We start from the raw sequence: 72,089 nt of genomic DNA on the forward strand, positions 1-72,089 counted from the left end.
GAGTGTTGGCTGTCGTCTTTTCCAGATGACAGCCAAGAGATACTTTTTGAATGTTTCGTCGTCTCAGATAATTGATGTTAATTGTCTACGGCTGTGTACATTTACAGGCGACCGTGTTTCATTCTCCACAGGTTGATGAGACAGTATTGGCTTGTTAATTATGTAAGTCAAAATTAAAATAGCTTCTTTTCAAATCCAGATTTTGATAGAAATACAATTTATTGATCAGCCCTTGGCCTGAAGCTACTGCATAATAAAAATGAAAAGACATGTTTAAACAAGGACACACAATGCCACTGACACCAATCACCCTGCACAGCTCAGCAGTGTTGCAAAGAGGAGCTGAGTGAAGGATCCCGGTCCAGTGTGGCATGAAGAGGTTTCAATGTCAAACGACCCCTAAGGACACAATACTTGCGAAGTAACTGAATAGGTGGGTGGGCAAACAAATGAACGATTATATGCAGAACTAATAGAGATTCTAAAATAGCACGCATTGCATAATTATTGGGGGCACGAAAAGGCTCCAGTAATCGATCACTAACTGTAAATGACACTGGTATTCATTAAGTGTGCTGGTGCTGTATCACGCTGTATCACAAGGCTGGGTGGGGGCTCTGGTCGGGATAGAGGGGAAGATAAATGGTTTCAAATAGCAAGATATTTTGGGGAAAAATCCACTGCCCTCTGGAACAAAAACACAATGTTCAAGTCAAAGAAGAATTCCAATCTTTCAACTTGACAGCGGACCAAAGCCCACGGCCGAATCAACCACCAGCTGAGACAAAGGTTTATCCTGGAGATGTTCTGATACTATTTTTTCCTTCCTGATACCGATTTCAATACCTAAATTTGTATATATTTAACAGCTGTATGGATGTGATATGATTGCTACCATTGTTATATGGCCTGGCTCTGGTTAAACCTTTTGTCAAGCATGAACAAATCCAGAGAGAGAATGAATGCCTTACAACTTTCCTTTAACTGTCTATGTAAAATACTGACAAATTGCTGACATTACACTCTCCGCCAACACGACCAGTACTGCGCATGTCCAACTATCAACAGAGATGAGAACGATTTCAGACGCAGAAATCGCATTCTGATGATGGAAGTAGCTAACGAGCAAGCGGTCGCTTATTTCTCATCTCTGTTGAGAGTTGCACATGTGCAGTAGCGATCGGTCTGGCTGTAGGAATCTGGTGACACATGTTGTTCCTGTGTAGCATAAATGAGCAGATAGATTACACGATAACGTGATATTGAATCGGTGCATTGACTCGTTTAGTCGCTCATACCCAATCCAGCATTTTAGAATGTGTTGGAGGTATTCCCGATACTGGTACAGTATCTGAACAACTCTACTTTATCGTGGACTTTTACATTGGTACGAACTCTGTGGATTGATCCAAAGAGAAGTGTGCGTAGAGAAACCCCCTCAGTCTGAAGAGGGCAACTGGGGACAAATCCTAGATTCAGATGTACTCAGATAGTAGAAACTTGTCCAATAAGGTCGCAGTTGTTATCGAAGCAAAAACGTGCAGCGAGTTTTCATTTTTAATAGATTGTCAGAAATTAGCTGCTGTCATTATTACATTTAGCTCATTACTTTGGCATATCCAAATGAAGAAACAAAAAAAAAATCAAGTTTGATTTAATAGGTTTTTATTTCAGCCTTCAAGGCAATACAAAGTAGAAAATTAGACAGAGCCTGTAGACTTCTGATATTCATGGTGTATCCACACAGACGCCAGCCAGATATACTTCCAATGCTGATTACAGAATTACTGAAGACAGTAATTATTCATAACCATTATAGGAGCCAACTAGCATGTGTGTGGTGCTCTGCTGAATATATGTGCATTCTGATGAGAGACACAAACACTGTGCAGTGAATTCAAACGGTTCTAGTGTCGTAGTTTAGAGCAATAATTAATTCTCAGTATCATAATCACCTGTGAATGCGTGTATAAGATAGTTATAGCTTTTTGGAACAGTTCAACACTTTGGAAAATATGGTATATCCTTTATTCTGAGAGTGAAATGAGAAAATCAATGTCAATGTAATTCTCCGTGCATTAGAGCAGTTATCATCAGAATTTTATTGTCATTTTAACAGTGGATCACATTACAGTTCCTCTCAGCTCCAGCGTGCATTTTAGCTTCTTTCAGCTCACTGTTTTGGTTTTACGTCTCTTAACTTGGTTCACTCTCATTAGTTAAGAAGTTAAGAAAATACACCTAGCAGCCGTGTGAAGTTATTTAACACAATTTATTTTATTTGTTAAATCTGTACATACAGAAATACATATTGTGATTGTACCCAGCGAGTTCCTGGTGCACATTGAAATCATGAAGAAATGAGCCAACGAGATGCAGCAGCGAAACTTGGTTGTTCCTCAGATTACCTTGTGTTGTCTACTCAAACAATGAGAAACAGTCATGGCTGCTAGTGATAGAGACGGCAAAGAAATGTGGAAAGGCAAAGCACCAGTGGTTGGAATCAAACTCAAGTGGATGGATGATGGCCGGTCATGTAAAGCCCCCTTGAGCGGTGAGTAACGGTACAGTCATTTGAAAAAACGTTTGAAAGAGTTGTGCTGCTTTTTTGAAACAGTCAACAAAGTCAGTAAATGGCAAAACTGTCCGTTACATTACTTTATATCCATGTAATAAATCTACATACCTCATCTAATAAGGTAATATGCATGACAAATAAAGAAAAAGAAAAGATATAAAAATCATCAGCTTATAACAATCAATGTGACACACGTGAAATGATCTCGATAACTCCATTTAACCTTTTGGAATTTTTCCAAAAAACGACTGAAAAAAGGCTGAATTGAAGGCAACATTCAGCGATAACTTTCTTGTAAAAGAACATCTTTTCTTTTTTTTGACAAAGCAATAACAGCCTGTTTTTCACTCCACTCCCACTTGTATGAAAATAAGCAGCTCATTATGAGGCTGAATCTCATATCTGGCTTGTCTCAGGTATTCTAAGTGCCCCGGCAGTTAAGCAAAGAGGAGTATTTACATTTCTCCCGCTCATTATTCCTGGAATGACCTCCAGAGCAAAATTAAGCTACACTCTGCAACTCCGCGGGTCCAGTCAAGGAGAAGTCCTTTTCACAGAACGGAGCTGCTGTTTTCCATGGTATGTTTAATTAATGAACTGTTATTAACAATGGTAGTGTAGCAGTGGAGCATAAGGGAAAGTAATGATTCTACTGTCAGTAATTATAGCAGTGATAGGCCTGTTTATTATGATTAGTCTGTATAAGGCAGTCAGTTTTGTTTTTCCTCGTGGCCTCTCTATTGTTCTATATATTTCTCAATTGTCATTTGCAAATTGGTTATTACTTATTGTCACTGCTGCTGAATTGCTGATTGAACATGAGCTGTACATGCTGATAATGACTCATGTTCTCTTGGGTATTGTGTTATGTGTATACAGTACATGCATGACACAGCACATGCTGCCAAAGCTCTGGGCCTAAGCACAACACTTCCTGGAAAAAATAAACGGCAACAACAAAAAAATCCCACAGATCCAGATCGCCCCTTTGCTCTGCTGCAACACATTCCGCCTAAGGCCGCGAACAAAACACTGTTGCAAAGCATTTTAAAAGCACTCCTATCTGCTCTACGCATCAAGATGTTGCATTGTCTAAATCCGCTTTATATTTCAAATTCTGATTGTGATCAGAGAACAAAGGGACGACACATTTGGGAATTAGCGCGAACTTTAGATGCTGGAGCTGCAAGACACAACAACCCTATTGACTCTGTGGTGTGAGAAGACAACGATCTTTTGTCCTGCAGGGCACAGCGATGCAAGGCACATTTGATAAGAGGGTTGTTTGTGCCATACGCGGAGCACACCTGTCTGGCCTTTTAACACGACCAAAGATTTTGATTCCCATGGTCTTGGACCAGTTAGTCCAGATTTAGGAGGGTCACGGGGGAATTTTCTCCCAGCGCGGAGACACAACGCGACCCTGAATCATGTACGTGTGGAAGAATCTCACACTATTCAAGTTACGCCCGGCATTCCCGGCTTGAGTTTACAGTTCATTGTGAAAAGCAGCTGCACTATCTCTTGATTAAATCACTGCCTTTTCTCTAACTGCACTGCAGAACAGACTTAATGTGGATTCTGTTTTAGGGAGAAAACCTTTTGCTTGAATCGATTTTAACGTTCATGAATGTCAAAATTGACTTGATTGTCCCATCATCCTTCATCATCCTCGTATTGACAGGCGCTGAAACAAACACTAAAAGCCTCTTTGATACTGTTCATAGTCATGCCCTAAACCCATTTCCTTCCCACGAAACACAGGTAAACAAACCTGCACAGGCTGTGGGGAGTGTTGATGTGCTGCCACCACACATCCCCTGAGGTATTAGAAATCTGAAACAAAGAGGCGCGGTGTGTGATGACGTGCGTTTCAAAAGATTACACTAATTTCTCTGAACCTTTTTTTTGTTCGGTGACACAGCATGAAATAACCTTAAACTGCTGTTTTGCAGCTCCGCCATTTTAGCACACTTTCTGTCTTTTCTTCTCTTTTCCTACCGCTCTCTCCCTCTCGCAGTCTGTCTTCTTTTAAGAGACCATACTCACATAATGCCAAGGCCGACGTTTTTTTGCTGGGAGCACCTGGTGAGTTAAAGGCTACGCCAGGTGGTACACAGCTTTGACTGCCAATTAGAGCGGTGACCATGTGAGAGCTGCCCAAGATAACTTCTAATTAACAATGGACCTCCGAGGCATAACAATTAGCCTTTCCTTCAAATAAACCCACATGTCAAACCGACAAAATCATTTTTTTCCCCTTTTTCAGTCTGCAAATAATACTGAGGACAAGCACAGCAACTACAGACAGGAAGTAACACTAATCCTCAACAAAGCCTTGAAGAGTGATCGCGTATGTATAGCATACATAATGTGCAGGTGAGGCTCTACATGGAATGAAAACATTTCTCCTGACAAGGTCGTATATGCTGCCTGCCTGTCAACAGGACTCAGGACTGTAAGGAGAATGAAAGATTCAGAAGGCACTTTACATTAATGATGACTGAGGGAGTGATGCACACACTCTCGGACTAACGGATCACCACAAAACAAATAGGACAGCGAAGGGCTTTACAACGAAACGACGGAAGTCGAGGACGGCTCTTGCGTCCATCAAAACGGAAACAAAAAGAGTTAAACTCATGGGGATGTTGTGTTATTTAGATGTGTGGTTATGCAGCTGAGCTATCAAGAGGAGGAAACGTCTGCTGCACAGTACAGTATGGTTTTACATAATGCATCTATCCCTCTTGAAAAGCACCAGCTGTGGACTCCCTTCCTCTGCTCCTCCAAAGGCACCTGCCAATAAGCATTATCAAGCAAGCAGCCGCAGATAAAAAGCCACGCAGTAATTTGACGAGCCCAATTGCGGGACTGACGTGTAGCCTCGAAGTCGCTGATTGCACCGGGGAAAGACCGCAATCACAGGACGGCTTTCTTTGTCGCGGAAGCGGTCATGTTTAAATTGTCGTTTTTGTAACAATCATCTCCGATAAATGCAGCCGGGATGCAGCGAGATGCCGTTCTGTAAAAGCTCACATGAAGTAAAAGCCATGTATTCTCCACGTGTGTTTAGAGTATGACAAGTCTGCTCATGCTTGAGAAAAAAAAGAAGAAGAATGGTGCTGAGGTGTTTCTTGGAAAACAGCCAGGACTGTTAAGTGGAAACAGAGGGCAAATCAAAAAGCAAGGGAGAAGTCCACGGTGAAGGAAAAAAAGCCAGTGTGTGACGGAGCTGAGAGGCCTGAACAAAAGACACTAACTATTAGTGAAATATACTTGTACATGCTGCAGACACATGCCAACCACCACCCGAGGGACTGGAAACATTCCTGCCGTTGCCGCTGCAGTCTTGGTCCCAGACCTTGTTGTAAAGCAGTGCACTTAAAGGGTCTGATGGGTCTGTGGTGAGCCACGGGGATTCCTCTGTCTGGAGCAGGGAGTATGAATGCCAGAGCAGAATAACTGATTGCTGCAAAGCCCGCGCCGACTTAACTCAGGCCTGACGCCACGGCACCTAAAGACTGGAGGAAATACCTTGCAGGAGAGATCTTAAAAAAACGAAAGTTGGATCGTTAGAGAAACTTGCAAAAACTTTGAGAGAGATGTTAGGCTTCCGTCGTGGAACGCTATACGTTTCTGTTCGCCGTGCCGTGCTTTGAAGTGGAAACGGAAGCACGACTGCAGTTTCATCAGACTTTTCTTTGTAGCGTGTCTTCATCTGGCTGGCAGCTGGTGAGAGTTGTCATGATTCATGGTGACTCATTGCTTCTCCCATGCTCCGTTGTTAAAAAGGAGCCCACAATGGAGTTCCTCTCAGAGGAATCACACAGATCTTTTAAATCGCAATGTACATACGGCTGAGAAAGCATGCAGTGAAGGCTGACTGAAGTGCACATTATTAGGGTGAGACACATTTCTATCAAATCAGCTCCTCTCTCTTTTACAGAGCAACAAATGGCAATTGCTTATGGCAAATACAATTTCCAGATGTAATTGGGTTCCTCCATAATGGATGCCATCAGAGCACCCCATCACCCATCTCTGCCGCCCTCCTCTCCAAATGCTGCAGCCCGGTCCCCCAAGGTCACGCCATCCAATCTGATTGGAGAGGTGATGAGGAGCCGGCTGCGCTAATGTGCTCCATTGCTTATTATTTATAATGGCGATGAGAAGTTCCAGTGGAAAAATGAACGCCTTCATTAGTGAGTGAGGTGTCATCTCATGCAAAATACACAACAGAGGGGATCACTGCAGAAGGCGTAACCCGTAAACCTGGAGTTTACTCACGCTGGGATATTAAGCTGACAGTGAAAGACACAGTGATTAATGTTTACAACTAATTAAAAGGATTTCTGTCAGACGAAAGTGTTGTTTTGTTTAATGAGGCCGCTTCCGGGACACAAGACAAACACACCTACTAACGTGTACAGCACAGATATCTCTCCTCTGCACATCTGCTGTGTGTTAAACAGTTGCTGGAGTCCACACAGTGGAGGGTACATTGTGTTTTTGAAGTCAGAGAGTCGAGTTAGCCAGCAGCCCCCCACCACACAACCCGAAGCCAAGAAATGAAAACCAGCCCTCAAAAAGAAGAAGTTGCTTTTTCCTCAATGTGACTCTACAGTTCAACAATCAAGAGAAAACGTGCATGAACACGCTCATAATGAGACATGAGAAGCAGGGGTGTGAATTATGGAATGAATTATAACCACAACAACTATTCTCATGAATCTGCAGGTGTTTAAACATCGATACCAATTTCTAAGACAACAAAAGCACGCCGTCGATTTCTATTAGACATGTTCATATTTGAGCAGATGATTTTTTTTTTCTTTTGCAGAAGAAAGTTACAGTGCAACACCTGGTCAGCGGCACTTTAAGACTTTAATCCCTCATGTGCGCTGCTCTGTTTAAAGCACTGCGATTAAAAGCTGTAATTAGAATACACCGGTGCGGTGAAAAGCATGCATTTCGTCTCCATACTCACCCAAAGTGAAGCCGGGGCTGCGAGTGAATTCCCGTTATTTCCTTGCGGTGTGGCAGCGGCTACGCGGAGAACAAAAAAGCGAGCACACCAGCCCAGTCAAAGCTCGGAGGGTCCAATTTAAGGGAGGAGGGGAGGGGGGGGGGGGGGGGGGCGCCCCAACGAAAACACACACCACCGTTTTTTTTTTTTTTTTTTAAGTAAGAAAACACCGGGTGCGTTTTTTTGTACTACCCTTCTTGAACATGCACATCCGTGCGTTATTCTGCGAAGGAGGAGGATGCGAACAGTTCCTCCTCGCGTATACCGTTACTCGCTCCTTGGCAATGAGAGGCATGCATTTTAATTCCTGAGCGCTGACCACCAGGGGCTCAACACCGCTACGCCCCTCAGCATCCTCACTCACTCACTCACTCACTCTCACTCAGCAGGATTTTTTTTTGGCATGCGTGACCAGGTCCTGCTGTTAGCCCCCAGTTCATTGCTGCAGGAATGACCAATACGCTCCTAGACACAAATAAAGAATTCATCTCTGCCCTCCTTTAACGTAAGTGCAGTGGTGTTATATTATTAAACACAAATAAGTGACTATTACTAATTGAGCGAATCTAATATCCTACATGCATTATCTCTGAGGGTAAAACTTTACATCGTTTGATCCATACAATGACTATATTTGTAGCCTGACCGTCTATTTTTACTTATAGGATCACTTCCGCTTGTTTCCATAAGTGAAGCACACTAATAGGATGGTAGAGGTGACATGGTAGATTAACTGCGTGAGTCCATATACGCACCCAAGCTCAAGTTTAATCTGCCATAATAGCCTGCGCCCTGCAGAGACCTGTTAGTCAGATTTATGCCATCAATGAAGTGAATGTTTACCCCCATCACACTAAATCCTCAGACAGGCATTGATTCAAAATGTCTGTGAATAATCATTTCTGTCACTTTTATCCATCTAAAAAGTACACCAAAGTGTTCCTGCAGGGTTTGAAGCTGCTTTGTGAGTTCTGAGTGTAAAGAACATCATTATTCCTGTGTCCCTACACTTCTTGAGTCTATGATTGAAGTTGACGAGCCAATTTTGGGAAAAAAAAAAGCATGACATGCAGTTTCTTCCATAAACAAACAAAGCTGCAGCTAAATATATTTTCTGACTGCACACAGGAACAAAATGGATTAACCCCTGATAGTAATTTAAATCAATTACCATAAAAATCATACTGTAGCTGGATGAAAATAGCAATACATTAAGTTGAAAGGAAGTACAGTTTCTCTTAACCAAGGGCAAGACTGCAGCTTGCATCAGTGCTAAGCTACTTTGCGTTGCAGGGAGATGCACACACACATGCACTTTTGCAGCATGCCCTGGGGCCCCGGACCCCAGAGGCCCCCGAAAGCCACTGTTTGCATGCAGATAAGTTCATCGTTTAACAGTGCATTTCCTCTCTGGTTGAGATTTGCATGCTGTCTTAGGTTCAACAGATGGGTGGACACTTGACAGGCCAGCATGCAGGGTGGAATGACGGCTGCTAGCAACGTGTGTCTGTGTGTGGGCTTGTATTACTCATGTTGTGGGGACATAAAGCTGTTGACACAATCACATTGTGGGGACTTATCTTTTTTTTGGGGACTAAATGCACTTCCCCAAAGGTAATCTCAAGGTTTAAGTCTCCAGGAAATGAATGTAAGTCAATGTTATGTCCTCTAAAGTGAAACACGACTGTGTTGTGTGTGTGTGTGTGTGTGGGTGTGTGTGTGTTGGGTTCTGGTGGGAATGGAGTGGGTGGGGAGGTACAGACAACATGTTTAAACTGGTAATAGAGTGATGGAAGTAGAGCTTGAATTAGAGCGATGCTCTGTAAAACCTTCTTTCTTTTTTGCAACATCTGTGGTGGTGAATATGGTGGCATGCGTTGCCATGGTGTTTTGCACCAAATATAGCCACTGGCTCATGATATTTATTTGAAATATTAAATGCACTCATTATGGTTTCTTGTATTTTCTCTCAATGTTACAGGCTATTTATGTCATGAACTAGAATAAAGAGAGTTAAATATATACGCCCGCTTTTTAGGACATCACTGAGCAGAATTTTCTATAATTCAAATCAGCATTTAATGATGTGAATGTGAAGGACTGGTCATTATGCATATTCCCTTTGCTAAGCTTTCATGGCACACATGCAGTTTACAAGGAAAACTGCATATTTAGCACGTACAATTCTTATTCTTAGAATAGGTTGTTGTTGTCAGACAAGGCCAAGAAAAAGCTTCTCATTTCTAACCAGCTTCAATTTAGCTGGTTGAATAAATAAGGTAATGTTTACTGCATAAATTTGTTGAAAACTGCCAATTTAATGTTTCCAGCTCTAAAATGCGTCTAAATAAGTACAGAAACACAGAAGATCACCTGAACATCTGGGTAATTTTATTTAAATTCTATACTCTAAAGTCAAACTTTTTTTGCTTCATGTGCCGCTGAGCAACGTTTGGAATGGATGGGGCGCCGTCTCAAACGCTGTATCCAGTTCTCTTTATATAGATCCATGTATGTCCCAGGTAAACAGTTCGCATCATCCCCAGTTGATGATCCACAAAATAAGAAGAAGAGAAGAGAATTGTTCTTGTATTGCAGTGTAGAGCTAGGTAGTCGTATACAAGAAAGGAATTGTAAGATTCAACTCTTCATTCTAACATTAAATTAACCCTGTTTGACTGCTTAGCTTACTTGTCTGCATGTTTGTAGACAGTATTCACTCTTAACGTTACACGAGAAAAGACTTTAGATATTATATGTAGCCTAATCTTTTTCTACACTTGTCACACAGAAATGTCTTTAAACCAAAGGAATATCAAGCAAGAGAAAGCGCTGCGCAGCATTCAAATGTTGATTTAGAATTCAAATGTTAACATTGTAAATGAATATTCAAAGCTTCCAACTATTCAGTAAAGGCCTAGAATTGTCTTACATTGATGGGTTGGATATTCTGATATGGAGGGCACTTCGTTTACTATTTGTCGCTGTCCACTGACAGATGGTGCTGAATTATTGTTGAGAAGGAAGGGAAGGGACAGGGATGTGGTCCTTGGCCGGTGGACCCTTTGCCCCCACCGTCTCCCAATCGTCTGTCCCATCAACAACTCCATGTGACTGCATATGAGCAAACACACCGATAACCGATATCCCTGTGTGTGCAACAAGCAGAGTGAACTTGACCATGTAGGCGCATCTTACTCTCTAAATAATGCACTTTTGCACACCATTGACTTTAGGTCAGGTTATTGTTGGTCAAAATTGACAGGCCTGCCATGCCTACTTACAGTTGTTACGCTATATAATTGGACAATCGCTGTACAAGGACTGGGTTTAGTGAACCGTCAACGAAGACTTTATTTATATGGTAAAGTTGCTTTGGAGGTTACTTTTCCAAAAGTTTTCCCAAATTTAGATTAACGGGTTCATTCTTCGATTGACAGCCTTGGCTGATTTATTTTTCAGTGGCATGCCTTTGTCCCCAGGTCATGCAATTTTAATGTAGGGGATAATGTCAGCGCGTAATTACAGAAAAAAGGGGGCAAGATTGGATTTGTGCACTTTTGTGCAGCACTGACAATGTTACTCTGAAGGCCCGGTGCAGGCCAATCAATACTCTGAACATTAACAATTCTCTCCAAATGCTAGCCTGGAGATGTTCAATTAACAATGAATGGAAGTTAGATTCTGTGGTAATTTTGTTGTCAGGATTTGTACCTTCAAATGAGTTTTATTTTTTATTACACCTATCAGTTGTGAATTAGGGAGTGTGTTCGCCAGAGAAACAGCCCAGCTTGCAGTCAGCACTTTCATAATTTTATTTTGCCATTAGACGTCATAGATTAGAAGCCGAGAAAATGTTTTTACTCTTGTCTCAAGTCACTAATGCGGACCAAATTGTCCCAAGGCACAGGAATATATCAAATCTGCAATGTATTGGTATTGCAGTCAGTTCAGTGTACTGGATCCCTGTGTGCCTTAATCCTTAGGAACGCTGGATATACTGTATGTTATTGATGTAAAACTTACAGAAAAAAGGGGTTTCAGGTATTCAGTAGATTTTATATTGCCAGCTATTTTTGGTTGGTGCAGTGATTGGCACATGAGAAGTTAATTCATTTCCATATCGGGGGCTGGAATTTTGGCTCATTTTGAACATCGTCACAGTGGAGAATGGAACAGATGGAAAATGATTATTTCCACTGACATAAAATCAAATACAAAAAAAAAACATGTTCTACACTTTATAGAATGTTAAACACCGTAGAAGACTAACAAGGAGTTTTTTGTTTTTTTTTAGAGTGCATAGTGTGCGATGCATGCTGGGCTTCAACTGCAGTGTCTGTGCACTAAATAGCAATATCTCCCAGCGTGAGGCGTACAGCCCTCTGGCAATCTCCTTCTCACGCAGAGCCAAGGTCACTTGGCTAACTACGGTATCTCATCTCACAATGCAAAAGGATTACCAGTTTGTTGGGCTGCTCTCCGGTGGGGAAGCTTTCCTCACTATCGCTCTACTTCAACAGACCCTCCATCATGACGGGCTGTCGACTCCGAGGTTGTGTGCCCTTCGTTATTCAGTGTGTAAAGTGTTGTTCTCATTCTCACTGTTTTCCAGATGCACACCTGATTATACCTAAAATTAACCGGGATGCTTTTTTGGCTCTACTCCAAAAATGGGTGTTTCACCTCCTCCCACTCCTCCTTTTTCTCCTTCACTTCTCCCACGGTGTCTAAGGAGAGGAATCCACATGGCAACCTTTTCCAGAGATTATTGTGGAGGCAAGAAATCTGTGTTGTCATAACAGTGCAGCATTACATCAGTGATCTGGGGAGAAAAACTCTCAGATTATCAAGCAAAACTTTTCGACTGAGGCTCGCAGCGGCAAACTACTTAAGATTTGTGGATACTGTAACAAATAAATTAAAGTTTGTGCCATACAATTAATTGCTTTATTGGCATGTTGCTGTTTTGTAGCTCTCCAGCCATGGGCAATTAGGATTAGACAGAGCAAGATATGGAAAATTGAGTGTTGCGGACCTGAATTCTGTCTCAACCAATTCAGCAGCAGCTCCACATGAGAGCGAAGACCTCAGGAGTATTTTACAGAGCGGATTATCAATTCACCACTGCCAGGAGAAAAACCATCTCTCCAGTGGGAGATGCCGTTATTTAAAATCTTTGTCCAATTATATTATGCTTGCAGGAGCAGCTTGTCTCTGTGTGTGTGTGTGTGTGTGTGTGTGTGTGTGTGTGTGTGTGTGTGTGCCTAAATGCAGGTTGATTAGGCAAGAGGAGGGCACTGAATACTGGGGATGTAATAAAAGGTAGTAAGTGTTTGCAGTCAGTAAAACTAGTTGGAGAGATACATGGCTTCTGAGGAGGGATGAGAAGCTTGGGTCTCTCAGGAGGGCGTCGGAATCTGTCTTGTTGATGGTAAATCATAATCAAAAGCATTGAGAGTGCTGGGGGGTGAAGAGAGAAATGCAGCCTGTAGAGTCCATCCAACACAGCTCTCAACTTGTTAAAATTGATACGGCGATGCTCTCCGTTCTGATCTCGGGAGTAGTTTTTGTTCCTGAAGTCCAATGTTGTCGATTTGTGAAAGTGCCTCAGCATTGGATCACAGCGTGGGCGTCAGATGGGTTATTGGCATGTTGTGACACTTGCCATGTCTGAGCCTCTCTGAGTCCAAATGGATTGTGCGCTGTGCTTTATTATAGTGGAGAGCAAAGTTCATGGAAACTTTGAGACAAGGTTGAAATGAACAAAGTCTAAAAACTCCAATTCTACTGCCAATAGTCAAGTAGAAGGTAGGCTGCAATGCGTTATTGGTAGTGGGGCTAAAAATGTGATGTTTGTCCTTCAGGATGGAGCTGAAGTACAGACCGTGGCCTCATTAAAATCAAAAGCATACCTCCCTCGGGAGCATCACTGTTCTTACGAAACTCTGAGGTGGGGGACATTTCACAACTGATTTTGGTGCTAGAGAAAAGCTCATGGACTCCAAAATGTAAAGGGTCTATCCTCAGGGGAGTACCCTATGTTGAAGAAGGCAAGGCAAGTTTATGTGTATAGCACATTTCAACAAGGCAATTCAAAGTGCTTCACATAAAACCATTAAGAACATCAAAACACAAGGCAAAAGAAAAGGAGATTTAAAAACAGTTGAGAACATTGATTGAAACATTAAAAACAGTAATTAAAACGTTAAAAAACTAAAAATAGAATAATAGTTGCAGTGCAGTGTAAGAAATAGAATAGTAAAATGCAGAAATGCAGGAAATTGATAAATATCCTTGAATCTGGTTCAATTAAAGGCAGCAGCAAACAGAAAAGTCTTCAATCTTGATTCAAAGGAGCTGAGGGTCTCAGCAGACCTGCAGCTTTCTGGGACTTTGTTCCAGATATGTGCAGCAGAGAAACTGAACGCTGCTTCTCCATGTTTAGTTCTGAGTCTGGGAACAGAAAGTAGACCGGTCCCAGACGACCTCAGGGGTCGGGATGGTTCATAAGGTAGCAGCAGAAGACTGCAACTTTGAAAATGAAGAAAAAAAAATGGGGTGGTGGAGTTGTGTAAAGTACAGTTTTAACCTCAAATAACATATGTAATAAGAGGAATTCAGTCACATGAGTACGTTTGTAGCAAAAAACGTCCTTATATTTGAGTAAAGTGATTATTTAAATATTTGATCATGTGTGTTATACACATTTTATGCTTTCCATTTCTGATTCTAGACAAACATCCTATTAACACAGCTGCCTCCTGGTAGTTTAACCCACTGCTATTTCGACAGTAGACAGAATGTAGAATGCAAGAAGCTTGCAGTGATGGAACAAAACAAAACCACTGGGACACACACACACACACACACAAACACCCACATACCTGAGGATCAAAACAACTTTGTGGGGATATCTGGTCCCAGAATCCCCACAACCCCCCGCCCCCACCCAAGTCTCCTCTCCCTCCTGTGTGTGTGTGTGTGTGTGTGTGTGTTTTTTGTTTGTCTTTCTATTCTTTTTCTTGCCCTAGCCTGTTTTTCCTTCAGACTCAACTTCTTAGCCGGAGTGCAGCTGTGTTGCCGAGGTACTAACAGGCTCTTTTGCCAGATTGCAAAGAACTTCAAAGTGTGTTTGACATGTACACTCGGGAGGCCCACACTGGGAGCCAGCGTGTCTCAGGCTGAGACCTGAGGATGGGTTTTAAAAGCACAGTGTGTATCTACACTATTAACATTCAAAGGAGCTTGCACTTTACTGACTCTTTCATGGCTACTTTGAATTAAATATGTGTCATCACTGTCACAGCAGCTCCAGTAGTATAGCTTTTACTGCAACGTCTGACTGACGAGGAGTGTTGAGACAAAGGTTGCATGGCCTACATATCAATGAATGAACTCTTTCTGGCATTTCATTTGACATTTGACACACTGGAGGCACGTCTTTGTCCCGGCTGCCATGTTTGTGTCTGGCCTTTTTAATTTGAAGTGCCTTTGCTTTTGGGAGAGGCATTGAGAGAGCGAGTGAATGTTTAAAGGGGAAATGCCTTTTTAGTATTTAATTTAGCACTTCTTCCACAGAACATGACGTGTTTGCATTGAAAAAGCTTTCAATCCACTCAGTGCACTTTTCATTTCATCATCCCACCAGGGTTTTTCTGCCTTGTCTTTTTATCTATGCAGCACACTGACTATAGTCGCAACACTCAATTTATTAAGACAAAGCTCAAGAGGACTTTAAAATATGAAAACTGTGGAGAAATGGATTGAGAACGAGACAAAGCACGAATGAGTAATACATTATATTAACTGAATATGGAGTTATGAGTTGAGTAAAAATAAATGAATCTTGTTTAATACTGCATGTTTACCAAAGACAGCGAGAAGAAAAAAAAGGGACTATCTTGAATTTTTCATCTCATAATTGAAGTTGAAGATGAGCCTGCATATTGAGGAAACAAAGCCAGAGGAATCTGGCTTGTGTCTGGATTGAGGACATGACATCTTATCTTATCTTCTATTTTCCTGATCAATACAACTGAAATAGAAAATAAACGTTTTGTTATTCGCTTGGTAAGTAAAAATTTGGTGTTGAATTTATTGCCAAAATGAAATGTTCTCTTTGTTGGCTAAAATATCATTTTCCCGTCGTAGCAGTTGATTCCCGTTCTGTGCCTACACAGGAATGATTGTGTCCTATGTGTAGCAAGTGTAATTTAAGGATGCGGAGCTTGGGGTGGAAGATAGTCATGTAGTGCAGCGGTCCCCAACCTTTTTTGCGTCACGGACCGGTTTGATGTAAGACAATATTTTCACGGACCGGCCTTCAAGGATTGGCGGATAAACACGACGAAATAAAATGATACGACCGGCATGAAAACAAATATATGATGCATACAAAATACAACTCACGCAACGAGACGGTCCCATCTGGGGGTAATGGGAGACAATGACACCCGAAGTGTGTTCCTTATGTCCAGTCTACTTCGTAATTTTGTTTTGATTGCTGTCACTGCAGAAAATCCCGCTTCACAAAGTTAGGATGTTGGAAATGGAAGCAGGGTTTTCAGTGCTTTTGTGGCGATCTCAGGATATTCAGCCTTGATTTTAATCCAAAACACCAGCAGAGTTGTTGTCTCAAACATACATTTAAGGCCACCGTCATTTGCAATGGGTTTGAGGAGGGCTGGCCTGGTCTCTGCTTATCTTCTTCTGCAGGAAGAGATTTGCATGGAAGCTAATGATATGTGCATCACCCTGGGTGTCTCTTGCTGTCCTAATAGCATTACAGAGGGGATAGGCCTACCTGATGGCTGCTGATCATAATGGGTTTGGACCAGTGTGTCAGTGTGACCACATCCCAGCTAACAAGATCAGAAAAGCACAGATTCCCTCACTGAGTGAGGAGTTCTTTCACAACTATTCTACTACCGAAACATTTTCATTTAACAATGAGGGGGTTTCATGACAAAATGTAAAGGAGGTGGTGCCAAGTCCCATGAAAAGACAAAGATAACATTGAATTGATTCTACTAACACGTGTTGCACGTGTTGCAAAGCCTGCTAAATGTGATCACTCTGGGTGATAGATCTCCATCTCCATTGAACACATCAATGAGCTTTGTTGAGATTTCAATGAGAATTGTTGCACTGGATGACAATGTCCTTCATCTCATTGAATACACACCTTATAGTTTATTTTGATTCAGTCCCACACACACCATTAGTCATTAGCAGATAGTCTTCGATCCTCATACAAAGGTTTTTGCGGTCTTTTGCTTCACGATTACTTGGGTTACATACAGATTGATTTTGTGCGATATCTACAAATATCAGCGCATTCATTTCCGTAGATAAACCAATGAACACTGTATAAGAACCACCTGAGTAAATACATATTCCGTAGTGCACCAAATATGTTTTCGTCCGCAGCTAGAAATAGTCCCAAAGAACTGTATTTAGACCATCTACTCCTGTTTATGTTTGTTAAAAACTGCAGTGCTCAGCTTTTGGGTTTATAACTGGGTACAGTTGGGCACTGTGGAATTATATTTTAACCAGTTTTTAAAGATGTACTGTACGTCTTCAGTAGGAACCAAAGGGCTTTGGGGTGCTACAGACAGGGTATAGGAACATTTTTTATATATTGAGAGACAGACTTACAAATTTTTGCTTTTGGTGAAAGTTTAGTGAAGAGAAGAACACAGAATAATGCCAGACTCATCTTTTAAATTATGGAATTTTGACACAAAGAAAGCAAAATGTATGCTCTTTTTGCTGTGATATTTTTAAAATCATGGTTCCCAGAGGATGAATCCGAATGACTTTGGTGATCCCCTGACTTCTCCTCGAGCACCACCATCATGTTGAAATTTGTGTTTTTTAGTGGACTGCCCTGAAAGTTTGTTGCCATATTTATGTTCCCCTCAGTATGAAGATTAATAACTTAATCACTTCGCTTTTCATCTAGGGCTATCTGCAGGTCAGGTTAATTTAATCAGTATGCTCAGTCTTTGTTTCATAATCAAATTCCTGCAAAACTAATGACACCCCCATCAGCCGCAGCTGTACTAAACCAGTGGTTCTCAACATGTGGGCCGGAAGCCCCAGGGGGGGTTGTAAAATAATTGCCGGTAACCATCTTCTGTAAAACCATATTATCACAGGTTGTGAGATAATTACCGGAAACCATCTTCCGTGAAACCATATTATCACAGAAACCAGAGGGCCTTATGCGCCATGAGGCATAAAAAAGATGGGTAACAGGTAAACACCAGCATGCAAGCAGTTATTGCATATTGACTTTAACGGCCTCACAGAGTTGCTATAGCTGTCAACTCAAAATATCAGTTTTGCTGTATTCCAAAACAATTTTTCTCTTACAAATCAGAGAAATCAAATCAATTACAAATCAATCTGAGCCGCCATCGGGAAAGCTTAGGTCAATATTTAATCACGTTCATTTCCAGTTTGGTATGAACAGCAGCATTGGTGAGAAAGATGTCATGGCCCTGGCCGCATTGTTTGATTGACGAGCAGTTTCTGGGAAGTGCAAAGTGAGAATGCATCGACACAAAGATGCTGATGAGATAGAAAGAATAAAAAACAACAATCCACTTTGACACTTTCATTTCTCACCACAGCTGAGCTGCTACTTAAGAGCTGCATAACATTTTGCATGATTTTACTTCGTAACTCACCTTGGAAGTGTATTTTTGTAAACAATGTTACACAGCTACAGTAATTACAGCAGGCTTTGGGGGGATTGAAGGCACTCCCTTCTCAGATGGTTCCATCGTTTGCATGCCCATTAGAGGTAATTGGATTATTTATACTCTGTTTATCTCTTAATTCCCCACATCTGTAGTTGGAGGGGATGCAGATTGGATGGAGAAGCACAGGATCTCACCAAGGGTTTATGGGAGTGTTCCCACAGCGGGATCTCATCCCCTGCCCGTCAGTCCCCGGGGAACTAACACTGATCATGTGAAATTAATACCACCAAGAGGAGGAAATACAAGGGATTATCCAGACGCTATTGTACATGGCAAAGTAAGGACATGCTTTAATGCAACCATTGGCTAATTTAGATATAAAACATTATTACCCGCAGATCTAACCAGAAATTCGAATTTTTTTACCTCAGACGTGAGGCAGCAGATCAATAAAGTTTGTATTGTGGGAGAACGCAATCCAAAGCCATTGATTTTGTTCAGTGTGATATTGATTTTACAGGCTAAGAATAGTTTTAGCTTCAGCATATCGCAACCCAAATGTATTTATTTTCTTTCTGTGACATATTCATTTTGGTGCCTTTCTTGATGGGATATAGGATGTGTTTTCTTCTTCTTGTGTTGGGAGTTTTTTGTGTATCTGCATATTTCAGCTTCAGGTCCACAAGTGTGAAAAGCAATCCCTTCGAACCGTGTAATGTTGTCACGCTGCTTGACTTCCCTCTTCACTGGAAGAACACTATGAAGCAAGACCTTGGCTTGCAAATACGTAAATCGTGGCTATACCAGAGTCCCTGAAAAATACATTTACACACACTGCAGGCGAGATGCTCACCTTCCTCCCATTCCTCCCTTTTCCCACTGTTTGATTTCAATACTGTTTATACATTCTTTGTCTCTCATTAGTCGAAATTTCCTCCAGTGCTTCAATGCCGCTGATTAATTATGCATTTAGACACAACTGCAGAAGTAGCCTCAACATCACAATAATGAATTAATGATCTGAAGTTGCAAGATTGTCATGTGCGACCTACATTTGTCTCAGAATTGTTTCTTTCTATTTGAAGCTTACGAGAATAATTATGCTCTAAAGTTTGTTCTTACATTAAAATCGATCCTCGGTGTGATGTGCTGAGAGACTGCAGCAGCATCGCTGGGTGGGGGGGGGGGGGATGACTGTGCTTCAGGGCTTGTTTTGAAATCCTTGCATAACTTAAACACAACAATCCTTTCACACAACTGTGACATCAACAGTGACTCTACCTCCCCTCTGCCATCCATTTACTTAGCTTGATGTCATTGTCACTTATAATAAAGATCCAGATCTGTGCAGCACATTGTAGACTGCTCCGGTGACTTTTTTTCAAAGTGTGCGATGTGTAACAAATTCCCTGCTGCATGATTTTTGCATGCAGCACTCATCTGCCCATTTGTAATACGGAAATTAAAGGAGATTGCAAGGTTATACCCATTGTCAAGAGGGACAAAGAAGTGCGGCGGGGACGTCTTACATCGGCTACATCTTTTTCTTTCAACCTTGGCAGACCTTGAAGTAATATCCCTGCATGACTGGCGGCAAGAAAATGTTCTTTGGTTTAGGATGACAGTCTCCGAGAGATGTGAAAGTGGGTGGTATTTCTTCTCTGAGATCCTTTTTTAGCAAAGCGATGTGAAACCTTGTGAGTCACAATGGAAGCTCGGGACACACTGTTCATTCAAGGGTAAACACAAATCAGCTTTTATGCAGTATGCATTTACAAACAAAAGTGATTTTGTAATGATATAACTCCGGCCCAGGGCCACCGGCTGCACCTCAGTGAAAGCACAACTCTCAGAGAGAACTCAATCCAACTCTGTAATGTCATTCTCACTTATTATAAATGGCGTCTTCATCGGTTCACTAGACAACTGATTGTATGAATTACATTCCCGGGAGGAAAAAAGTCATTTGCATCACCCTGGTTTGCACAGCAGTGAAGAGGGGCGTCCATATTCATTCTCTCTCTCTCTCTGTCTCTTTCTCTGTGTCTGTGTGTGTGTGTGTGAACTGCCTCAGCGCTTCCCATCAGTCCCAGCTCCATCCTTAGGCGCCACAGCTGTCCCCGTCCCCACTTCCACTTTGTGAAAGCGCTAATTCCACACCCGGAGTTGACATTTGGCTACTGTGGTCTGTCTCCTAACCCAACCCTGTACCTGTGGCAACCTGATGAAATCTCATTAGCTATCAAAACGCTCGATAAACAATGTGGGACTTAATCCCGTGCCATCCGATGTGCAGCTTTGGCTGTGTGTTTCTATTTGCTCCTGAAATGGGTTTCCACAGATGGAGAGCGCCAGGGTGCATCACCAACTGTCTTTGAGTTTTAACTCCGGTGCGATTCCATGTCAGTGCTGGAATAAATGTATGACTGGAGGCACAGGTGAGCCAGACAACGAGAACTGTCAGCATATCCAATTTGATGTATAGTGTTTGCGGGTGTGAATGAAATATATAATTCACGGTACTTATTAAGATGGGCAGTCCAACTGCATTCCCGTATTGGTTTTCTGTCTGACATAAATGATACATTTCCCTCTCTCTCTCTCTCTGTGTGTATATATATATATACACACAAACATTACAGAGCATATTTACAATTCAAAATTGTAAAAAGTAAAATCTTTTAAAAAAGATCTCCAGAAGAAATCGCTCTGCTTCATGTTTATTAATTATAGGCAATATGCCTTCGAGCTGGGAGGAGGAAAAACAAAAGAAACACAATTTGCTGCACCACAGGACGAGACATTCATCCTTGGGTGTTGTGGTTTCAGTCTTGTTTGTGGATTCAACGTGTGTCTTTCATTTTTACAGAGAGAGAGCCAGGAGGGAGGAGGATCTGAGATTCAATTTACGGACAAGATGGAAAGCCAACACAGATGTCAGGAGTGAAAAATAGTTTAAATTGACAAGTGGAAGAAGTTTGCAATGTTGGGCTGTGATGGTTCTGGCAGACGGGTGTCCTGCCAACGTGTTACAGCTGACATGCAAGGCCATGGCTGGTGGAATCCTGCATCTCAAGATTATATATATATATATATATATATACATACACACACATATAAATAGTAAACCGTCTTGAGATGAGATGTATTTTTCTTTTGGTGCTTGAAAATCCCTCAGCACAACAGGTTGGAGGGACAAGAGGAATAATTGATGTGTACCATATGCATAATTTATTTCCCAGCCATCATGATCAAAGCAGCCAGTGCCATGCTGTTTTTCCGCCGCACTGTTTGGCGACGAATGTCCCACCTGTAACGGAAGATTCTGTGACTGACACGGCAGCTCTAATCCGTGTCGAGAATCACCGCCTGGAATTCACTGATATTCAAGGGTATTGCATAATCAGCGCTTGTTCAGCAGGAAATGAATAGAGAGGCTTTTTCATTTCAGTGGAACCAAATAGGCCTTGAACGATTTCCATAAATGAAACAAACATTCTTAGGCATTCAGTCCCCCACCTCTCACATTTTATATTCTTCCCCGTTAAGGTTTGTTTATTTTTAATCTCCTTTGTTAGCCATCATTTAACCACCCCCCCCTCTCTCGAGGTGGATTTAGGAACTCATTTGCTCACCTGAGAATACGACGGAGTGGCAGGCAGCGTCAGCCGCCAGCTGCAAGTAATACATAAAGTAAGAAGTAAGTAGAGTAAGAAGAGTGAAGTAAGAAGAGTGCCTTTTGCGGACAAAACCAATTACTTGAGCACATTTGGAGTCAAACAATGGACACAGGTCATCTCATATAGTTGAATGCCAATTCTCTGGGAAATATATCTTATAATATAGAACGCAGACACTTTGGGTGAAGGCACTCACCAAACAGCAGCAGCTAGAGGAGAGACAAAGGCAGAGAGAACAGAAAGCATGCAGTAGCATGACATGAGCCTATTTTTTTTAAATGAGAAATTCATCAATGAATGCAACACATTCCAAACCCCCATTCATGTTTTTGTGTCTAAAACATGCATGCTTGGTAGTCATTTCACAATTGACAGTGGTGTTGTTATTTAGGATTGTAATACACTTCTGTTGTATCTCTGATTGTGGAAAATGCAACGATAAATAACACCAGGGGTCTGTAGATGTTGCAATTTTGGAAATTTTCCGATGGAAAACAAGAAACCTCTCCGCCAAAGAGAGCTTTTTTTGATTTTATCCCCTTCAAACAAGAGACCTCCTGAAAGTTCACAAAGAATTCTCTGTTCCTTTTTAATAGAAAGGTTGATGTTTCCTCTGCCACAGCGGGATATTTCCTCTATTTTGTTATGGCTTTTTGAATAGTGATATTTCAAATAGTTTGATGTTTGTTACTATCTTGATTCCTGAAGTCTAAAGTTCATTTTGATCTTATATTCAGATTCAATCCTCTTTTCCCAGTTGCTATTATATTTGTGCTTGCTTTCATAGTTGTCCTTTCAGTGATTTTGCATGAACAATCAACTCAAATACCTGGCACTTCAGCCGCTAAACGCTCCGCTATGTTCACCCGTTCACTGTGCTGGTGTGCAGTGGGTTTATCAGAGTGTTTTCACTGAAAACAGCTGCCTGCTGAGAATGAGAGTGAGCCAACGCTGTAAAAACAAAAGAAATAGCTTGATGCTAAATCAGAGCTGTGGAGTCAGGCGATCCTTCTCTTTGGGTTGGTCACTTGCTACAGGTGACCGTATTCACTTTACACATAGTTATTTGATACATTGTTGATAGAAATGTATTGATTACTGGAGCTTTAAAATAGTGCAACGAGCTTCAAACAACTTCTGACGTATTTATGTTATGGCGAATATTTTTGCACATTTATGCATAAAGCAGACATGGATCCACATTAGCATTCATATGGAGTTGTGTGTCTCGCCACCTGATGAATGTACGTCCAATATCCACTCTCCATTTAGCTCGGTTTATTTCTCCAGGCAACGTCTGAGAAATAATGGCTTGTTAACTGCCACAGTTTGTAATTTCTTCTCCAGCTGGTAGCTAACTATGCCTTTCCAGTTTGGTGCTGGACAGGCAGCCTATAAAGGAAATATTGGATTATTGAGAGCAGAGGTTGTGGTACAGAAAAGCACACAATGAGATAAAAGACGCTAAAAAGCTCTGTAAGAATGAAAAGTATGCTGTGCTCATTCTCCGTTGATCTGTCCCACAAAGTAACTCCACAATGGACACAAACCACGTTAAGGGTACGGCTTGCAGCTAACGGTGCTAACAGGGCAACAAAATGTAATTCGCCGTAATTTGTAGATACCCCACGAAATTGTTTTGTATCTTATCCACCTATATGAATGAGGAAGTATGAAGACTCCAAACGAAATTGACACGTGTTGCTGGCTTTCGTAGGAGAAGGTAACATACGAACCATTATATGAGGATATGTTGTTCTTCACATAGCAAATAGCTCTGAATATCAAATTTAGTACTTTTAACATAAAGATGATTAGTTTGTGCACCTTTAGTGGACGTTTCAATTGAGTGATAAATGTTTCTGGCTTACATACAGTACACATACCCACTGATGGTATTAAAAACCTGCACACTGCTGGTGTGCATTGATACTACAACCTACCTGTTATTGGGCTTTGACCTTCACTGTCTTAAGTGATAGAGTCACTATGTAGATGGCCCCATTCTGGCAAAGCAAGTGAGAGGATCATTAATCATCTTTCAGAGGGGACTTGGCTGGTATGTATGAGGTATATGAAAGCACAGCCAAAGCCGATGTGGGTGACGCAAACCATTTCCTTTCATCGGAGCGTATACCGTATCCCAATAAGTAAGGAGCTCTGTTTCCTGCTATGTTAAAATCATATCACATGTGTTAAGTGTCCTGGAGCTGTTCCATCATCTTAGGCTATGACATGCTGTGCAGCAATTACATTTTTCATAATTCCACATGAACGTGACAAATGGTTTCTTTGAAAAAAATAAATGAATAAATAAAAAAGAGATTTGGTACTTACCTCTGGAAGAGCAAATGTTCAATTAAACACTTCACAGTCTGGAGACTTTCACAATTTGCTGTTATGGAGTCCAATTTGCACCAACGATAACTGTATATTTCCCTCAGCTATTATTGAGCTTTGTTATAAAACAAAGCGAGTTGCACTAGAAAACAATCTGCATTTCAATTTGGAGGAATGTTTGCACATATAACTCTGTTTCAGGGTCCACGAGCCATCGGCTACAATGCCAGCAGTTCTTTTTTCTTTTTTCATTCTCATATTTGACTACTGGAGAATCATAAAAAGAAGAAATTCACCCTCCAGTAGCAAATAAGTTCATGTCAGAGTGAGCTGAGTAAAAAAAATGAAGAACCAGTATTGACGTGTAAAGTCACCCTTGAAACTCTTCCTGATATATAATGTGGATGATATGTGAGTGTTCATTTTAAGAGTTTGGTTATAAATAATAAGACACACACTTTAAGTGCCTCTTCAGCGTGGAATTAAACCTCTTAATAACCTGATGATTAACACATTTATAAGGCTCCTTGCAGCTACATGGCGCATTCATAAATACTGATTTATGACTCGTGCTAGCCTCATCACAAATGAACTGATCGTTTGTGACGGGCCATGGAACAATGTGTCAAAACTGCTTGGCTAAAAGAAAGAGCAAAGGTCCTTCTGTCACTGAACATTTCCCGCAGAAAAACACAGCTCGGAAAAAAAAATGTCCTCTCCCGTTTCACCTGCTGCTCTTCTCCTCCTCCCTGGTCTTCGACTGATCAAAGAGTAGCTTCACCTTTGCAACTAAGTGTGTGTGTGGTGTTCAGTCGAAAGAGGAACATATAGATTTCTCTTTAATCTCCCTCAATGAGTCATGACAGGGAATTTAAGTATTGTTCAGGAATTTTACTATTTTTTGCCATTGAAAGCTGGGTGAACATTAAAAGGAAGTGCTTTTCCATTCACTGCATTCAGGTCATTTAGGGTACTTGCACATGTGGTCCGACTGCAAATGTCGCATATCTGATGTGTGTCAATGTGACCTCAGTCTGAATCATGGGACCTGCTATTCTAAACAGAAAGAGTATAAAGTAGGCCTCGACATTCTGAATTAATTCTGTTTCTGTAACGCCATTGATGTAGCGAACGCAACACTTCTGGCTCTGACCTTGCATCAAGTGCCTCTCTGCACAGACACTAGCCTCCACAGCTGCACAGTGGTAAAATCTTGGCTCTCTTTTGCCTTTTCAGACTCAATAACCTTCATACCGTATGAACATTAATGTACAGATGACACAGCATGCAGTGCATTAATCAAAGCTGACTCATTTTCATTTCCATTACCGTGCCGAGTTTACCGTCTTTGTTATTGTTCTCTTCCCTTATGTGAAAAGAGCTTTCTCTGTTCAGGGTTGTTGCATTTAAGGGGATCCATTGGCTGAAATAGAATATTAATACTTGAGTATATATTATTAATAGTTTTCTTTTGTGTATAATCTTGTGTACACTTGAAAATAAGAACCGTTGTGTTTTCTTTATCGCAGAATGAGCCGTTTGTCTTCACAGAGCCAGTCACCGTAGCCCAGATGGGACAAACCAAACACTAGATAGGCCCGTAGAGTTTTCTCAATTTTTCTCCAACACCCTTGGGGACACGGGAGAAGTTTCAGTTGGTTACAATCTAAAACCTCACCACTAGATAGCGCCAAATCCTAAATACTGGTCCTTCAAAACACAATATAAGTGTCCAACTACACTTTTAAAACTTGATGGAAATATTCTATCATCACAATCCTTTTGTAAAATGCACCCTTTTGCCTTTGTGTACCCATCAGAGACATGACTAAACTATATTAGGGTTCCCACTCTTTTCTAGAGATCAGTTTCTGAGACAGTTAAACATTTAACGAGCTGTTGTCCATTTTACCTTCTCAATGCAGGATTGTGTTTCAAGTAAAAAAGTAAAAATAAGTACACTGAGCCAGTATTTAGCTGGTGATTCGGGCTCGTCAGCTTCCCATTCATTATTGTCCAACTTTTATCAGCAATACCCAGCGCACATTTGAAATCATTGCTCCTAGCTAGAAACAGAAAGCATGTTTACTTTTTGGATTGAACCTGCAACCTGTATGTGCTACCATGTGATGTTAGGACGCTTTGTCATGTTCACATTATGTGACGCATGAATCTGGGGAACCTATAGGACCGTGGGAATGACCCCATGCTGAAATGCTGGCCTTCAGCAAAATACGTTTTGTTTATCACATAATGATCGAAAATTGTCTTATGTTTGGAGCTCAAAAGCAACTTAAAAACATACACCCATGAAAGACATAAAATTACATTAACACACAAACAATGCCATAAATAAATAAGAGCAGGTGTATTTAAAAGTAGTGGCTATTTGGTGTTGTTTAAAATGGGCATTGCATTTGGATTAAGAGTTTTTGTCGGTTCTCTTTTCGGCCAGAGGTGCTCTGAAGCAGCTGCCTGATGGGAGTAGCTGAAAGGAGTGATGAAGAGGGTGTGAAGGGTCCTCAGTGATGCAGTCTGCCTTTCTCTTTACTGCAGGACCGGAAAGGTCTCAGAGTTGGGTTTGAGTGGCGCCGTGATTTTGGTTGCAGGCTTGATGCTTCTTGTGAGTTTTTTCTTGCTTGTCATGAAAGTCGTTAGGATTCATCATCTGTGAATTGCGAATATCTGGAGAACATTTTTGTTCTGATCCATCCAACGGTTTAGATATTTCTTTCCGGAACAAAGTGATGGTTCAACCGACTGACTGACCATCCCTAGAGGTTGCACCAATGTGGCTAAAAAATGCAGGAGCGCCCTGAAGGCTCTTATCGTTTCAGCTGATATCATGTTTTAGTTGTGCTAACTCCCTAACAAATTTGCAATTAATCAAATTACCACATGCTAATTGCCGTCAAATGAAGGACTTTCGGGCCCCTGAGGGTTTGAGCCCCCCACAGGCATTTACCTGCTTTGCCTGATTCATAATCCAACCTTGTCAGCAGTAAATAAAAATAAAAAATAAACTTCTAATCAGATCTTCCTGGATTTTTCTTGGCAGAATAATACAACATTTGGAAATAACCAGACAAATGCTGTGTGTCTTATGAGGGTGCATAGTTTACGTTAATTCATCATGAGAGCACTAGAGTGTGGATGCCGGTTTCTTTTCATCAAACGAAATAAAGTTTGAGGATAAGCACCACAAATGTCTCTCAAACAAAAAGAACAGAAGTTGCCAGTGTATGCATGTCGACCACGGACGACTCCGCAACGTGTCGTGTTGCGATATAAACGTCTAACTTGTTTTTTTTATGAATATGATTGGCCTTACAAGGGACCCTCTCTAAAATGAGATTAAATTCGGCAAGTGTTCAGTCAGAACCATGAAATCAGCCCTGCGAACTCACTCACTGCTGTGATGCCTGAATTAAAGGCACACCTACACACACAAGTTCTCTTGATTGTTCGCTTGATTGTTTCTTAATAAGACAGGAAGGAGGAGGAAGGAGCAACCCGTCCAATCATTTTCATGTCTTTTCTTTCCGTCTCTGCTCGTCATCACCCTGACTACAAAAAAATCAAAACACGATTCAACATTACTGTGATGAGTTCCTGACTGCTATTTAATTAAACACATCCAGGGTTTAAGCGGAGACTTGCACTTTAAATGGCAATAGTTAAAGTTCCAGTGCTTTGTGATTCTCAGACAACACTATCAGCGCTGCCTCACACTGTTTTAATTAGAAATTTAACTCCTTTCATGCCACAGACACGCCACCTGTTTACAGACATCAAGCTTCCTTTGCCTAAATGAATACTGCCTGCTTAGAATAAGTGATAATAAAGCAGCAAACCACAATATTGCGACTTTCATTAGTGACGTTTATCATGTATTGTTACAAATGTGCAAGTTGTGAAGCCGTTTTTGTATGCGACAATGATGATATGTGCTGCAAAAGATGAATGAATGAGGGAAAAGAGAGAAACGAGAGAAACTGGAGAAAACCTGAATTAATCTATGGTAATGTCATGATTTTAAATGTTCACAAACAAGTCTTTGAACCCTTATCGATATAAGTGAAGGGTCTATGAACCCTTAATTGTCACACAAATTAAAAATGTCCCACTCTGACCAGGTGGCCTCCTGCTTAAGAGTCAATGCTCAAGTGCATGCATCCACTCCAGAGAGTAGACTGCATGAGTGGTTGACATTTGGAATGAAAATACCCCTTAAAATGTCATAAATCGTATGTGCATCCAACCTCCTCAGTGAAAAGACACCGATTATTAAAGATGTGAGAATACATTTGCGGAAAAAGAAAATGCCACCCGTGGACACATGTCATGATTAAATGTGTCTACCCAGAGAGCCTTTTAAGAATCCCTGCAGACGGGGTGGGAACGATTACAGGCTGCAGGAAAGTCATACAAGTCTTGGTTCTGGTAAAACTGGGCCCACTTACAGAAGAGAGTGATGGTTTTTGGTGCTGGGGTAGGGGGGCTTGTTGTTGTGCATACCAATCACCACTTGGGGACAATGTCAGCCATGTTGTTTGGTTTAATCTTTGCACTATTGTTTAGTTAGTTCATTTAATATTATTAAATTTTTTTGTATATATTGTGCATTTTTATATTTAATATATATATATTTTTATTGCTTTACCTGTATCTATAAATGCTGCTGTAGCGAAAGAAATATAATATAATAAAATAATAAAGTAACTATCTGTCTTGACTCCATGGGAAGGTCAGTAGTTAAAATACATTTAGATATTACTATTGTAGTTATTGCAGTTGTAGTTTCAGCAATACTCACACGAATAAACATTTTATAAAACGGCATTAGTATCATTTTACAGTCTATGTTTTGTACAAACATAGAGTTGACTGATTGTTATGACTCGTCGTATTTCTCCCAAATCTCTAGTGGCTATAGTGACAGATTATGTGATATAATGCGTTTTATATACAAGGACGAAAAAAACAAATCAATTGTTCTCGGGATGGGCAAAAATCTAGACCCATCCAGTGTGAAAAACATCTACTTCTTTAAAACAAACATTTCTATAAAAAGCACCACCGTAGACTTCATCCTGTGTCTGCCTTTATTGCTCCACAACCAGCAGGAACATGAAGCGCCCGGGGAGTGAGGTATTTTCTACTTACATTATGCCAGAGCATTACAGAGCACAGGAAGTTCAGTGACCTAGAAAACACTGAATGAACTGTGAGACAAAGATGATCTTTACTCTGTAATTAGACTCAGTGGAAGTGACACACTCCTGCTTACCTTCTCACCGATGCTTTCTGCTGTTCTTTTCTTATTGACAACATACCAGTATTTGAGTGCCTTAACTGTATCGGTTAGAATTATTGGTTACATTTTCAAAAGACAAAGAAGAAAAGTTCCTGGGTGTCTCCATCGACAACAGACTGAACTGGAAGACCAACATCAACGCTGTGTACAAGAAGGGGTGAGTCGACTCTTTTTCTTGAGGAAACTTCGATACTTCAATGTGTGCAGCAAGATGTTGGAGATGTTCTACCGGTCTGTTGTGGCCAGTGCACTGTACTTCTCCGTAGTCTGCTGGGGGAGCAGCATTGGAGCCGGAGACACCAACAGACTTAACAAACTGGTTAAGAAGGCCGGCTCCATTATTGGCTGCAAACGGGACGATCCGGAAGAGGTGGTGGAGAGGAGGACACTGAAGAAACTATTGTCCATATTGGATAACCCGGACCACCCTCTCCACCATCTACTGCAGGGACAGCGGAGCACTTTTTCCAACAGACTCATCCAGCGCCGCTGTCACAAGGAAAGATACAGGAGAACATTCCTGCCCTCTGCTATAAGACTCTAATAATATATCACCTCCGGCCAAATCAATCACACAACTATAACACCGTTACACTGTTGTTTGTTTGGTTTAATCTTTGCACTATTGTTTAGTTAGTTAATTTAATATCATTCTATTTTTTTGTATATATTGTGCATTTCTATATTTCTCACTGTGTTATTGTTATTGCTTTACCCGTATCTATAAATGATGCTGTAGCGAAGAAAATTCCCTTGCGGGAATAATAAAGTAACTATCTATCAGTCTGTCTGTCTTGACTCCATGTCAGTAATTAAAATACATTTAGATATTTGTGTCTTGTTGTTTTTGTAGTGAATGAAACCTGCAACACTTTTCTTTTGTTGAGCTGATTTTATCCTCTGGCCTTCAGAGTTTGTTTCTGATATTTTTCAGCTTTTTCTCCACCGTGGGACCGGATGTAAGCCTCGCTGCATTTATATTGTTTTCCCTTGTAGTGGCATGACATCAGATAACTGCACCTCAAACACTTTGAATGGAAAACCTTAACTATTGCCCGGATACTGTTGCTTACACTTTATCAGTCTATGACAGCAGACCAGAGGAAACTAAACCCATCACTTTATCTGTTTATCACGGAGCCACAAGCGCAGCTACACAGGATGATAAAAAGAGTGACTCAGCAGGCCAAAACACCACTCAGTGGGGATGATGGAGACTTAGCTGCAGCTAAACTGTGAATAAGGATGCATGTCCATGTTGAATGGTTACAATACAGTCTCAGCTTTCTACTGTCCATGAAGCTCATGTTGCACTGCTAAGGTACTGGGTTGTGGCACCAACCAAACACTACAAAGCAGGTATTTTCTCCACAGAGCGAAGAAAAGTCAACTGCTTCGGTGGAGCAGTTTCTTCCCATGGTCCTAACCAGAGGCATAAAGCCTACCTACAGTATTCAGAGTTAAATGGGTGTGTCTTCCTGCTTGATACGTAAAACCAATGAGACAATTGATGGTAACACCTGAAAGGAAATGAAAAGGAGGTCTGAAGGATTCTTTTGCTGTCTACTCTGACGCAGGTCTGCCCTTTTGTTTTACATATCTTTGAAGGGTAGTGACTTTGCGTGTGATCAAACGTGTTAGGTTATGTGTCTGTCCCACGCACTCGCCTTCAGACCCGTGGTGACCGAGCTTTTGAGGCAGTAGCACCAAGGCTGTGGAATTCTCTGCCTGCACCCTGACGTTTTGCTGATTCCATGAATTCTTTCCAGAATCAGCTCAAGACACACCTGTTCAGACTGGTGTTTGTCTAAAACTCATGTCTTGTGTTGTTATGCCATGTTTTAATTGTGTTCTTTCAGTTTTTTGTGTCGTCTTAAATGTAAACTTTTGGCCCTTATATGGTCACTTTGTGTTATTTATGCTTGTAATTCCACTCCTGTTAAGTCACTTTGTGACTAAGGTCTGTGAAAAGCGCTTTATAAATACATTTTACTTACTTACTTATATCACGGGAGGCTTCTTGTTGAACAGTGAGAAGATTTATTTCACTCATAACTAATAAAGTGTGCATCTTGGTACAGCATTTCTCAGCATGAACCGTTTTCTTCTTCTAAGTGAAGAACTGGCAACATGAATCCCACAGTGCCACCTAGTGGACAATCATTCAATAAACTTCATTTCACTGTGATGAGAGGTCCTGGAGCATACAGTTAAATTGAGTACAAAAAGTATTAGGCCAATAGTGTGCAAGATTAGTTGTGGACATATACACATGCTCTCGACAGAACACATAATGTCCCCCAAGGCTTACGCCTGGTAGAGATATTTATGTTATGACAATTGTCATTCATTTACAATATAGCTACTGCACCCTCAGCATACTGCATATCTACTTTAAATGTGTTCCGTCAAACAACGTTTGGCTTAAATGACTAAAATTCTAATGAAGGCAACATCCACAAAAAACCCTGTACAAACCAGCCTGTGAGATATTCAAATAGAAATTGTGAGCAGCTTTGTGAGATGAGAGGGCACAAGGCAATCACAGGGTAATTATTGCCACAAATGGACTTCACTGGGATTCAAGAGTAATTAGCCAAAACTTCCCGTAACCAGACCCGTGCTGTCTAATCCACAGAGAGCACAACTGGTGAAGCAGCCTAATTTTAAAGGCAATCTCCCGTTCCAATCATAAACCTGGGATTTTCATTAGCATCTTGTTACTGCTCAACAGCACTGCAATTACCTCTTAATTGGAACTCATTCTGCTCTTATTTATGGAATACAGTAATAATCTGCATGCCAGTGAGCCTAGAATTAGATGAAAATGGATACATATTTGAATGCCGATAGTTGACTGAGCCTTTGCCAGGCACATCATTAAAGCATTTGAACCAATGAGTCATGCTGCTTGATTTTAGTAAAATATAAATTTCATAATGACACATGAAAGCATCAGATTGAGACAAAATAACAGTTGTCAATTAATTACCTGCAAAGCAACAGTTTTGAACATATAAGGTTTCCGCTTGACAGCAACGACGTACACACACATGCAAACAAGCTTGGCCTACTGTACGAATACAGCGTGCTTATTTAAGGAAATGCTTGAGTGAAAAGGAATGAAAACAATGTCAGGGCAAGTCTAAATTCAGCAAACTGTTCAATTCATTTGGTGCATAAATAACGAAACCACCACACCGGACTTAGGAAGTGACATGAATATCAGTAACAGTTTATGCCGTAATATTGTGTAAAAAATGATGCACTTATCACTTTATAAGTGAAAACAAATGACAGGCTGGTGGCACTAGATGAAAAGTCAGAGGATAACCAAAGTCAGTTCACATTTGATAGCGTGGCTAATCATTTAAAATTAATTTAAAGGCCCTTATTGTCACAAAAAAAGGCTGAGCGAGGAATTTCCTAACCGTCTAAATACGACAAAACTGTAAAAATAATAAGGCATATTGATGCACTTAGCAAGGCAGAAAGAAATGACCAGGTCTTCGCTGGGCTCTGTTCTAAATGCATCCCATAGATCAGGTAGAGAGAGCTACAGCCAGAACTAATTGAGCGAGGCTGGTTCTCCTGCAGGACTTGGGCAATTCCCCCTCCGTGACTGATGGATGTGTCTCAGAGGACGAGCAGGGCCCCTCTGCTACTATCACACATCCTAATAATATCTCTTTGATCACACTCTCAACCTGATGAAAAATTCCAACATATATTAATATATATATAAAATAAAGAGGTGCAGTTCTGCTGAGGGGCAAAGCAAACAGTACGGTGCTAATATAATCATTTCACTGAAGAAATGTTCAAATCTCTTCCTTGTGTGCCTGATGTGAATGTTTATCTGCTGAGACAGCAAGCAGGCCTTGATAACAAAAAATATGACAGTTCTGCAGTTTCATCCACTGACTAAAAGTTAATGAACTCAGCTACAATTACAAATATGTCTTCACGAGTGCCCAAAGATGCCTGATTCATATATACTGTACCTGCTTGGACACAATACTCGATATGAGCACTATCTGGACAAACTGTAAAAAGAGAAAACCAATTTAGACAAGTTGAAGCTGCTAAACTTAAGTCTGTAGTATAAATATGTCAATTATACAACAAGTCTAAGAGTCTACAGCCATGCTAAGAGGTCCAAGAGGCTGTCTGCACGGCTAAATATCAGCATGGCAAGACTCTACTGTGATGAGCTGGTCATATTTAGCATGGTCATTTCTTATTTTAGCGTGATAGCAACGAAATACAAAGTACAACTGAGACCGAGGGGAAAGTCATTAGCTTTACAGGTACGTATTGTAATATGTTTGCATTTCATGTTAACCCGCTAAATAAATGTTGACGTATTTCAGATGGACCAAAGTGGACAGAACAGAAGGAAACCTCCGGTTCTCAAAAGTGAAGCCGACGCGGAAGTGTAAAATTGCACTCTTTTAAATCCTCCTCTGGTTGCTACAAGAATTTAGATTGTGTAGAAGTCCATGAGAAAATGACCCTACTTCTCTCTTGATTTATTACCTCAGTAAACATTGTCAACATGAGTTTGTGGTCTCAATCGCTACTTTCAAGTCTTCTTCAAGCAGCATGTTTTTCATTTAGTAAGATATGTTCCCATTTAGAGTAAAATAGACCATAAAGCAGGAAATTAGTGAATAAAGCTCTCCTGCATGTCATTCTTTTTAAATACATGTGAAAAAAATGAATGAAAAATAAGGTTATTACGGAAGCGAATAGACAAATGATTTCTTTGTTTTTTCCCCTTTCCCAAACCCTGGGCAGACATTTTTCCCTTTCCTCTCATAATTGCATCCAGGCGGTTTGTACGGAAGAGGCACTCTGAGCCTCTCAAGATCTTTAACTGACTCTCACCCCTCACAACCGACGCATTGGCCGCAAGCACATTGATACCCCGCCACATGGATAATTGCAATCAGATGCAAAGGAAGGGCAAGATGATCAGACTGATCAGCTTAACTGTATTCCAAATAAATCTTTTTTTTTTCTTTAAAAATTGAGACTCTGCATTGTGCCTGCATGCAAACTACACACCCGTGGCCAAAAGCTTTGAGAATGACACAAGTATTGGTTTTCATAAAGTTTGCTGCTTCAGTGTTTTTAGATCTTTTTGTCCGATGTTATGGTATACTGAAATATAATTACAAGCATTTCATAAGTGTCAAAGGCTTTTATTGACAATTACATTAAGTTTATGCAAAGAGTCAATATTTGCAGCGTTGATGAGAAGTTGCTCTCGGAGGATGTTTTGGTACCTTTCTTTATTCATGGCTGTGTTCTTAGGCAACATTGTGAGTGAGCTCACTCCCCTGGCTGAGAAGCAACCCCGCACATGAATGCTCTCAGGATGCTTTACTGATGGCATGACAGGACTGATGGTAGCGCTCACCTTTTCTTCTCCGGACAAGCTTTTTTCCGGATGCCCCAAACAATCAGAAAGGGGGATTCATCAGAGAAAATGACTTTTGTCACAATTAGGCTTTGCCTTCTGTGTGTGTGTCGTTGTGTAGCTCCACACCCTCAGTCACTCCCTCAGCATCAGCATAACTCCCTTTACCTGTTGAAGCCACTTTATAAACCCCTGCCTCTCAGTCACTCTCTGCCAGATCATTGCCATTTCTACCCGCCCGTTTGGCTCGTCCAGTTCCCGGTTTTCCAGTCTTCCTGCCCTGCCTCGTCCTGCGGGTTTCCCCCCTCATTTCTTGTCTTGTGCTCGGACTCCCTGTTGTGTTCTGGTAACAATTCCTAGATTGTTCTCTACTCATTAAAACCTGTTTCTCACTACCTTTGGTCCTGCATTTGAGTCCACCACCACACCCCGTGACAACTGTGCCTGTCCCTGTACTTTTTGCAGAATATCAGTCGGTCCCTGATGTTTTTCCTGGAGAGAAGTGGCTTCTTTGCTGCCCTTCTTGACACCAGGCCATCCTCCAAAAGTCTTCGCCTCCCTGTGCGTGCAGATCCACTCACACCTGCCTGCTGCCATTCCTGAGCAAGCTCTGCACTGGTGGATCCTCTCTCCTTGAAGTTCCTGACGATCCGATAAATGGTTGACTTAGGTGCAATCTTACTAGCAATTCATCTGTTCACTCTTCATAACATTCTGGAGTATATGCAAATTGCCATCATAAAAACTGAGGCAGCAGACTTTGTGAAAATTTATATTTGTGTCATTCTCAAAACTTTAGGCCCAGGGTGTAGAGTTAGTTGTGCAATTAGGCTCAGTCACTCTACAAGCACAGCAACTTCTCAGCACCGGGCGTATCCCTCATCCCTATGTAGCCCTGCTCATACCCAACACACCCAATCCTCCTCCCGCTTTGGCTGTTTTGTTTGCAATGTTTACTTGGAAAGCCTCTATACTGCTGTAATGTTCTGTGGATGACAGCACTTTTGTGAAAGGATCTAGCCTGATTGTTGGCTTTTTAGAAATTAAAGGCAACAGATATGCTCATATTCAGGTTCCTACTTTTACTTTTTGGGTTTCTTCTATTTATTTAGCTCTTTATTTTTCTCATACTCCGTCTGAGTATACCTGGATTCGCCCTTTGACCGAAACGCTCTGATGTAACGTGTTTCACTTGAAAGCGTTGCTCGGCAACAGCTTGGGTCCATGTTTACTTCCTGTCATCATGTGTTTTACATACACTGCATGTCGTGGAAATACAGAGAAAAAACAACAACTTGGAAAGTGCGAAAGAGGAAAAGGTGGCATCGTGCTGCTCTTGGCTGATTCAAATAGTCCTTTGTCATTTTGCACAGCCATAGAGAAGTCCTCACATAACACGTCACAGTTCACAGATATTTGAAGCTCCTTTTTGAACAACTCTGGTCGCAGGCGTGCTTGCAGGTGTTATGTGAGCTGGGCAAGTAGCTTTCAGAAACGCTCCCCAGCCAAGATGACTTTTGAGACTTTGGCGGCCGGATGGAATAGACACTCTCTGCTCCTTTGATTGGTCACTTTCAACAGCAACAGTCTCTTGTGATACACACTTTAGCTGTGTGTGGCACTCTTGTACTTTTCTGTGTTAGGATGCAGAGTGAGGTCGCTCTCCCCTCACCTCCAAGGCCTCTAGACAGCATGAAGTACAAAAGGCTTTCGTCGAGTCACCGTTGACGGCTTTACCCATGTCTGTTTTGCTGCTGTAGCTCCACAATCTTTTCTTTTTTGCACCGAACCGATCGAACACCAGACTCTATACCGTGTCAGGAGCATTACGCATTACGCTATACTCAACTGATCTCACCCGTGACATGATCGGCACGTGATCTGTTACTGCTGTTGTATCAGATCTAGGATCTGTAAGAGTCCAGTGCTGATCAGCGTAGAGTTGCAGTCAATATGGGACAAGGAGGTCCCATATAAGACAAACTACAGGACTTCCTAGCTGCCCGCATTCTTTTAATTCAAACTAAACCTTATGCACATGGCCTCAGATTTTTTTGGACATGTATAGGCACAGAAGGGCCTCTGCTTTTCGGACATCATTGATAATGCAGTTTAGATGTATGGGAACATTATTTTGAAGGAGACGACGGCTCAATCCCAAAGGGCCTTAAACCCTGAACCCTCAGGGACTTTACTGAATTCCCCTGGTATATGCAAGAGTTTGAGAGGCTGCAAGGGCTTGAAATTGTATAAATATAAATTGGAAAGCACTATGTGGCGCCATATCATGTTATCACGGTGATGCCAAAACATGTTATGTACAACTGTGGGGTTTTGTTTTTTGTTTTTTACTGCCTGATTTGAACATCTTCCAGGCTCTTGACTTTGGAGACGAGAGGTAAATGTCAATTAAAATCAATTTTAAGTCGTTTTTGTCAAAACAGCTTCAATAGGCAAAATGTTATGAATAATACAGCCTATGCTTGCAATCCCCTGCTTTCATGTGCTTTTTATTTCCCCATCTTTAATCCTTTATAATGTTGCTGTGTAAATATTTTATGCCAGGATGACTACCCGTGCGCCGTCCCCTTTGTGTATGTTTTTGTTTGAAACGCCTCTTGGCTTCCCCTGGCAACCCCGTGTTTAATGTCACAAAGCGATGGCTTATGGGTAATTCCCTGCAGAAATACAGACTTCCAAAACGTTTGCATTAAGGGCTCAAAATGTTTGCGAGAGAGCCCTCAAACACTTGATCTGACTATAGAAAAGCGATCCATGACCGTGACCTGCACCCATCATGTCAGTGAGTCTCAGTTTGAAATTGTCCTGAGGAGGAATTTCCTCTCCACCTTTCAACATGCTGCGACACACCCGGGACACAGAGGCAGAGCAGTTGACAGCGATCAATCATTCATGTGATAAAAGAGGAGCGCTCCGCACCAGTGAGCGAGAGCAAACCGTGCTGGCGAACAGGTGGGGAAAGAGGGCTGCTATATGCAGGGGAGATAATGAGGTAATGGGGATCAGGTGTGCTTGGATAACACACTGGGGAACACACTGAGGGCAACAATAGGGCAGAAGGGGAACAGCAGGTATCTGAAATGACTGACAATGGCTATTGTGCCAATTTACTTTAGGTTAAAACAAAGCATTCTACAATGATGACAGGCTCTGTCACCTCCTGGAAGGAATTCAGCACCAGAGTTTGTCACTCTCTGGCTCAATGGCCCAATCCCAATCTCCACCCTTACGACCTCACGGACTTTGAGGCGCGCTCCCGCGAAGTCTATGAGGGTTTAGGGTTGTCCCACTGTCAAATCATCGAGTGTTTGAGGCTCTCTGGCAGACAGTTTGAGCCCTTTATGAACCCTTTCCCTAAGTCAGCATAGGATGCTGACTTTGCCTAAGGGAATTACCCACAAATCATTGCAATGTGACGTTAAACACGGGGTAACCAGTGGACGCATGGAGCAGTATAAAAAAGGTAAACAAAGGGGACGGCTCACGTGTGTTCAGCCTGGAGTATTACATTTACACAGAAACAAGATGGAACAAAAAATAAACATGAAATCAGAGGATATTTATTCATCAAATATTTGATTTTGTCATTGAATCTGTTTTGACAAAAAAACAGTAAATAGATTATATAAAATGACCTCATCTTGTGTGGAAAGAGCCTGGAAGATGTTCATATCAGGGAGTACAAAGTATAAAATAAATACCCACAATTATACATCACATTCTTTGTCTGTTTTCATGGTAATGTGATATATTGCAGCAAAGTGCCGTCCCATTCGTATTTACACCATTTCAAGCGCTCACAGTCTCTCACACTCTCTCACTTGCCAGGTGACGTCAGTAAGTCCCTGAGGGTTCAGGGTTTGAGGCTTTAGGGGGGACATTGGGATTGGGCCCTCAAGGTCTTATGGTTCATTCAGTTCTTTGGGTCAGCATAGAGTAACCACTGTAAGGCTCCCAGCTCTGGCTTCTTTGACTTCACCAGAGTAGATTCAGCATGTCGGGAAGTAAACCACAAAGAAGAGCTCATCGTAGATGTTTAAAATAAACTCAATACATAATTTCATCTCCTGCCTCTTCCAATACAATCATTCTTCAAATGACTGATGAATCAAGCTGACACTTATATGAAATACTGTCACAAAAATATCAACCATAAGGGAAAAATGCACGCGTCTATAGTGTACATAAAGCCTATAGGCTACCTCCACCACCAAAGGTCAATAGGGGGATATAGGCTGATTAAACAACACATGTATTATTTATTTTATTGTGACATATTGATACAACAATAATGCATATATTCACTGCAGCACTACATTAAATGAACAAGAAAATGATTAGATTGAAATGAACACGTTGCCTTTTACATGACTTCTGTTGCAGACGTGTGATTGAAACATAGAGGTGTTGTTTGTGCGAGTGCTTTGGCGCAACTCTTGAATGGACGCTTTTATGTCTGTGAGCCACCAGATGTCCCTGTTCCTGCTGAGAATGAAGCCCTGAAGCTTTAAATCATTTTCAGCACAAATAGAAAGAAAGCCTCAAAGATGCATACGGTTTCATCCGCTCATCATTAAATGGAGGAAATGTACTGGGTCGGGCTCCCAAAGTGCAGATTTGTGCAAAAAAAACTCAAAACGTTGGGGAAAAAATAGTCAATATACTGAAAAACAACAGCTGTGCAATTACTTCCATGTGAATCTGCTTCTCTGTAACCCAAATGAGACTTGACTCCTCCACCCTTGAGGCTCACCCATTAGGCTAATTGATCACATTCTCTCATCACCAGACGCTATAACTATTCCTCAAATAAACAAATATTATACAAATAAAGTGTATATTTTTTAAGACATCTTTCCTAATATATGTTTTTTATTCACGTGACCATTACCTCATCTGAATGCGCCCTGGTTACGATGGTATTTAAGTATTTAAATAATTTGTGAGTACTGTGTTATACCGACCGTGGCGCATGAGGTAGAGTGTCGTCCACGGTTCGATCCTTGGCTGCCACGTGCCCCACCGGGCGCTACTCCCTGGATAGGGATGGGTTAAATGCAGAGAATACATTTCCCCACGGCGGGACTAATAAGGGATTTACTTATTTATTATTACATCATAATAATAACAAATTAAATATATCTAATATGGATAAATACCAAAGTGATATTTATTGGTAACATTGAAGTCATCATCCTTGTGATTCTGTCACGTGGTCTGTCTCAGCTGAGCTCCCTATCTCCAGATGTTATATTTTTGTGGATAAACTAAATGATTGAATGCTATTTTCTTTTGGTTGAATAACTTCTACTTGTTAAATAAAATTAATTAAACATGTAAACCCCAACATTATTTCGAAAAAGTCGAGAAAACGTCAGTGCGCTCATGAGACGCTCATGTTTTGGGCAGGACAGTGACGTAATATCCTCATATCTGAGGATCCCAGGACCTTTTATAGCCTGTGCTATCCTCACAGAGCGCATTTTCTTTATTAAGGCCAGAAGTTTCGTATTGAGTGTGAGACTCAGTGAATGTTGGAGCTGTGCCTCTGCTGCTTCTCGTCCAATCAACAGCGCCGTCTGGGGGGCGAGGATGCGAGTAAAGTTGCTGCCTGTAAATCCCTCCCATGTCTCTCTGACACTCTTCTTTTTTTGGGGGTTAGATTACTATTTGTTTAAAACGAGTTGGACTGCAGCGAGTCACACAGACGACACGTTAGCTTTCCATAACAATGAGCTGTGTGTGTCAGATTTCAATACGGGCTGCTTAAAGCCTCAGACCAATATGTTGAAAGTGAGGTTTCGGTCACTGCTGTTGGACTACGATGGTTAAAGGGCAGCTGTTGTTCCAGTTTACTTTTAGCCACATAACTGGATAACTATTTAACTTGTGTTTCTTTAGTAGCCTACACGGTGGAGTTATTAATATAGGGATTTTATTTTCCCTTTTTTATCGTCTCTGTCAAATTATCACGTTCTAGAGCGGGGGACGATAAGGAGGACCTGGAGCTGCTGGTATATGCATTTTGAATCTTCTCACTCATATTATTGTCAAAAATCTACTTCCCTTTTATACTCATTTATATTGATATGATCTTTTTTTTAAATGTTTTTTTGCGAATGTTTTTTAATGCGAAAAGGCTCTCAGAAATTCTTCGTGCTTTCAAATATACATTCTCTTGAAGAATGACGATTCATTACATCAAATATAGGTCAACATACATGTGCGCATGGTTTACTCCTCCCTTGTGTCTCTAACCTCTTTTTATGTGCAGGTGGGACAATGGTTAATTGTAACGACTTTATAAATCCCTGGACTTTAATAGCTCACTTACTCATGTTCAAAACCTTTTGCACGTCCTAAAATATTTCGCAAATATGTATCATAGGTGTTGAGAGTAAAGTCGTAATATTTCAAGAATAAATCGATCTGCCCAAATAACAAAACTGACACAATAGCCTAACAGAAACCCCTTCTGATGGGACACTCGCACAAATGTTTAATTCACCTCTCAAACCCTACATTGTTTGACTGTATGTATGATTTCATCGTATATTTTACTGTGAGTCATTTGCAGTTAACGCGACTGGAGACGCCGCGGTGCGCCACACGCATCATTTCTTTTCTCCAGTCACCTCACGGATAACTCTCTTACTGATGCTGCCAGTTTCAAGCGGTTTCACGTCATTCAGATGGAGAGAGTTGGTGCGCTTTTTACGAAATAATTACCGACGTCCGTGATCGCGGTGACCTCACAACTGGCTTCCGCCATGATGATCTAGAAGCGCATTCCTCCCCACCAGTCTACAAGCTGTTCTGCTGCTCTGCTCCTCTCTGTGTGTTTGGTCACTGCGAAGATCGTGCGGCAGAGTTTGCTCAAATATTGGTAGAGACGCCAAACCTTCTATCGGAGAACTTTGTCTTGGAGTCTGACTTTGTTCTCAGTATAATTGGAGTAGAAGCGGATTCATTATCTGATGTAGGACAAAACTAAAACATTAATACAAGTTTTTATTTGATAAATACTCAATAATGCATATGGTGAGATTTCTTTTGTAATGATTGGCAGCTGAGTTTATATAAATGGAGTTTAGGGATTGAGCTCTCCACACCCAAACTGCCTTATTTGCTTTTGATGATTATATGTTTAAACACCAATGCGTCAGTTTATGAGTTTCCTTCATGTATGAAGTGGTGAAAAAGACATTCAGATCATTTATTTAACTAAAATGATCAACACCAGAAACTGAAAATACTCCACTTCGAGTAAAAGTCCTGCATTTATAATATAAGAACAACAGTTGAGCTCATATATGGAAGGTATTGTGCACTTTATGAAAGAAGCAAGACAGTTTCACCAGTGTTAGTGCATATGATGAGGTTTATTTTCAGATGTGGAGGCATTTCTGATTGGACCTCTGAAGACGGAGAGGGGTCATTGACTTCGAGCAATGTTGAGTTCCAGTTTCTGGCGACTGTGACGAGGATAAGCTGATGTTATAATGTTATAATTCATATTCATGTTGAGAGAGAGAGGGGGAACGCACACCAGTGTTGGAGAGGTGCTGACCACGGTGAAGTTACAAATGTAAAGGAAAAAATAGTCGCACACTCGTAGACACGATGCAAAATATATATTTAATAATTGACCAACGTTTCGACATGACCGTCTTCTTCAGGGTAAAGAGGGACACAAACAGCTCCACGTAGGGATAGGACACAGGTGTGTTCAAGGAGGGGCGTGTCAACAATCAAACACATTGTGAGAGAAGCATATAACTGCTGCACACTTCAGCTATTTAAAAAAATCACTTACAAGAAATGGTTAGATCAAGAAACACATGGTTGTACGTGGATCAAGGAAATCTATCAAAAACCGACAAGTTAAGAGTAAACTGCAGCTTACAACGACACAGAACATAAGGAGAGATATCTACATATACATTTCAGGAAAAACCAGAATACCTCAGGCTCCAAGTAGGTTCCTTACCTTAGGTTCCTTTTAGAAAGAGCAAATATGTAGAAAAAGTTAAGGACCCAGATGGAGGGAAGACGCCTATCAATGTACTTTTAGACATGAACTCTATGCAAGGTTAGATAACAGGCAGGTAACTGACATGGCACGGGCATGTACAATGTCCTTTGTGTCCGGTGTGTGTACACGTGCATACAATTGTCTTATGTGCAAATCTGCACTTGCGCTTTCTGGTTAAAAGTAGTGACTGTCAAATAGTCAATGACTGAAACAGTCAATATAATATGTTGTCGAGAAAATATATTTTTATGTTCATTTCTTTTTTGTAAACATTCCATACACAAAATATCACACACATATTCACAATATTTATGTTTCAAGTTCATTTGAATCCCATTGTACAATCACAGGGACATAAAATAATATATTGAAAAACAAAAACACCAGCACATCAAATTCTTCCACACATGCAGTGTTGTTGTGTGAATGTTCAATCCACAGAAATCCCGGAAAAACACACTTTTTTTTAACCCCACAATATTTAATTTTCTATTATTTCAATCATTTACATATTATTAAAGGTCAAATTCAAAATGCCTCCACATCTGAAAATAATCTTTATGGTCTGAAGATGCACTGGTAGAAATGTTATGCTTCTTTCACAAAATGCAGAATTTTTAAAAAGTTTGTTTATCCGCTGCACTATTATCAGCAAAAGGTACTTAAAGTTTAAAAAGTAAAAGTACCCATAATGCTGCCATTTTGTTGTTTTACTAATATATATTGGATTAATGTGTTATTATTACTGATGCATTCATGTTTGATTTGCAATTTACTTTTGTAGTTGGTCGAAGCGAGGCTGATTTGAACTGTCTATTTGTTTTACATTGTTTTCTTTCACCAAGAGCATCAAACAGAGGATTGTCTGCTTCATGCTTCATATACAGTAGATGAGCTTGTCACCGCTTTGACAGACGTAACGTTAGAGCAAGGCGACACAAAGCGTACGGTAGTAAGAGCTCCCAGCAGCAACACTCAGGGTCTGCCCGACCGATCTTCAGACTAGACAAAAACAGGGAAAATAAGCTTCTTCTCAATTTACTACAGCCGAACGCTCAGAAAAAGTTGCTGGAGTAGAAAGTACAATATTTCCTGTTAAAGTGAAGTAGAAGTATAAAGTAGCATAATATGGAAGCACTAAGTATCACAAATTGATTAATCCTACTTAGTTACATTCCACCACTGACTACTTTCTCTTGTGTATTTCACCACATGCCTTGTCTACAGATTGGAGCAGCTTTCCCATTCAGCGTCACACATCCAAGATGAAGTTAAAAGGGAGCGTTCTCATTTTCCTGCTGGGTGTGATGGGCATCGGACTGTTTTGGAGAGCAGACATCTCACCATACTTCACACTTCTGGCTAAAAGGCCCTGTGTTTGTGACCGATGTTTATCTGAAGGTGATTCGTTGTTTGATCAGCGTTTCAGCAAATTTGATGAACCATTTTTGTCAGTAAACTACAATCTCTCAGAGGACAATTTCAACTGGTGGAAGGTAAGTTGTGACCTTGCAAAATAACAGTCTCAATCTGCAGTTCAAATCAGGATCAGAAAGTGAAATACAATCACTTTCAACAGTCGCCATCACTGTATTAGCTAAACTTCAGTTCTCAGTCTGGTCTTAGTTCGACCACTTCTCTCAATGTGAGCAGTAGAAAGATGTCTGACTCGTATCCATACGCCGACTTCTTTATCCAGTGGTAAACTATGTTACAGACTATCAACAGGACTCTTCCTGGGTTCCCCTCATCAGAGTCAAATCCCTTGTTTACATGTAATTAAATCAAATAAATGAATCATATTTTGATTCCGATCAATCCTCCAGCAGATTCCACTGAGCAATTACAATACTCATTGTCGTGTTACCTTTTAATAAAACAATTGTTTTCTAGGTTACACATTCTGGACATGTGCAGTGAGCAATTTTATAATATCCAATTAACTATCAACCAGTAAGATCTTTAACAGCTGTGTCTGCAACAACCAAAACTGTATCGGCCCTTTTCACAGCAGTCATTTTGACATGGCGTAGCACAATAAACACAGGGTTTTTTTGACCAAATTATTATTCTATTTAGTATGTCACGGCCATTCCACGAGGTGGTCCAGGGCCCCAGCCACCAATGAGCTATAAAAGCTCAAAAACATACAGCGATGTATGAAGGCCAGAACTAGGCGACTCACACCAAAACAATCTAGATTGATAGACAGCACTACAGGTAAGAGGAAAAATATGTATTTCAGATGTTGGGGTGTACTGTCCCTTTTTAAATAACTACAACTTATTAATACAAAAGTAAGGTTTGGGGATGCACACACCTGTGTTGTACTTTATAGTCCCTACTGGCTTAGTAGTAGCGATTGAGGAGTCAGCAGGCAGCCTTGTGGAGCTCCAGTACCACTGACCACCGTTTCAGACAGCACACTGCCCAGTCAGACAAACTGTGGTCTGCCTGTCAGGTAGTCAGTGATCCATGAGACGGTGGACATGTCTACCCCCACCACCCTTCACCTGCGGTGGCCAAGACCAGCCTCTCCAGCACCTTCATGACATGAGTAGTCGTGGAGGCCAGATGAAGTCGTCTTCTTAGGAACAGAAACCAGGCAAGACGTCTTCCACAGCACCGGGACTTCTTGCTGCAGGCTCAGGTTGAAGAGGTGTTGCAGGACATCAGACAGCGGGATGGCGCAGGTCTTCAAGACCCTGGGGCTGGAGCCTTGCCCTGGTGGAGTCTCTCTAGCTGTCTACTAACCTGGCCAATGGGGGGTGTCAGTGGTGGAAGAGCCCTTTGATGTGGAGGGCTCTGTGCCCATGCAGCTCACCAGAGGGGACAGGGGGGGATGATTTATACGTTATAAAAGTAATGAATTAGAAAAAACAACATTCATCTCTGTCAAGTTATTTTACCAAAACATGTGCAGTTTCCCTACTTGAGAAGCATCGATCAGTCTACCCGAAGGATTTTACTCAACAACTTTTCCTTTTCCTCCTTTTTATTTTGAGGTTCAGCATATTAGTTCATTCAGTCACTAAGCCATTTAAGCCTTTGAAGCCATTTGAATCTTTTTAGGTGAAAAACTGGCTGCCTCTCAGGACTTGTAGACTCATCAGTCCTGCAGAGTCTTATCGCGGATCTCGATACCATGCGATCTCTGTCAGTGCGGTGTTCGTCAGATTACGGACCTTGTTTACTGCGACACTGTGTCACTGCATGTCTAGTGTTCCAGGCAGAGTGGTTCCGCCCTGTCTCTTTTCAGAATAGTCAGATTGTGTATATTGATTATTTTACGAATTGCTTTACTTATTATTTTATTTACAATTATCTTTAAATCTTTTTAAGTCGTTTATATTGCTTCTGTTTACATACAAGAAAAATGCTGTTTGACTTGACAATCATTATGGTGACTGCGACTGACAATTTGTTTATTTGGTACAATTCATGCGGTCTAACTGTAAGTAATGTTTGGTGTTCCTGACAGGACATACAAGGTCGAGGGCAAATCTTGAGTGTATACAGAGAAAAAGTGGAAAGGCTTTTTCAGTTGGTCCCAGCCAGTGCTCATGTTGAAGCATCCAGCCCTGACCGCTGCAGGACTTGTGCTGTGGTGGGGAATTCTGGTAATTTGATGAAATCACACTACGGACCTCTAATAGATTTCCAGGACTTTGTCATAAGGTAAAAGAGTCTAGACAAACATTAACGTCAAAATTCACACCTTAATTTTCCTGACAACTACAGTGACATATGAAATATATTTGTACTATTTAGAATTAACAGAGGTCGTACCAAAGGCTATGAAGCAGATGTTGGGAACAGAACAACTCATCGTGTCATGTATCCAGAGAGTGCTGTGGATATAGATAACACCACTATTCCTGTGCTGTTTCCATTTAAGTTAACGGATTTTGACTGGTTTATGAAGGCCCTCAGCACAGGACCTTCTGGAAGGTGAGTCATGTTTTTCATTTCAGTTCAAGTCGAGTTGCTACGGTCGGTCCTCTGAAGCTGGCGTTCAATCCTGGTGAAGTCACCCATCGGTAGGGAGTGAGGTGGAAGGAACGCAGGGTGAAATTTAAACAAAGCACTAGAACAACTATACTGTTCTTAAACTAGTTAACCCTCTCGTTGGGCTGTATCCTATTACGTTGTTAGGTTGCAGAGCAGGACTGTGCTGGCAAAGGTAATACTAGTCAATCAAGTTTGATCGTTCCTATTCTGATCCGAGGTAAATTGAGTAATATCAGTCTGGAGCTGCTGTGGAGGCTTTGCATAGGATTTGGACTTCCTCTCTAAATGAGGACACCAACTACAAACATGGCAGCAGAATCATTTCAATGAATGCTACTACCCTAGCATATCCCTCTGCATTCCCACCACCACATTTGTGGTAATAAGTGTGAAATTCTACTTCAGCAGAGTATTCTCCCTGAAGGGCTGTACTTACAGGATTAAAGGCACCACAAGTGTCTGTGACAACTGACCGTCAGTTGCTAAAACAACTTGCGCCTCTTAACATTCATGCAAGAAAATTCTTGCAGCATCATTTCCATAAAATTCAAACACTGACCAGTGGTGGTGTTTCCTTCATGCAAGGCAAACAAGCAGTTTCATTGCATGAATGCCTGGTATATCATTTTACTGACAAAAAAAGTAATCATTTGATGTTGAGTTTAACATTTCATGCTTTATTTCAACATGTGCCAAGGAAATCTAAGTTCAACAAGGATTTGGTGAGTATTATTTTTGAATGTATTCATCAATAAACTTTATTGGCTCCAAAGGTAATGGGTCATATAATATATTTAAATACTAAGTCTGATTTCATAACAGGTGATGCTCCTTAACCCAGCGTTCATGAGGTACGTTCATGTCATGTGGCTGCAAAAGAAGGGCCATTATCCATCCACTGGCTTCATGACTGTGGTTCTTGCCCTGCATCTTTGTGACGAGGTAGGTTTATTTTTTAATTGAGTGAATGTCGTGACACACTGATGATTGACAAGTTGATGCTCATAACGGTGAAGAAAAAAGCATGTAATCTTGTGTCATTTAGCAACGCTTTTACCACATTATCTGCTCCTAAAATTGCTTGCCTTTGTTTGTCCAGGTCCATGTGTTTGGTTTTGGAGCAGACAGTGATGGAAACTGGAGTCATTACTGGGAACAACTCAGGGACAAAAAGTTAAAAACTGGAGGACATCCTGGAGGTGAAGAGTATAAAATGATCGTGGAGCTATCGAAGCATCAAATACTCACGTTTTACACGGGCTGGTGATCTTTCTCTCAGCATTTAACGTATTCAAGCCTTGATAGTGAATCACTTAGAAAGCAAAACAAGACTAAGAAGCCTTCAAGAAACATCTCTTTTCAGACTAACTCCCCTGCTGCACACGTTAAAGATTAAAAATGTGAGTGATAAATCATCCATGATCTAATGGAGAGGGAACTAACACTACATGTATAGTTACTGATCCTTTCACATCTTTTCACTGTGTTATAATGTTTTAACGAAAAATGGTCTTTGGAAGGTTTTTCGAAGTAAAAATACATGAAGCTAGTTTTTCCAAGGTTTAAACAAACAATTATCTTTGTGTTTTTACATGAAATATCAAGGTTTAATTCACGAGATGTCAATTTTGAAGTAGTGATGATCGCTTGCCTGTGTTACTGATATAGCCACCCGTAGAAGTGTCTTCATGATTGTGACAAAAATATTCTAACAACTGAAGTAAACTAAAACACGTTGGGGTAATGGTGAAGTATACTTTATTAAATGTATTTAACTGATGTAATAACTGACATTTGTGTCTTTTCTTTGTTTGTGTACTTTACTGTATTCTACTTGTAATGTGTTACTAAATACATTTTACCGTTAAAGGGACAGTTCACCCCAAAATCAAAAATACACGTAAAACTGTGTTTCATGGCAGATAGTTGTTTGGGAAGGACATGTTAAAGAATGTATTTTTTCTTTGTATGATTTGTTTATTTGAGAAATATTTGAATGAGAGAATATGATAGATTGGCGTGATGGAAGGGGCCTCAGATTTTAAAAGAGCCTCAGTCTCATTCAAGCAGAGAAAACGTTACATTATGTGAGTAAAGAATCTACTTCAGGTTAATCATTCTAAACGCATCAGCTGTGTTTTAAATGACTATTTTTTCTCCTACCTGTCCAGATATCCAATTGATTTAGAGAAATCCAGCTACTTTCCCACTGAAACAGGCTGGTGATCAAAGAAGACTGTGCCATTGAAAATCATGTGTGATACCAACTGATAAGGAGGAAGAACCGTTAGGGTGGTGGGTCTTTAGCATCTGCAACAAGACAGTGTGAAGGGTCCACAACAGAGTTTGACATTAAAAGCATGTACATAATATATGTGTAATGGTTAACCTAAAAGCACGACACAGATATACAAGCACAGTTCGATTTAATTAATAGATAGGCAGGCACGGTCAGAACAGGCAGATATGGAATAGTAACAAGGGTAATGCTGGAGATCTTGGCAGTGACACACAAGACAATCTGGAAGCTATCAAGTGCAAGTGAACGGGCCTAAATAGTGAGGGACTAATGAGGGAATGGGCTGCAGGTGAGATGGGCGTGGAAGACCAGGTGAGGGGAATGAGGGATGACATGGTGAGAGGACCTGAAATGACAGGAGAGTTAGAAAAACAGGCAGACAGGATGAAAACAATCTAAGATGAAGTGGAATTTGTGTACGTAATTAGTTGGTTTTGTATAGAAGGCCTATTTTTCCCAGCCGTAACAACATGTGGTTGATATTGTTTTCCCCAAGTGAGTCTGTGTGTGTCATCAGATGGTTTCTATCTTCAAATACTTTTTTTATTTTTAATAATGATTTATACAAATTAAAAAAATGATTTAAAAATAGGATCAGTGTGGCATACTAAAATAATGTTGATCCAACACTGAAAACCAAGTTATTTAAATTCAAAGTGTAATTCCTTCAACATCAATTCAGCTTCAAGCAGTGTGGATTTAGCAAAGTTGGGGCATTAAGCATTGTCGTTGTGGAGGTCAGCACAGTTGGCATTCAGCTGTAGGTGTGGGGATGACTCGTGAGGATAGTGCTAGGTGAGTTGTTTGACAGATGGTGCTTGTTGAGCAACCGCATTGTTCTTTAAATGTAGTTGCGATCAGGAGGTGACAACAAAATACTTCAGGGGGAGAGCTGCTTGCCAAAACCAGGAAGGTTCTAAAGGAGATAAAATACATTATGAACAAACAAAAGACAATGAATTGAAAAACCATAGTGATCATAACGACAGATGTCTGGCTTGACTAAGTAGATTATTCAGTCTTTTACAGCCACTTGCTAGAGGCATGCCTCTCGTGATGGCTTGTCGCTCCACCACTTTAGTCCAGAGTGAAGTATCTCAACAACTATTGAAAGGCTTTCCATACAGTTTTGTACAGACAGCCATGATTCTGAAGAATGATTCCCACTGACTTTGTTGATCTCCTCACTCGTCAGTCGTCAGTGTACAGTACAGCATGTATAAAAATGCCAGCGCTCGAGTTAAAATGAAACAGTATGAATTGCTTGAAATTTACGGTGGAATTTCAATGGTATCTTACAGTATTTCATAATAACTGTAACATACAGTTAAATGTCCGTCCCTCGCATTTGTCCCTCGTTATTTGTGCTTGTTTTATCACACTTCCTTTTTTAATCAGAGTGGTGGATGTTTGTGGCAATTTATCATGTTGTACTTTTTAGATGTAACTTGTATCGCTTAACTTTGAACATTGTGTGCATGCAGACATTGAAAAGCAAAACTCGCCATCAAACCAATGTATCTTATGTCTGTGTTATGCATCCTATGTCTGTAATATGCTGTAACCGCAACCTGATGGTTCTGGGAGCTCACAAACTAGCTCTAAGTTGTTCAGTCTGCACCAGGTCCCATGGTCAATCTCCCACCTGTAGGCAGATTCATCTGTAGGCATGGGGTCTGGACTGTCCCATTGTCTTTCAACGCAACAGTAAAACTCGTTCAGCTCGTTTGTCTGGCGGTCTATCATGGAGTTGCGGGCTTGCAGTTTGTTATCTGAGATCACTCCACACAGAAGGCAAGGCAAGTTTATTTGTATAGCACATTTAAACTAATTCAAAGTGCAGAAGCAGAATAACTTGCTGAGTGACCCCCCCAGTGTTGCAGTTTCTTAGAGTACTGCTGTTTAGCATCTCTCACAGCCTTGCTAAACCTGTAAATTGACCCTTCAAACATGTCCTCGGCCCACTCCTACATGCCTGTTCCTTTTGTAACCTTAGCTGTCTGAGCTTAGCTGTGAAGCAGGGTTTGTCATTGTTAAAACTCACCCTGGTCACAGCCACTGTGTACTCGTCCAAACAATTGGGAAAGCAATGTATTATGATATAACCATCATTTCTGGGGGACAGGGTTTCACTGTCATTTTTGAAGAAAATCTGTTATTGTTTTGTACTTCAAAAAAAACGTTTGTCAGAAATTGCAGTTTGAAGGACGCATCTTCAGTTTCTACAATAAACCAATGGAGAACTTGTTTCAGATGTTCCCACACAGTCTTAATTTGACACAATCCAGCCCTGACCGTTGCAGAACTTGTGGGGGGGGAATTCTGGTAATTTGAATTAAGGACCTTTCATAGATTTTCATGATATTGTTCTAAGGTACAGTGAATCATCAGCTCCAGTCTTCAGTGAAATGCAGTTTGAATGCTGATATTGAAAATATGGGCGAAATCCGCTTACACCAGAGGTTTTTTTTTATGTAGATGTACAAAAGTTATATTCTCTGCACATTTAGAATCAACCGTGGCCGCACCAAAGGCTATGAAAAAGGTGTTCTGACAGTTTGAGTGTGTGACTTTGTCATGATTTATTTCATTTCGGATGTGTCTTAATTTTTCAAAAGTGTGCTGAACATCGGCTGAACTTGGCTGAGAGCGGTAGGTTTTATGTCACTCCTGAGGAGGACATACTCTACTTTGGAGGAGGAGGAGGGTGAAAGCAGGGCTCAAAAGAGACAGGTGAAACTAGTCAGGGCAGGTCAGACAACTAAAAATGGTTGTAACGCACACAAAGGCTTTAGTATTTAAAATAAATTAGAAAGAACATGGAGCAGGACTGATTGCAAGACAGTACACGTGTATTCATGTTGTATGTAAATGTATCCATTTCCCTTTGAATAACAATTTTTGTCCGAAGATGATTTTTCCTTAAAAGTGCAGTCGTACCTCATTAAAAATACTCTGGAATCTACAGAATGAACATTTAATTAGTTTCACATCAAAAGTTCTTCTCTCATGTGTGTCAGGTCAAGCAGCCACGTCGCTTGATTTTCAGTTGAATGCTGGACCATGACTGGTTTCCAGACTAGTTGTTGATGTGATGTCATCAAGTCACATCTTAAACTTAAGGTGAGAACTGAGACATTTCCCCTCTGCAGCCGATTCATTTGAAAACAGTGAAGGTTAAACATTCAAGTAAAACATTTTTTTTCTCCCCGGAGGAATTCAGGATTACAAGTGGATCCCTTTGCAGTTTAAGTAAATGGGGACGATATTGTTGATTGTCAGTCTTCAACCAGACTTTTAGTTTGACATGTTACACGTATTCGTATTGAACCGTCCGGTACGAGGCTCACGGTTCGGTACGCATTACGAACTGAACAATACATTGCATTTGGAAAATGCAGAATCATTCGATTGTGGGAAATATAATACGCTCAACAAGGCAAACCAACCAACGTAACAGGCAACGTGCTGTCTGACACTCCCACCAAATGAATCCATCATTGTTCAAAGTAAAAAAAGAACACTTTATGATGGCATTTCTGCTGTATTGAACCATGGCACCACTGTATCGTATCGAACCGTACCGAGAATTTTGTGACCCGTTACACCCCTAGTGACTGGTTGTTGTGAGTTTGTTCTTGTCATTGTGTTAATTACATTGACTTTGACTATATGCATTGCCCGTTAATGACGAAGCATTGCGTCATGCTGGCGTCATAATGAGGTTATTAAGAGGGGGCTCAACTGTAGTAGGACAGCTTTGAAGGCCCAGGTATAAAACACACAGCCTGCCACTGTGTTACACGTTTGGCACGCTGGGGGGGAAGTTTCAGTTGGTTGCAATCTGCAACCTCACCGTCAAATCCACCGCCACCCCCAATCACCTACGCACACACACCCGCACACACTTACATTTATTTCATACACACGGTTTGTTAAGCACGGCCTCCATTACGTGTCGCATTCACCCTTTAAATAATCACGGCCACGCCTCTACTTTTTCTAATCACACACGCACACACATTCCTCATTAAAACTAATAAGTATATACTTGCTAGTAACCAAACCCACTCATCCAGTATTTTTGTAATTTGACACAGGACCAATGACGATGTGTATGGCTGCCAGTGTTTGTTTTGTATCCAAGGAACAATGAGGAGATGGGGGACTTAACCTTGGCGATGACATCACCCTGTGTAGTTTTTAGTGTTGTAACATGTCACTCTCTTCCACGAGGAGTCTGTGTCCCGTTTGCTGTGTTTCAGGATGTTGATATGCAGCAGACGAGCCACACCTGATCCTGGCGTGGTAACTGACATAAAGACTCCTCTTCTTTGACTGAAACGGCTGCTTATTTGTTTGTTTAGTTTTTGTATTTCTGAAATGAACGTGTATTTATTACTTTTACTCTTGTCTTGTCTCCCTTTATGTTGCAGCCTTTGAGCCGGGTTGTAACATATGGGGGGCTTGTCGGGGATGGCAGTGAGTTGAATGAAGTGCTGCTGATCAAATAGAAGCACAAGTCTGACATCTAGTGGTGAGTCTATAGTATGTGCTGCACTTAGACTGTATGTTGAAAATCAAATCTCAAGCTTGTTAATGTCAGTTATGTTAACTTAATGATGCAGAAAGTGAATAAATAATTCATATTATATAAGAAAATACATATGTAAACATTTACAAGCAAAAAAGGTGTCTGTGTGTGTATATATATATACATATATATATATATATATACACAGACACCTTTTTTGCTTGTAAATGTAAATAAATCATACTTTTACCATTTCAAAGCCATCTGATGCTTTATCATAACACCGTGAGGTTTTTCAAAATTTTTAGCGAAACATTTTACGAATCAATTGAGATTTTAAATTGATATGTTCAGTTTTATTAATTTCAACATACTTACATTCGTGCAAACCATGAAATGTTAAATTTGCTTTTACAAAATCTGTTAAAGCTGTACACAACATAAATACATTACATATTAAGTCACTGAACAATCTCATTCATGAGTAAGATACTGAAGCTTACAAGCCTTTGTCTTCTTTGTCGCAGCAGCATGTGTGATGCCACAAATGATGGTAAAAATAAACTCACTAACCTACCTACTCCTGCTGATAAATGGATGAATCCAGAAATGAGACTGTTGGGCCCTAGCCGGGCCTCTATTTTTAGAACTGTGTTTAAGAGGTCAATTTGAAAGCTGGAACAGGAAGTCTGATGGAGATGAACTGCAGCTCATTCAACTATGTATGATCTCTTATCTTTTACCCCTATGCTGCTCTCTACTTGTAGTGGTAACCGGCACCATTATTAAGATATTAAACTGTGTTTCCATATCTTCCACACATCTTATTTTAGGTGACTTTATGTCCAACCACTTGTATTACATTGAAAGAACAAACACCATAACATCCCATCCTTAAGCTGGCTTGCACAGTTTTCATGTCAACAGCATCACACCCTGTCAAGCAGCAAGGAAACAAGATGATGACTACACATTTACATTCATTTGTTCATTATTATTAAGCTATTCATTAGGGCTGCAACTAATGATTATTATTAATTACATTACTAAAGTCAATGAATCGTTTAGCATATGAAATGTCAACCTAAAACAAGTTCTCAAAGCCCAATGATGACGTCTCAAAACCCATAAGGTTTCAATTTAAAAAAATAACAATAAGTGAGAGGTCGTGACGAACGAAAGATTCGTAATGTTACTAAAACGCGCATAAATTTTAGTTGTTTATTGACTTAACCGTTGATGTATGACCTTGATGTGGAGGCCCTTTGCTCAGCTCGCTTTGTGTCCGTGTCACTTCCAGCCAGTTCAAGTAAACAACCTTCTCTCAGCCTCTGCTGCAACTGATTACAGCTGAGTGTAGGATGTTTACATGAACTGAGTCTGAACAACTGATATTGAGGATTTAGGTATAGATGTTATGGTTGAAACGCGACCTACTGGGCCTAGTTACAAACTAGTAATACAACCTTCACAGACAATTACATCTGGATTTTAAAGCAGCAGGTCTGGTAAATGGACACAGCACATTCAGCTAGCGCTTCCATTTCTGTGGCGCTGGAGGCAGTCAGCAGCAGCAAACATCGGACTGAAAGCTCTGCAGATAGACAGCTTCCAGTCGGGGATGTTTACAGCCCCAAACTACCTTCCTCAGTCAAAGACGACAATGTGCACAGCCAGAGACAAAGTCACAATGGTTACAAGTAACGGAAGATCTAGACAGCAGGGACATGAGTTAACAGTTGAGGGCCTTCCCTCATCTTTTCTAAGATATCCCTATGAGGTATGCTGAAAAAACAAACTGTGTGGGTTTCTAGCCGCAGGTGTAGCAAACAGTATGGAAAATGGCCATCTGATCCTGATGACACACTGACTGCCACTGCAGATGATGTCCGTAGTGAATCCAGACTCCAGCGTCAAAGGCATTATTGTCTTGAATTGTCCTAAAACAAATGCAGAGGAGGAGAAGTTAGCCTGACCTCATTCCCATTACACGGTGCAAGTATTAACTGGGTAAACATGCTGATGCTGAGGACGACTTTCAATGACATCGCACAAAGACATTCAACTGCAAGCTCGCTGCCAAGCATCTAAGTCTAATGATTCATGAGCAACTACCATGTGTTTCTATGAATTATGAGTCAACAAAACAAAACAGAAAAAAACAAACAAAAAAAAAAAAAAAAAAAACTTTGTTTATCTGGACTTAGTCCTCTGCTCTGCAAAGATTACCAAGCTAGCTTGCTATGACAAGAACTTGGTGCATGGGTTAACGATGGCATTTACTAACACTACGGTTAGGTAAATAGTTATTCGACAGAGTGTTTGCGGTATACCGGTAACGTCACTGTAATGTCAGTGAAGTTACACAGCTGGGAAACAAGTCACTGTTGCAAGGCCAGCTTGCTGTGTCCTATCCTGACTGACTGACTGCAACACTGGGGGAAAAAAGCTAACTTTTATATAGCAATGTAGCCTTAAGTAACACGCGCCAATTACATTAAGTTCACTTGTTTCGCTAGCGAACCGCTTAAAGTAACTTTTGTCTTTAACAGGCAGCCTGCCAAAGCAAACACTGTAATGTGGTTAGCACTAGCTCCTGTTAGCCACCTAGGCTAGGCTAGGCTAGCTCGCTCGCTCACATAGCTGTGGCTACCGTTAGCTTGTCTGTGACCCTAACCTTCTGCTGGCTGACGATTTCCTTACCGGCAGAAACGGTTACTCCAACACCACCGTTGAGGTCGACGTCCACTGCAGTGAATTAGTTTGAAGTTTGAGTTGTTTTGTTGCTGATATTCTGACGGTTCCGTGCCGCCTGTTAAGTTTCCTTCCGTTTTCATTCACTTGTCTTTATTTTGACCTTTGGTTACTCGACACCAACATTGACGTCATCGTCATGGCAACAGAGCCCCGCCCACCGAGAGCCTGGACCGTGGATGTCGGAATATAACCTTGTAACGTGGTGGACACTTGACATTCAGCCATTTTTAATACAGTTGTTTTTACAGCTGTATACAAGTTGAATGCTTAGCAGAGGGCAATTGCATCTACCACATGACATAGGGTCTGCCTCTGGTTAAAGGGAAGCAACCGGTTGACTGATAAACAGTGGTTTGTATACTGCGACCCTTCAGTCTAAATATAAGTAGAAATGCAACAATGACGACAAGTTTCAAGAACGTTTGGTATTCAAATGTCTTTTAAGTAGAAGTCAAAGTATATCAAAATATTTGCAATAATGTTTTGTTAGTTAATTTAAACTTTGCACTGCTGTTTGGTTAGTTAATTTAACTTTCACCAAGACAAGTTAAAATTAACTCACAGTTGAAGTTAACTCATATTGTTAAGTTAGGTCCTCAGCAGTTTTTTTTATTAATAAATGGAAATTAATAAATGACACTGTTGATCACCAATTACATATCTCATTTATGAATTGGAATATATAAATAAGTGCTAGTAACAGTTCTTAAATTATTGTGATTCGTTATGTGACACAGGAAACAGCTCAAGTATACTCACAGAAGGTGCACAGTGATACGTACAGTATGTTGCTGGCCTCGGCTCTGCTTTAGCTTCCACAGTCCACTGTCTGGTTCAATCGGTGCTTCAGGGAAAGGTTCAGTCCAACACAGTTATGTGCTCTGTCAATAACCAGCTGGCGATCACTAAAAATGAACATCACTGTGATGTGGCACCTGGGTGAAATTTGACAAACACCTTGTAGCTTTGAGCATTTGCCAGCTAATGTGCCCCTGCTTAGGGCTGTGTGCTTATCCACCCCTGTGTTAAATGATGACAAGTATGTTGATGTATTTAATAAGAAGTGCTCTCATTAGCCCAATACAGGTCCTCATCTTGATGCATCAGAGTGGACAGTTTGACTCTCTTCTTCTTTGCGTATTTCTTTGTAAACACACTGCGTTACTTTCACAATAGGGGCCAATATTCTGAGCTTCAGTTGTAACATCGATGGAACATGCAGGGGTTCAGTGCCTTGCTCTAGGTAGGACATATTGACAAAAGGTAGAGACTGAGGGCTAAGTAGGGGAATTCAGCCTTTTGATATTATCAGAGAAATAAGCAAACCAGCAAGCCTTTATATATGTTGCAGTTTTTGTAAACTGCTTTGTTCGGTATCCTCCACATGAGGTCAGGCTGGATCCGTCTACTCGCCATCTCCCCTTTATTCAGCCGAGCCAAGTTAACTGTGAACTTGCGATGGATTACAGGACATTTATTCACTATTTAATATATTCAGTGCACATGGATGTGTTGCGAGATAACTCCGAGTGCCCGTTTTTTTCTCTTTTCTTTTGAGTCTGAAATGTAAAGCAAGATCAACAAATGCAAATTTCAAAAATTCTCTCTGAATGTATAATAATACCAACATTCATTAGGTTTCAGAAAAGCTGTGTAGCGCTCAGCGTGCAACACTGCTGAAGATTTCTTAATAATTCATATAACATTTCTCAGTTATTTCTTATGAAAGGACCGAGCGAAGAAAATCCATCTATAACCTAACCAGGAAAATTGATTCCCTTGTCATTCTGTGTGGTCTGAAATTGCCCAGAGCTATTATAAGAGAGACTGATTTTCTCTGTGCAGTGGAGTGGAACAGTCTCTCCTTTTTATGAGATGTGAACAGATTCATAAGCAACAGCATTGTTAAAGAGGTGTGTATATATATTATATATATATATATATATATATATATATATATATATATATATATATATATATATAATGAATAAAATGACATATATTGTAACATTTAAAAAGAATGTTTGAAAATAGATTTAGGAATAAAAGATTGACTGACTTATTGAAGAGAATGTGCTTTTAGCCAAAACAAGGGGTTTAGAATACAACAGCAAAGAAATAAGCAGAACAATGCTCAGCAAAAGTATATTAATGATTATATAGAAAATGTAATTCCAACCGAAGACATTTGCTCTCTTGTATTTTGCTCGATCACAATGAAACACATTTAATTATTGTGAGAAAACCAGAACCATAGATTTCACCCAGGACCTTGATATTGTCAGAAAATATGAAATAAGTTATGTCGGGCGATTTCAGCAACACATGTTCCTTTTGTGAACAACAATAAATGCAGTAATTTCAAAGTTCCCGTGTAACGTGTATCTGGATGGTTTTACTGGGGAGGCTGAAATGACTGACTGTTTGAGTGTGTTTCACTGACAGGCTTGAACACTTGGTTGTGGTGGCGACTGCTCGCTCCCTTCAGCTCAAATTCACCATACTTCACCTCACTGCCCCATATGGATTTTTGGGGTTCTGGGTATTATTGATGTTACAATCAAACTGTGTAATATAACTGAAAGATCTAAGGTTATAGACATTGGTTTTAGAAAGTTTTGTGGTGGACAAGTTGGGAAGTTTGTTTGCTGTAGCTCAGAACACATTGCAGGTTGTGCATTCAGTGGGCATTTTCTTCTCTGTGGGCAAATCTGTCTATAGCGTAGCAAACAATATTGTGATGGGTGGGCCTTGCACATCACCGGGTGGCACTATAGGATAACTTAAATATAAGCCCTCAGTTTTCTGCTGTCAATTCATATTGTAAGTGCCATTTTGTTAGTTTTGTTTTATGCAACCTCCCACCACTTGGGGCGTAGTGCTGGTGTGAATTACGGCACAAGTTATTATAATTGGTGGGGTCATTGGATACAGGTGTTGCTGAACAGAGGGGAGCAAACAGTTTTTGATCGTACAACAGTTAATGAAGATAAAAGTTATGACCTCAGGTCGTGTCGGTGTCTCCCCTCTGTTCTCTCGGTCAGTGTGTGTGTGTGTGTGTGGCATGGGCGCGGCTTCAATCATCCGACACCTGGGCTCATCTCCACACCTGCCAACAATCAGACCATCATCACAGACATCTCAAATACCCCAGCTTCCTTCAGTCTCATCGCCAGATTGTTTCTTCAGCTCAGTGGTAGCTACAGCCTCGGCCCCTCTGAGTTTTACCTCGTCTCACCAGTTAGTTCGCTTTGTTTTCCCGATCTGCAACTAACTTGTGTTTTTCTTGTGCTCCAAGATTCCTGTGCCACGTCGCCGCCCAGCCGCCGCCACTCACACCGCCTCACCTTCCTACCTGCATGTTCCACCGGCTCCACGAACAAACTAAATAAAACCTTTTATTTCACCTACCTTGTTGTCCCGGTGTCTGCGCATGGGTCCAGAACAACTGACCGTAACAGATCCAGCAGGAAGAGTCTCACTGACCAACACCATTCAAACCCCAGACAGTGAGATCGTCAGGTATAAAGAGCCGACTCCCAACAGAAAAATGAGGCATGGAGATAAATTCAAGCAGACGAAGATCAATCTAAAGTTGGAAATATCCATTTTTGGTGGACTTCTCAATTGACAACTTTTTTTTTTAAACCTGGTTTATTTTAAATTGTTTTTTTCTTAATGACTTTTTGAAAACAAGAAAGCTTCTGCAAGGACCAAACCTTACAAGCTCTTTATTAGGAGTTTTGTCACGGTTCAGGCAGGAACCTGTAGCAATCATGGCTGATGTGCAATCAATGTTCCATCAAGTAAAAGTTGCAGAAGAACATTCAGACTTTTTCGAAACAAACATTTCAGCAACCGTGGTGACTTTTTTGAGAAGCAACGGTCACTACAAAAAGCTTTTATTGTACGCAAATGAATTATAACAGTTACACTGCGCTGAACAGAGACATTTCATTTTGTAACAAGTTTGAAAATAGACATGCTGAAATAGCAAGGCATGCAGGCAATGTTAGTTCTAAACAAAGTACATGTTAAACAGAAACACCAGAATGGTACTGGTCAAAACTGGGAACACAAAGAGCATAGTCACACTAGCATTTAAAACGTCGGCGCTATTTAAATTCATTCCAATGGATTCAACAAAGTGCTGTACAGTCCAAAATAGAGGAAGTAATCATAGCTCATTATCCACTTTTATTTACCCTTATGTGTGGGAGTACAGTCACTAAGGAGACAAACATTTATTTTTATTAATTTTACTGTGCAACTCTCTGTTAACTCACGTACAGCTTATCAGAGGAATCCTCAACTCTGAAACCTGAGAATGCTCATTTTCTACGTGGTGCAGCCTGTTAAAAAAATCTAACTAAAGCTGTGTTCTTGATTGATGGGGAGTTTGTGGACTGTTTTGCCTTTCCACAAGTTTAATTATTATCAATTTTCTAAGGACTTTGTTAGAATAATTCACAAGACCCAATAAATGATTAATCCAGCTAACAATTCATGGCTTTTATGAGTTCCAGGCTTTTCTTACTTTTATTCATGAACGCCCATGAAGTGTTTGTTTGTTCAGTAATATTACGTTTTTGCTCTTCTTGGCTTTAAGTTGATGTCCAGTTGACATACATAATTACAGTGGTGTATAGTAACGAAGTAGAAATACTTTGTTACTGTACTTAAGTCGTTTTTGTGGATATCTGTACTTTACCATTTATATTTCTATTGACTTTTACTTTTACTTCACTACATTTTGCAAAGAACACTGATACTTTTACTCAGATACATTTCCCCTGAAACCTTCGTTACTCGCTGCAAAATCAAATCTATCTTTAGAAACAAAATGAATCACGAGACCAACGTCGGGGACTGTGGTGGAACAGAGACTGCAAGCAAGCAGGTTTGGTAAATCAGTGGTCCTAGCTTGCAAGTTAAATCATTGGTTAATCACGTTAATGCGCAATTGCAAACAAGTGCTCTCAAAGCCGCGGTGTTTTGATTCCCAGTGATGCCCAGGATGCTATATGCTATAGCTAGCGAGCGACTACATTTGTAGAATTCCACTCGACGATGACTGATTTCATGATGGAAGCACCTGCTACTCCCGCAACAAACGACGGTGGTGACGAAGACCAACACCCGTGGATCGCTAGCGAGTTAGTGAGCTGAGGAAGTGTTGACAGTTGTGAGATTTTGTTGATTTGAGTCATCTTAGCTATAGTCATTGCAGCACTAGTTGGCTAACTTAACGTTAGCGAGCCACCACACCATAGGATTGACAGGAGCCGCGAGAGCGCAGCATTACGGAAATCCTTCCCAGCTGTGCGCAAGCTGTCTGTGAAGCTGAACACACCTCTACCTGCCTCAGCGGCCTGTGAAAGGCTGGTTAGCATCGCAGGACTAGTCTTCAGCCCAAGAAGAGCGAGACTGAATTCTCGCAATTTTGAAAACCAACTTTTGAAGATGAACAGGACATTTTTCAGTTTCAAGTAATGACTGGGTTGTTACTTTCGGTGCTGCTTTAGTGTTGATCATGTTTTGATATTTCAGTCATTTAGTGGATGATCAGATGGAGTTATGATCGTAGCAGTCGCCCAATTGCAGATTCAGCTTGAGCAAAACCTTTGCCTATTGTGTTCAAATCAGGCCCATAGGAGTTTACAAGGCAGGTGTCCTTTCTCACAACACTGACCTGATGCATCAAGTGGATATTTTTTGCTGAACACAATATTATGCATTTGCCCTCTACATCCTCTAGTCAGAATGAGCATACTTATAAACGCACTGTTACAACTCCTTCATAGTGTCATATTGCTTTTCGGAGAATTATGATGATAAGTTCATAGTAGATGCAAAAGTATACTTATGTACAATATATTATGTTGAACATTGTTGCTCCTGGATGGATCACAGCAGGATCCAATTAATTAGCCAACCCAATTATTTTCAACACAGCTCCATGTCCTTGGTCATGGTGGCCACAGCACTTAAAAGAATAAACTTCATAATTCTTAAAATTCTGACCCTTTGCTTTTTTATTAACAGCATTTACTTGTACTTTCACTTTCAATACTTAAGTACATTTAATATCAGAAAACTACTTTTGATACTTAAGTACAATAAATAGATACTTTAAGACTTTTACTCAAGTAGTATTCTAATAGGTGACTTACTTTTACTGGAGTCATTTTCCAGTAAGGTATCTTTACTTTTACTCAAGTATGGCTTTTGGGTACTTTATACACTACTGCATAATTATAGGTTTACATAATTTAGTAGAATGCACTAGGGATACAGTGGGCCTTGTGCTGGATTGTTTTGTATCCACAATTTGTTTTAATTTTGTTAGTACCCATTGATGTCTGAGAATGTGTTCTTATTTCTGAGTGGTCTTACCAAGTTTAGAACATTGCATCTAGTTTTCACCAGGGTTGAAAATTATTTGAAATGGGATGTTGCAATTTCCTTTCACCCACTCAAATTTCAACTGGAAAGCCGCCTGAAATCGGATTTCCAACTCGGAATAAGGTCAGATGAACCCCACCAACCCTAACCTCAAAATCCAAGATGGTTGCTGCAATGATTGCCATGGTAATCTATTGAGTAGTTGGCAGACTTTGGATTTTGGCAGGTGGACAAAAAAGTCAATATCCAACCCTGTTCTCACAGTCCACACATTTTCCAACGCAAGGAACCTTTTTCAAATTTGAGGAACATAAAAAACATATGACATTTTGATTTTTATATCATTTAGAGTAATTATAATGATTGGATTACTTTATAACCCTTCCCTTGGATTATATGCATTCAGCTTCTGAAAGCTTGGCATATCCTCTTAGATACTCCATCCATGCTTCACGCAGAGAACACGTTTTTAGAGATTGCACAGATACGGATGAATGGCTGCCTTTGCTGTATTGTCGATTTCCTGTAACTCCAGTACGGACACTCTTAAATAAACAAACATGTGATTTTTCAAAGTACCTGGATTTTACTGCCACTGTCTTTTGCTGGTGGCACTTCTCCAATTCTTGGACATGTGCCCAGAGTATTTGCACACAGCACGACACCTGCCCTTATACGGTTTTAAAGGTGTGTTGTGTGCTAACAATATACAAGCCTCCAATTTATTTCATGCAGCAAACCTGGGTAAGAGCAGATTTAGAGGTTAGGAATGTTTGATGCATCGGGAGTTAACCTTTTCACATTTTTTTCAACAGTGAATAAAGAGGAAATTTCAGAGAATGTTGCTGCAGGAGGCCCATTGTGTTTTTGCATGTTGCCACACAGCAATGACCCTGATAATACCGAGTCTGAAAAGAATTTACACCTTGGCAACATCCTTTTATTTTCCGGTGTTTTTATATACATTGATTGTCTACATACTTCTCTTGTATTTTCTAGTCCTATTAAAAAAAGGTAGAGAAAAGAAAATCCACTGCCAATACCTACGGACAATTCAATTCAGCCGAGGTGCTTGTCATTGGAAACAGGAGCACCTACGCAGACGTATAGAAAGCCAGGACATTCTTGCTGTGAGGGTACAATGCTGATCGCTCAGGCACTGTGCTGCCTGCAACATTATTTCTCTCATCCTTTTTTATCATGCGTCTAATATCTGTTAAACACTACTGTGTATATATAGTGGAAACACTTGTGTTCATCCTAAATTCAGAGTTACCTCAGCAACAACGCTGACATTTACATTCTGTACTACACCATAATGGTTGACTCATCCTGCAGTGCTGAACAGCGTGCAATTTTTCAGGCCACAGTGTTGAACAACACAAACTCCACAATCACACATCACACAAGGACTATCGGAGCTCTTTATACAATGGGCAATTATAACCAATACATTTGATTGGATAACACACATACCAGCCGTGATGTTCATCCCCGGAGCGTTGTGTCCCCTTCACTCTCCTTTAAAGAATGTGGGTTACTTGGGGGCTGGGTGTGGAGTGGGGGTGGTAGAGGAAATATTCAGAGAACGGAGAGCGACAGTATATTTTCACTCCCATTGTAACCATTAAAAAAAACAACGCTCACAGGCCTTGTGATCCAGCAGACCTAATGGTGCACAGAGGCCTCATGTGCAGTAGGTGTTCGGTGAAGCACAGTTGGTTGCTGGTATAAAAGGAATCTTCTCAACGGTATCTTTTTCAACTCTGATGTGTACTGTAATAATGCACTCGCTGCTGAGATCATTTACAGTAAGCCTGACTTGACTCTCATGCTGGTGATACCAGGTCCTGTACATACATACTGCCATCCACACTGTCTTTACGTCAAAGCATATTAAAGACACTGGTAGTGGGTTTTGGGTTTGCCAGATATGTTCATGCAATACTGTCACATAGTAGATGAATGTCTTGTTAGTATGTGGATATTACTCCTGGCTGCCTGTGTAAAGTGTTGAGACTCATTACTGCAGTTTGGTTGATAGTTAAACATGTGGTGCAAGTTAGTGCTTACAATTGTTTTCCATATGTATTGAAATACAAGCCTAGTCTCATAAAAATGACTTTCCCTATGCAACAGAACTGCATTATCAATTCAATTTCAAAGGAACTTATTTTGTCCTGATTCCGATTGTTTTTGACGTATCACAAGTGTTTCAAATTAAGGTTGCAAGGAGGAGGTCAGAGTGGGTGGTTGGGCTATTCGTGTCCCGTGTGAAACTAAAAGTCAACGATCACAGGTTTTTAGTTTGTTTTGTTGCAATTTACAACGTTAAGCAAATGTTTAAAAGTTCAACTTTAAGTTTCCCTTGAAATGTAATTGAAAGTACACTTTATTTGTATGGGAACATCATTTTATAGGAGACAGGGCTGTGAAATACTTATATCATCTATAATTTCTCATTTAATCTCATGATTCAACATGCACATGTTTGGGTACATTTTGTTTTTTTAATCATTGGAAGAATAACGCAAGAGTATAATCAACACCATAATGTTTGCATGTAGCCATCTGTGGGGCAAACTTGGTAAGTGATGGACCTACCAGGAGCTCTCTTTTCCTTTCATCTGAGAGCAAGTTTAAAATAGATCAGTCTTTAAGTCCCGTTACAGCACACCAAAGCCTGTCAAATCCAAAAGTTCAAAGTGGGTTTAGATGGCGTATATGTAGCATATGTGACAGCTCTTATGAAGGATCAAGTGGATTATGACCCAAGTTTTAGGCAAAGTGAACCTTTGATGAACTGAATGACTCTGTGATATTTTTACCAGCAATATGAAATGTATCCGGTGGGTGTGAGGTGGTCCTGTAAACAGGTGGTTATGAAGTGTTTCATTCAAATTCTCACTTGCTCATTTACCGGAAATGGCGATTGCAACATTCTTCTTCTTTTTAATGGCAAATTGCAACAGCTTGTCGCCGGCCAAAATACCTGTCGGCTTGTTTGCTCACTTGACACTTGCTCACATGATTCTCTTTTTACTTGCTTGTGTGCCTCCTCTTTCAGGCTGGGTGGAAAATGCGCTGCCACCTCCACCATTTTCCCAAGTTTGATGGTCCCTCTCCTGCCGCTACGTAAAAGATGGAGAGCATTGAGGGTGAGAAGTGTCCAGCCACCACACTCAACCTATTAACCTTTCATAAGTATACCGTCCGGGTACCACTGCACTGCATTTTGGCATACTTGTCAGTGTAAACACATCTATGCACTCAAAAAATAACAAGTGAAAGAACCTTGAAATGCAAATGAAGACACAGCAGGGGGGCAATTTCACCACCTCTCTAAAGCATCATGTGGATAATGAATAGGCTAAAACATTCAATCATACAGTGAAGGTAACATTTTGAACCATTTTCATTGTCATTTTTGCTTTTAAGCTTTTAATCTAGTCAATAAAAAAAGATTGCATGATTTTGAGTGGAAAATTGCCACACTTCTCCTCACTAAATGGTGTTTGCCACTTAGCTGTTCAAATGCAAAAAAAGCTAAAATCCTAAATGAAACATCTTCTAAAATGTTTCTGAATCTATTCAACACTTTGGTTTTATGGTGGATATTATGTGAATATCAATAAGATAAACATGAATAAAATGCATGTGTCCGTGCTAAACATCAGCTAAAAGCTAGAAATAATTCACTTCCCATACCTATCCTCTTCCATGGCCTTGGAGGATTTATGTTTTGTGTTAAGTAAGGCTGAAGCTACTCATGTTATCTCACTCCATCAATAGCAAATACATTAACAATATCTAGTCGCTGCAAGCACACTATTAATTTACCACGACCTGTCCCTACAGGGGCAGAATGATTGTTAGAGGCAACGAGGTGTATCTGCTTACCCTTCCCTGGGACACGGTGTCGCTGCTGGGGGATCAATGTCCACTGAGCTCGGGAGGAAGAGGGGCAGGCAGGCAGGCAGCCAAGCAGCCGGCTGGAGGAAGCCCTCAACCTCAGCTCGAGTGACGCTGTCACCTAAGAGGTCCCAGCAGGCCCTAGACAGAGAGGGATGTGCCGCCTGATGCTGGAGCCATGTCCTTTCACACAGAAACACGGGCCTTCGTCCCTCAGAGGTTGAAGAGGACAGAGGTAATAGATATTGTGAGCTCCGGTTCATGACAGGAAAAACCCAAGCCGCCTTTGACGGATGATTGTCAGTCATTTATCATTTGAAGAACTGCAGTAGCTCTCAATCAAAGCGAGAACAATTGAAAGAAGATTGAATATATTCTTACTGAATCAAAACTTCAATTTTATAAGCGATAAAATGCATTCTCGTCCGGTTCAATGAACTACAGCCGCTACAGCCTTATTAACCTTACCTAACCAACTACCGAGTTAGGTTTTGGAAAATATTTTGATTCGAGTTAAAAATGGTAAGTTTGTTATGTAAAGTAACTACTAACATCACTTTGATAATAAGCGTAAAGTTACAAAACAACGCTGTCTTGGTTTCTTACAGGACACGAACAGCAGTCTCCTGGGTAAATGTCCTGTGTTTGTTTGACCCGTCCAACCTCCCCTCTCACCGGACTTATGTGGACTTTCTCAATATTTAAACAATACCAGTTGCTCTGACCGTCTCACAATGACACGGATGGCTTTACATTGGAGTTAAACCCCGGTGCGTCTCAAACAAACACTGAAGGGTGCCTTGGTTCGACGGTATCAGATGCCGAGCTGACCGAGCTGCGTACTCGACGTGCTGTGAGTGAGGCCGGGTAGTGCACCGACAAAGTAATAACATACAGTATGAAATAAAAGCTGGCCTATTAATTGCTCTTAACAAGGCAAAGAGTTCATGTTTTGTGTTAAAATGTAAAAGCATATTTTCAAAGTTGCTGATAAAAACACTCAGCCAAAAAAGTAACTTCCTGGCTTCTCTACACACACACTTCTCATTTTGACCTCTCCAATTAAAAAAAAAAAAAAAAAAAAAAGACCAGTGCAAGTTTTCCACCCTGCTGCTGAATAAATAAGAGTGTATGTTGCAGCTCATGAGCCCCTGGAGCAAAGCTACCGCATCAGTGAGCTCCTCAACCTCATGACTGTTGCCCTCAGTGAGGGCCAAAGGCCAATAATAGAGCAATTGCAAGCAGTCCATGTAACAGTGGGGATTGTGGGAGTGCCTGGGTTGAGATTCATGCCGTGGAAGTGTGTAAATACAGGATGGCGTATGATACAAGGAAGACTAAGATACCAGGACTTACAGAAAGTGGTCCTCTGCAGCAAACATCAGTGTGAACACATAGTTATTCCAGTGGGTGGTCAGCGCAGCAAATGGTTTTGACATTGAAATATCAGACAAGCAGAAAATTGAGTGTTTGATCTGTTCCGTCATGAGGGATCACTCGGTCACATCAAAATCATGGCTCAAAGGATGTGATGTGAATGCAAGAGCACATCATGAATCAAAGGACGGGAACTGTGCCGATAGGAGCAGTCAAACTCAATGTGATTTTACGGTAATAAATTAACGTTCCTTCATCTCTTCCCATTTAGCTGTTTCACACCAAAACAGTCGTGCACGTCACAATTCTTTTGCTCGTGGTCTTTTCCAGCTGCCAGCCCACAAATGCTCTCGCAGGGCCTCACTTGATGTGACTGTCTTCTCTGGTGCTCTGGAGGAGATTGAAATTCCTCGTCTGTAATGATATTTGAAGTGATTAAAGAGAGTCATTCAGTGGAGCTGACAGTTCTAATGGAGAGCAGAAACCGCTCGTCCGGACCTGTATAGCCAGATGGAGCTCATGACAGCCACTGGAGGAGCTCAGAAATGCTCTGCTGTGGCACAAAAGTGCCAAGAGGGATATATTATCTGATTATATTTACAAAGACATTGTTTGTTTATTCGGTTATGCTGTACGAGAGACTGAAATATCAAGACAGAATCACGGAAAACATGACATCAGAGCTAAGACAAAAGTCTTGTTTGGCACCACGAGCTTTAGAAATCTTGGAAGTCCACCAACCACTGCTGGTGGTCTCTTCTAAAAATAAAAAGTATTGAACCAGAAATGTAGCGCAGTCTTCCTTCGTACACGCGACATCAAAAAAAAAAATCCTGTTTTTATCCTTTTGAATTTATTTAATTTATTATCTCCTCTGCTTCGACCAGAGAGGCGTTTTACAAAGATTCCAACATTACCAAAAGAGTCGAGGAGTAGGGGGAAAAAACCCTTGATGAAATAATTCAAAGGCATTGCACAGAAATGTATATGTGGGAATGTTCCTTTGTTTTCTATGAGCAAATAAATAAAATCTAAGGAGCTGACATCAACTTAACCATCTTTATTCAACATCTCATTTGCCATGTTTTTCCATCCATCTAACACAATTTGCAATTTAGTCAAGTTATTGGCTGCGTTTGAAGCAGGACATTTTACAACCAATCACAATAATGATGTTAACAAATAAATTAGACAATACACGGGCAATTTAGGGACATCCCCGCAGCTGTGGGCTTGACCGATGTGGAAATAGAATCTTGAGACTACCGAGTAAAAATTCAGTTGAGGTCACGACTGATCTTCAGTAGTACATCTTGTAGACTATATTTGAGATGAAACAGCCAGACTGTGGAATAGAGCTTTCTACCAGCAGATATCTGGACTTGTCAAACACAGGTGTGACTAATAACTCACTAATTAATGATGCTGGAGTCCTCTCAGATGTGCCTCGGCAGTCGTACTGTAAATGTTGACTCACTGGCACAGCTCAGTGTAACAGAGGTATGATTAATGTTGTTAGTTACACCTTTGTTTTTCCTGCTAGGACCAGATACTGAGCTCTTTCCCAGTTCCATGCTAGATACAGATCGCATACAATATGTACTATTTACTAATAATCTGTGCTATTTATACCTTGTTGTATTACATGATACAATACATTCATGGATGTCAAACTGAAGTTGGAAGACGTCTGGCAATTCAACTTATTTCTACTATTATTTCAGTTAGCTTGTTTTGAGCTCTTCCGTTTCCCTTGTGCATTGCATTGTGGGACATTACAACAACAGCATCAACAGTACACTCAGAAATCAAGTGTTTTATTCAGTATGCATTGTAACATCTTTGAGTATACTTGTCACGAGGCATGATGGTGGACTCAAACGCAGACCAGAAGTAGAGTGAAATGGAATTTAATAACACTTAAGTCAGAACGAACACTACAAGTACACACAGGGAATCCAGGGACAAGACAAGAGAGCAAATCCAGCAGGACGAGGCAGGGCAGGCAGACGTGGGAAACCGGGTGCAGGACAAGACAAACAGGCGGGTACAACACAAAACAATGATCTGACAGTGGGTGACTGGGAGGCAGGGGTTTAAATAGTGGCAAGAACAGGTGAGGAGAGTTGTGCTGATGAGGGAGTGCTTGATTAGTGATCAGGGGCAGGTGAAGGGAGTTCGACTGGTGCTGAGGGAGTGGCTGATAGGTAGAGTGAGGAGCTACAGAAAGAAATACACAGAACACACAAGGCAAAGCCTGATCGTGACAATACTTGTGAGTTTACAATGTCTGCTGTTAGAATATAACCTGGATTTACTGTGTGTTCTTATTATCATCCTGTAAACCTCATAAACATGATTCTTTTATGGATTTCTGCTTGTTGTAGTGTATTTATTTCTATCGATATTTAAATGTTTATTCTTCATTTTATTTGCCTTTAAAAAAAATTGCAATTTTCTGTAAAAAACATAATGAACTCTGCTTTTACGGTTTGACATTATGCTATTATGCAAGATTATTCAGATTTGACCTCAGGCTGAGAATCATTTCAACTCATTCAGTAAACATTTTAAATAAAATTTTCTCACTACAACTTTTTCTGACTATTACAATTTCGAACCAAATAAGTACACAAGTCAAAAAAAATAAAGATTTGTTAGCAAAACTAAATATAAATTCCAGTTCAGCTTTAATCATCCTGGCACCCTACCTGTGAGAAATATCAGCATTTGTCGGTTCTACATGATTGCCGCTGAATATCTAGTTATTTTGCATAAAATCTACATGAGATGTGCCGACACATCAGCTTTACATACGAGGATATAGATTTCAAGAGTAAACCTTCTTCTCCAGTGTAATTTTCAGGTTGAGAACATCTCGCAGGTGTAAAAGGAATGAGATTCCTTGCTCCAGTCGCTGAGAGAACGCTGTATCCAAACTGTCAAGCAATCCGCCATTACCCTGGGGCTTCGCCGCTCGTCTCGAGCATTCCCACTTTAAAAGATAGTTATCATTCCCTTTCTTTGTACCTGCCACTCAGCTCTGCTCCCTGTGTAATAAGCTGCTCTCATCCCTGTGCTGACAAGGATGTTTCCCAGCACCAGCCGACCGCTGCACAATCACACACTGGCTGCTTGGGAGAGAGTCGGAGCCAATTACCCTCCTTTTCCCCCCAGCACTTCCATCTTTTTTTTCCCGCTGTAGTTAACTAGAGCTAATGGAGGTTTGCTCTGGGAGAGATTGTAGAAACCTCCATGTTGCTCTACAGCTTCCTCAACTGGTTTGTGTAAATTAATTTCCTTGATTTATAGATTGTCAGTGTTAAAATAACAAGCTCAGTCTGGAGTATAAACATGTGATATTCTACTTTTTTATTTGATATTTTGCAAACTAATTTCCGACCAAAAATTGCACCTCATTCCAGAAATCGAATAAATGTCTGTCCTTTCTTTCACCTGATGTACTGTATCCTTACTTTAGGCAGGTTTTCCAGTTGAAAGCTCTTCCTTGTCATCTGTAATTGCCTCGGGACATGAAACTTCATTCCTTGAGAAAAGACGTACAACTGTGAAAAAGAGAAGCCTTCTGTGCACTGTGGGATATTCCCTCCTAGTGCTTTGGGATGTTTAATTTCCAATGGTTATTATATAAAT

General features: G+C 40.7%; 2 protein-coding genes across 2 annotated transcripts in view; one reads left to right on the top strand and one right to left on the bottom strand.

The window, feature by feature from the left end:
- The window catches only part of LOC116387042 (CMP-N-acetylneuraminate-beta-galactosamide-alpha-2,3-sialyltransferase 1-like), a 49,319-nt gene extending 41,627 nt beyond the window's left edge, over positions 1 to 7,692 (bottom strand). Inside the window, exon 1 of the mRNA XM_031853759.1 lies at positions 7,569 to 7,692. The gene's annotated coding sequence lies outside the window, so the exon portion shown is untranslated. The remainder of the gene's footprint in view (positions 1 to 7,568) is intronic.
- Positions 7,693 to 40,862: 33,170 nt separating this feature from the next.
- On the top strand, positions 40,863 to 48,935 carry LOC116387302 (CMP-N-acetylneuraminate-beta-galactosamide-alpha-2,3-sialyltransferase 1-like). The gene is made up of 7 exons (XM_031854260.1): positions 40,863 to 41,119; positions 44,368 to 44,636; positions 46,622 to 46,818; positions 46,912 to 47,091; positions 47,849 to 47,873; positions 47,974 to 48,093; positions 48,251 to 48,935. The coding sequence occupies exons 2-7, from the start codon at positions 44,406 to 44,408 to the stop codon at positions 48,416 to 48,418; spliced, it is 921 nt and encodes a 306-aa protein (XP_031710120.1). The 5' UTR covers positions 40,863 to 41,119; positions 44,368 to 44,405; the 3' UTR covers positions 48,419 to 48,935.
- Positions 48,936 to 72,089: the final 23,154 nt, after the last annotated feature.

Source organism: Anarrhichthys ocellatus, unplaced genomic scaffold, assembly GCF_004355925.1.
Source record: "Anarrhichthys ocellatus isolate YVR2014 unplaced genomic scaffold, GSC_Weel_1.0 scaffold14, whole genome shotgun sequence".
Lineage (NCBI taxonomy): Eukaryota > Metazoa > Chordata > Actinopteri > Perciformes > Anarhichadidae > Anarrhichthys > Anarrhichthys ocellatus.

Bases quoted from the DNA above. Each gene is read 5' to 3' on its own strand.
- LOC116387302 (XM_031854260.1), top strand. From the start codon at position 44,406: ATGAAGTTAAAAGGGAGCGTTCTCATTTTCCTGCTGGGTGTGATGGGC. The intron at 47,092-47,848 runs GTGAGTCATGTT...ACATGTGCCAAG, and splicing joins AGCACAGGACCTTCTGGAAG to GAAATCTAAGTTCAACAAGG. The intron at 47,874-47,973 runs GTGAGTATTATT...ATTTCATAACAG, and splicing joins CTAAGTTCAACAAGGATTTG to GTGATGCTCCTTAACCCAGC.